Here is a 72,089-nt window from a genome sequence, read left to right on the forward strand (position 1 = left end):
GTTAAGATGGTGGAAGAGGAGGGCAACCCTAAGCTTCCCTCGTCCCTTGAATACAGCTAGATAAATATCAAATAATTCTGAACACCCAAGAAATCAATCTGAGGATTGAGAGAACAAACCTGCATATCTACAAGTAGAAAAACAACGACCCTGGGGATGGCAGGAACTGTGGAGAGTTGGTTTGGGGGAGAAATGAGCCATCGGTGCTGTAGAGGGGAGGGAGCCCTGATCACAGAGAGAGGATTGAGAGAGTAATAAAAAATGTGTAAACATGCATAGGGGATTGCACAAGAAAACTCTTCCCTAAAGCCATTAACTGGGTGGAGGAGAGGGGTTAAATACCGCACATTTTTAAGTAAGCAACAGAGTACCAAGTCTTAAGATTTAGATGTCTGTGCCATCAACAGGGTCACACCTGGTGGGTTTAGTGGTATCCCAGTGGAGAAGGAAGGTGAGGACCCAGGAGCGGGCAGCATGGTCTGAGAATGCCCTGGGTCACACTGGGAGAAACTGTACCAATCTTGGAGTGCATTTAGGAAGGGGGCACTGCCTCTCTGGAGACAAAAGAACCTATGGGTGCCATTAACCTGTGTGATTCATCAGCATAAGAACAAAGATGCCTGGTGAGGGCAGTGAGCCTTGGTGCCATCTTTCTGCTATGCTTTACCACAAACTCCAAGCCCTGCAGGGTCACCCATCTATTTTCTGGGACAAACCAACACTCAGCCACAGCACAGCAAGACCCTCTCCTAGAGTATCAGTGCAGGTCTATGCCATGGGGGTCTGTGAAGTTTGGAGTTTTGAGACCCAACTGTGCCTGAGATAGAACATGAGAGTACTGTGTTGCCTGGCAGGCAGACAGCTGAAATAAAGACAAGATTAAGGCAGGGATATGACAGCAGCCAGGGACACAAGAGGGGTGATTGTTTGATCTTATGTTCAGGCTTTCTGTGGAGTGGCAGGCCTGAGCGCCCTGCTTCAGAGACAAGAGAGCAGGGCAACACCATTTCCCCTCCTCCACACCCATCAACACTGACTTATTCAGTGAGCAAACAGTGCCACCAGGTGAAGGCCAGAGTCGCTCCCTGCAAGTGCATCTCCATTAGGGCAAGTCCCGCCTAAGAATCAACACAACAGGCCCCACCCCTAGAAGTCCAACACAAGCCCCTCACATACACCAACTCTACTGGTGAATCATAGAGTGCTTCAAAGCTTGAACTCTATGGGAAGCATGATCTAGGTTCCTTTGGGTTTTATTTACAAATTTTTTGAGTATAGGAAAAGCAATTACTTATTTTTAATGATTTATTTCATTATTAATTGATTGATTGATTGATTGATTTGGATCAAACTTCTCTAAGAAGGAGAACAACCCACACCAAGGATCTACATTCATGTTTTTTTTTAATTGACCTCAAAATCACAAGATGGAGGAATTAACCCCAAGAGAGAGAACAGGCATTTAATCAATTCACATTAAGATGCCTGAAAGGGAATTTCAAACAAAAATTATAAGGATAGTAGCTTGGCTTGAAAAAAGCATAGAGAATCCCTTACTGAAGAGATAAAAGAACTAAAAACTAGTCAGGTTGAAATAAAAAATGCTATAACCAAGATGCAAACCTGAATGAATGCCATGACAACGAAGGATGCACAAAGCAGAGGAGTGAATCAGTGATGTAGAAGATAAAATTATGAAAATAATGAAGCTGAAAAGAAGAGGGAAAGGGAAGTATTGGATGGTGACTGCAGACTTAGGGAAATCAGCAAATCTTTAAGACAGCTCAAAAGCTGTTGCAGGGAGTATGGCCAGAATCGCAAAAGATGAGTGTGCAAACAAAATTCAGTTAAGTGAAGGTCCTCATTCTTGAGTCTGAATGAGGCCCTGACTCCAGAATGAAGCTTCTTTTTATTAGGATAATTGCTAAAGACTATGTGCATAAAGTCAGCTAAGCAAGTGTGTTAATCAATCTAATGGTTTAGCTTTTCAAGGTTGAATTTCGAGTTAATTGGTTTCTATAAGACTAAGGAAGGCTCAGGTGTGAGGGAGGATCCATCCCTGGACAATGTTAATGGCTCTAGGCATTCCTTATGAGCAGCAGCCATGTTCAGCTGTGTAAACATGTCCTAAGGCCTTGCACCTTCTCCAGCCCTTCCCTTTTGAAGTCTTTTCCCTTGATGCTTCTCTCCTGCATCTCCCACCAAAAGCCAATGCTCAAGAGACAAGTGATGGTGAGAAAGGAAAAGTTGCCCTATTCAGGAAGCCAGAAACCTGGGAAAATGGCAGAATAACTTTGCAAAGACCATCTTCCCTGTCCAGGAAAAGCAGAAGGTTTTTTTAAGGGGAAGGGGCGGGGAAATGGTGAGGGGTATATGCAGAAGAAGCTGGTGCTCAGCAGTTAATCATTTGTGCTTGAAAGGCTTCCACATTCCTCTGAAGCAATTAATCAAGGCACTCAGGTATCTCTTATTGAGGACACCATGGTCAGTGCACTAAGTATGTATGTAAGTATGTTACAATTATGTATAAGTATGTCATAAGTATGTTAAAAAAGTTCCATTTGTTGTTGACCCTAACTTTCATCATAATCATTGATTTATCTCTTTCCTCATCACTGTCCGCTGTTGTGTAGTGTGGACTGTACAGAAGTTCCCTATCAGAGAACAGGGTGTTCACCCTCCATTTCTCCAACCTTGTAGAGGCTGCTCAGACCTTCTTTTCCTCTCTATCATTCCCTGTCCATGACACAAGATATAGCTGCCCAGATCCAGCTCTGACACCCCCATCCTCTCTGAGTCACCTACCCGTGTCTAACCTGTACCACCCTTGGAATACCTGCCACTGATTGTCAAGGTGCACTACTGCCACCAGGTGTTCAAAGTCTGCAGGCTCTGGAATAAAGAACTCTATAATCCTTTCCAAAAACTGCAGAAAAAAACATTTGACACAATAGAGCATCAGTTCTTGATAAAAACCCTTAAGAAAGTAGGGGTAAGAGGGAACATACCTCGACATCATAAAAGCCACATATGAAAGGCTCACAGTTAATATCCTCCTCAATGGGGAAAATGGAGTATATGTTTTTTTTTTTTATTACATTTTTTTTTTCAACGTTTATTTATTTTTGGGACAGAGAGAGACAGAGCATGAACGGGGGAGGAGCAGAGAGAGAGGGAGACAGAGAATCGGAAACAGGCTCCAGGCTCTGAGCCATCAGCCCAGAGCCTGACGCGGGGCTCGAACTCCCGGACCGCGAGATCGTGACCTGGCTGAAGTCGGACGCTTAACCGACTGCGCCACCCAGGCGCCCCTGGAGTATATGTTTTAACAATTTTCCTTTACACCTACAAGGGTTTTTTTTTTTTCTTTTTCAGAAAAAATTAAAATTCTCTTGTTTACGTACAAAACCTGGGTTTAGGGGATATTATTGTTACGTTTTTACTCCTTGCAGACACTTCTTAGAAGAGAAATTTAATGATGGTGGTACTTTGGTGCCATCTTATGACAAAAGCCTGAACTGCTGTTGAACATCACAGGAAAGATAAGAGGGAGGGACTATGACTCAAACCTACCAGAGCTTCTGAAAGTCAGAATGGAAAGAGGGTAATTTATTGGGTACAGCATATTGAGGGCCTCCCACTAAGTATTTCATAAAAAATGGAATCATACTATATGTGGCCCTTTGCATACTTAGTTTTTTTTTTTCTTAGTAAAACATTAGCGACATTTATTACACATGCCTATAAAGACCAACTTCTGTCTCCATCTGTATAATCGATTGCTTTTCAGCAATCAGGCACCTGTAAGATGGGCCTCAAAGGCTACTGCACAACGTGTAGTTGCTGATGGAATGCAATTCTACTTGCTAAATTTCTTTGCCCATGATGAGTCAAAGTGGCTTCTCATCAATAGTGTTTTATATATTCATGTCAAATAAAAGCTAATGGAACTGTTAATAAATGAATAAATGCCTGAGTATAATAAGCCAGATAAAAATAAAATGCAACGATTGACACAAAGTTACAGACAATCAAAACTAATCTATTGACAAAAAAACTAAATAGTTGCTTGGGGACATGGCATGTTGAGGGAAACTGTGGTCCATGAGTACTGAACTTAAAACGTCACGTACCAGGAATATAATCATACTGACATTTAACAACTTCTGATTTGTATAAGGGAAAATTCTGGGTATCATGATAGCAGGGAAGACACGTTGGTAATTATTATTATAAAAATTCCAAAGTCTTGTAAGTGACACTTTTAACTCACACTACAAAAATTTTAGGCCCTTAATTTTCTTCTTTGTAGTATGGGTAAAACCAAGCAAACCAGGAAAGAATCTGTGTTAAGATCTCAAGTTGCTACGAACCCTTCTAAATGCCTATTTTCACATCGTTCTGAGGAAACATAGAATTCATTAATTATTATTTATGCAATCAGAAAAAAATATATTTGTTGCAAGTGCATGTTAATGATCAAGTCATTTTCAGGTGCACAATTTGTCCCTTTCAGACAAATGAGGAATTCTCTAAGATGGGCCTCAAGATTTACTAACACACCTGTTGGTGGATTGAAATTCCACCTGCTAAACTTCTCCTCCCATGACGTGGTTTAAGTAGTTTCTCTGCTTTTAGGTTAGTTTTTGAACCTTACAGGAGCTATTCCACAACATGCTTTTGTTCAGGTCTATGAACTCACTTGTGCCAGGCATCATATCCCACCAGGAATGTGAAATGTTAGTGTCTCCTGAGGACTGTTGTCCTTGAATATGGGGTAGAGGTTTCAGCAGCCACCAGGACTCAGATCCTCATAACCTGTCTCCTTCCGGCACCTGATAAGAGCGTGGCCAATGGAATGAAGTTCTGAAGAGGGAGAGACAGATCCAGCTATCGCTATGATTTGCAAGAGTAACTATGTGCCCAGCAGCATGCTAGGCACTAGTCTAGTGACACTGACATTGATACTGATGCAGTCAAGCTGAGTCCAAGAACCCAGGGAACGGTACCACAGGACCAGCCAAGAGGGTCCTTGGCTTCAAAAGTGGTAGAAATCAAACGTTAGCTGGAGAAAGTGCTAACAGAGTTTATCAAATAGCATGAATGACAGAAAATAGCAGAGTGCCTGGGGGAGACTCAGAAAGGAAAGGAGAATGAGCCTTGTCATTGCTTTGGGCTAGGAGTTTGTATTTAAAAAGGGTTTAGGGTACACGTTCCAGGGGAATCCATGGTAGTGTCCAATCAAAGGCAAGCGTCAGGTGAACAATAGGTGTTATTTCATAAATTACCAAAGGTAGGGGTATTGATGCCATTGTCAGCTGAGGTTTGTTTGAAGCCAATGTCCTGGAACATGTTTTGGATCTGGCTCTTCTTAGGTGTTATCAGGTGTCTGGGGCCTTCGACAAATCTCAGAGAATGATTAACTTTCTTGCTTCCCCGTTGAAGTGAGAACATAGCTCTTTGTCTTATTCAGAGGCCAAATGTGGAGCCTGGCAGGCTAAATGGGGCCTGGTAGAAAAACCACTTGTAAAATGGAGCCCCTTCAGCTTCCCTACTTCACAACAAGTGGGCTGTGATCATAACAACTACATGTTACAATGAACTTGTCACCGGGCCTTTTTCTTCTATCCCCTAACAACAAAGAAGAAAAGGAGTAACAAGTGGCCTGAAATCATACAGGCATTCATGATCCTGCAGTAATCACAGGGCCAGGGACTTGGTCATGTGTATCACCGAGTGTTCTCGGCGACCCTGTGGGTGAAGCATTCACACCCCCATTCTGCAGAAGGGAAGCCAGGTGCATAGTCATTATCTGCCTTCCCTCCCACACCCCTGCCTTCACAGGACAGTAGCTCCAGGACACCCCTGGAGCAGGACCCACACTCACTGGACCCAGACCAGACCCCAACAGGTTTACCCATGAGACACTCTGGGTGCCGAGCTCCAAAGAAGGAAAGAGGAGACTTGGACCTGGATTCCTTTGTCTCCCCAGACTCTGGGACAGATCAGCTCCACTGAGGGGCCCCACACCTTCAGCTAAGCTCCAAACACTTGGCCCCTCTTCTTCCCAATCCGTCTCTGTATTGAAAAGTCATCATGGTTGTCACAACAGAGTCACGTTTCTATGGCAACCATGAAGTGTATGCCGGTCTTCCACACTTGAAATGCTTCCCATCTTGCAGCCATCGGTTCCTGGGTCTTGAGAAGCTGCATCCTCTCAGCCACCCAACACTACGGCTTTAGACAGCTGCATGAACAGCTCTGCCCTGGGACGTAAAAATCCAAGACTTTCCAAGGCATGTTTGAAATAATCATGTATCCATCCACCCATTCATTCAGTTAACAGGCACTATGACCAAATTCTACACCACCCCTTGGTTAAGGTTTAGGTTTCGCCAAAATAGAAATAAAGACCAAGCATCTGAATAGGGTGGTGTGGTAAATTCAGATGTCAAATCTGAAAAGATATGGTTCTTTCCCATGAAAGAACCTTAATTCCAACCTTCCAAGTTTTTATAATTGATCATTTAAAATTATGCTTTAGGTGGGCCTGGGTGGCTGCATGGGTTAAGTGTCCAAGTGTCCAACTCTTTATCTCATCTCAGGTGTTGACCTCTGGGTTGTGAGTTCAAAACCAGCACTGGGGTTTGCCCTGGATGTGAAGCCTAGTCAAAAAAAAATTAATTAATTAAATAAATAAATATATGCTTTAAAGCCCTGCACCCCTCTCCACATCTTTAACGGCTGTCCTCTTTACTTATATTCTCACCTTTGCACAGAAATACTTCTCCTGGATACTAAATTCACATATCCCTGTGCCTCCCCTCCTACTCAGTCTTCATCCATCATCTAAGAAGACCGTATTTCCCCATGCTTCAGTGGAAAATACAATTTCCAGCTCAACAACTTTTTTGTCACATGTACAGATCAGAAATGTTGAAATGATTGTTCAAATGAAGACAGACAGGAGTTTAGGAAAAAAAAAAAAAAAAGAATTCCTTACCCCAGAACAGAATGTAATTGCTTGAAAATAGTTAAGGAGCACATTGGAACAAGATGAGTTACATAAAAGCTAGAATTTTAAAATACCTCCCATAGAGTCAGAGTCACATAACTGGAAGGCTGTGCCTTAGACAATGGGCTTTCAAATGAAGCTCACATTTTCTATGACATATCTCATGCTTTTGCTTCACTGAAAAGGGTTCTGTAAATATTTTTCATTCAGTTTAGCAATAATTATTATTTTTTTTTATCGTCACTCTAGGAATAGCTGTCTTATGTGTCTGCTGTTGTATGCTTGTTTGTTTCTCAAGGGATTCGCATGTATGGAATAAAATCATGTGAAATTATAATGTTCCCAACTCTGACATGGTTAAATATATTATCTAAATGCATTTTCTAGGGATGTCTGGGTGGCTTAGTTGGTTAAGCATCCAACTTCAGCTCGGGTCACGATCTCACAGCTCGTGAGTTTGAGTCCTGCATTGGGCTCTGTGCTGACAGCTTGGATCCTGGGGCCTGCTTCTGATTCTGTGTCTCCCTCTCTGCCCCTCCCTTGCTGCCCCTGCCCTGCTCACAATCTTCCCCCCTCTCTCTCTTGAAAATAAATAACCATTTAAAATTTTTAAAAAATGTAAGTGCATTTTCTAATATACCATATTTAGACAACACAATGATGGTGATATATAATGGTGGGTATACAGAACTCTTGGAGTTTTCTGTTTGTTTAAAATTCATTTTATGCATCATAAAAACCATGATGCTAGACTTTCTTGTGGTATGTGCCCATGAAAAAGAAAATCTACCAAACACTATGCATGAATCGAAATATATAAATAAATATAAATGTAAAAAAATGTTTGAATTAATAAAAATTCATGATAAGAGACAAACTGTCTTTATCAAATAATTCCAAATGTACACACCATGCCTCTATGAAGAGAACCTTATTTCCACCTCTCACACTAGAGCCCAGGGCTGACTTTGTTTCATTTCTAAAAAGTAGAGTAGATGAATGGGTGATAGTTACTGTACATTGGAAAAAGTAGACAAACACCACCTTAATCCTGCGATGAGAGTCAATAGCTCCAGTGATCCAGTGAGGTCTCATGGGTATCATGCCCTCCCATCCTCCCAGAGGTGAGGTGACGAGAAGGGCACCTCAACCTTTTTTCTTTCTCAGAACGCTCGGGAGAAAAGTAACAGGCTATGCACGCACTCCTCAACACACAGGGTCATGACAGCATTCTGGCAGTTCCACAAACACTTCACCAGAGTTACCATATGACACAGCAATCCCACTCCTAGGTACACAGTCAGGAGAAAGGGCCACATATGTCTGCATAAAAACTTGTATACAAATGTACATAGCACCAGCTTGAATGTATACTAATTAATAAAAGAATAAAGACAATTTGGTACATTATTTGACAAAAAAAGAAAGGAAGTACTTATATGTGTGACAGTATGGATGAAACTTGAAAAATGTTGAACTCGATGAAAGGAGCCAAAAATGCAAAAGACCACATATTGCATGATTTCACTTATATAAAATGTCCAGGGAGAGTTCACCAATATGCTGTACCCAACACTTTCCATCCTGATTCTAGAAAGCTCTGTCTGGTGAGTTTATGTCACAGACTCTCCTTCCCATTTTCCTGTTCCATATTGTCCAAGCAGCAATTCAGGTTTTTGTCACCAGACGGCACCAAAGGATCGCCATATTGTTCAAGCGGCTGTTCAAGATTTTGTCGCCAGATGGCACCAAAGGATCACCATATTGTTCAAGCGGCTGTTCCGGTTTTTGTCACCAGATGGCACCAAAGGATAACCATATTGTTCAAGCAGCTGTTCAGGTTTTTGTCAGCAGATGGCACTGAAGTGTCATCATCATTAAACTCCGCTCCCAAAAATTTTCTGCAAGAAGAAGGAGGCAGAGGAGAAGGAGGAGGAGGAGGGAGGGAGGAGGAGGCAGAGAGGAGGAGAAGGGAGGGGGAGGTTGGAGGGGGTGGACGGAGGAGAAAAGAACCAAACAAACTCCCTTAAAATCCAAGATTTGTATATATACAAATTGATCCTAACACTGGCTGAAGGAACTGTTAGGTGTAAAAAGGATTGTGAAAACATACACTCTAGGGCCTGCAAATGATGAAACACCAGGTGGCAGTGGTGTGCCTTGGCATTGAGTGGCAGGTTTGTGAAGGCAGTACATGTCAGAACAGGGGATAAGTGAGCTGAAACTGGATGGGCCATCAGAGAGGAATCTGGGCAGCTGTGTCTTGTGTGATGCAGAAAGGATGACAGATGGTGTGTGAGGAGGTGTGGGCAGCTTACACAAGGGTTGGGTGATCAAGAGTGAATGCTTTGTTCTCTGGTAGACACCCTCAGAACAGTCTACACTGCACATTAGCTGACAGTGGTGAGAGGATAGAGAAATCAATGAGCATGATGCAGTTTGGGGTCAATAGCAAATGGAACTGCTTTAATATACATATGAAGTTCCAAGCAGACTTGGTATCGTGGTAAACAAACCTTTTCATGATTGTTTTTATAGTCTTTTCAGCATGTACTTCTTTCAATGAAAAGAGAACAATAAAAATGGAGATAAATGTCATGGCACCTGGTGGTGAGATCCAGGATGACAGCTCTTAGAGTCTCAGACCAAGGGTACATGGCAAGGAAGAGGGAGGATGGAGGTTGGGAGACTGACTTCATGGAATCAGCCAGCTTTTTGGATTTTCCCTTAATTGGAATAATCATCTGTATATATCACTTTCCTAGAATATAAACACTATTTCTGGGATATCTAAACCTGAGATTGGAAGTCCAGCTCCAGGCTTACCTGAGACTAAAGCTGCAACTGTGAGTGTGTAGTGAGGTAGTAGAGCTGGAGGAGGACATGCAAACACACACACACCGTGTCAATACAAAAGGCACATCACATTAATATGAGAAAGGCTAAGAACCATGATACTTTCAATAGATGCAGAAAAAAAAAAACATTTGACAAAGTACAACATCCATTCATGATTAAAAAAAAAAACAAAAAAACAAAAAACAAGAAAGGAGTGTTAAAGGAACATGCCTCAACCTAATAAAGGCCATATATGAAAAACCCACAGTCCACATCATCCTCAATGGTGAAAAACTGAGAGATTTTCCTCTATGGTCAGGAACAAGACAGGGATGTCCACTATCATCATTGTTATTTAACATAGTATGGGAATCCTAGCCATAGCAATCAGACAACAAAAAGAAATAAAAGGTATCCAAATTGGCAAGGAAGAGGTCAAACTTTCAGCATTTGCAGGTGACATGATACTCTTTATAGAAAACCTGAAAGACTCCACAAAAGATTGCTAGAACTGATACACAGATTCAGTAAAGTCATAGGACACAAAATCAATGTACAGAAATCTGTGGATGGAGCTATAGTGCATTATGCTAAGTGAAATAAGAGACAGATACCATATGATTTCATTCATATGTGGAATTAAAGAAGAAAAGTAGATGGGGACCCCTGGGTGGCTCAGTCAGGGAAGCATTGAACTCTTGATTTTGGCTCAGGTCGTGATCTCATGGTCCATGGGATCAAGCCCCGTGTGGGGCTTTGTGCTGACACCATGGAGCTCGTCTGGGATTCTCTCTATCCTCTCTCTGACCCTCCCCCCACTCATGCACTGTCTTTCCCAAAATAAATACACATTTTTTTTTAAAGAAAAAAAAGGATGCACATAGGGGAAGAGAAACAAAAGTGAGAGGGAAGCAAACCATAATAGACAGCTAACTTTAGAGAAAAAACAGGGTTGGTGGAGGGAGGTGGGTGGTGGATGGGCCAAATGAGTGATGGGTATTAAGGAGAGCACTGGTTGTGATGAGATTTGAGTGTTATATGCAAATGTTGAGTCACTAAATTCTACGCCTAAAACTAATTTTTTCATATGTGTTAAGTAACTAGAATTTAAATAAAAACTTGAAATCAAACAAGAAAGAAATCTGTTGCATTTGTATACACCAATAGTGAAGCAACAGAGAGAGAAATCAAGAAATCAATTACATATATAGAATTACGCCCCAAATAATAAGATACCTAGAAATTAACCTAAGGAAAGAGGTACTCTGAAAACTACAAACACTGATGAAAGAATTTGAGGATGACACAAAGAAGTGGAAAAACATTCCATGCTCATGGATTGGAAGAACAAATATTATTAAAATGTCTATACTACCTAAAGCAATCTACACTGGTGGTCCCCCACTCCCGCGAAGTCACCATATTGATGCCGAACTTAGTGTGGACACCTGATGGGCATAGCGCACTACAGCCCAGAACTCCTGGGCTCAAGCGATCCTCCTGCCTAAGCCACCTGGGTGGCTGGGACTACAGGTACGTGCCACTGTGCCCGGCACCAGGATTTTGTTTTGTATTAACCCAAACCTCTAACCCTGATTATATTCAAGACCCCCTTTCCCTCACGTCCATGAGTTAATGTTCACAGATTCATTGTCTCTTTGAGCACGCCCAGCACCATGTTTGTAAGCCTTCTGATCCTAATAAAAATGGGACAAGGACCCTTATTCATGCCTCTTGTCTTTTCCTGGATATTAGCCATCTCTCGCTTTTAATCCTGTGTCCCACTTTCTCGCTAGACAAGAAAGAACTTTAGACTTGGAGTCTACGACAGATGGTGACCCTGATGTGATAGAAGGAAAGGGGACTATGGGCCAACATGGACAAGGAGCCAAAGTGATAAGGCGGTGCCACCCAAGGACTGCAGGATGCCTTGGAATGATTAAGGAGCTCTAAGAAAGGGAGAGGAAAAAAAAAAAAAACGCATCAGGTACAGTCTCTGCCTGAAGAGGTAAGGGATAAAGCGAAACTATATTAGGATTCACTGCCATGGAACTTTTTGAGATATCTCCCATGGGAAACTCCCCAGCCCCTGAACAAAAGCGCTATATTCGAATTCTTCAGTCACTAGGAGAGACAGCAGGAATGACTCTAAATTATAAGGCTCTCTTTAAATTATTTCTGACTGTCCAACAGAATTGCCGTTGGCTTCCAGAACAAGGAACTTGTGATCTTGACGTGAGGGAATGAGCAGGGAAAACATTAAAGGCCAGGCATTCTGAAGGGGCTAATGTCCCCCCACCCCCACCCCCCAGGTAATCCTCACCTGATCCATCGTCTGCACTGCCCTTCTCCCACTGAGCTCGGAGGATGTAGGTGAAAACATAGAGTTATCTAAAAAGAAGGAAAAACCTCGCCCCCCCCCCCATAATCAGGCTGTGCCTCTGGCATCTCTACAGCGAAAAGATACTCCCCCTCCCCCCAAAAGGGTGGGACGATATCGAGCCTCAAAACACCTCATCAACCTGCTCTGATAAGGTCCTTTCCCCAATGCAAAAGTGCCTTAAAGAAGCCCATAAGGCCGGTGAATTCCACCTGCTTCCCGTTGTCAGGCAAAATGGACAATATGTCCATGAAAGCCTGCCCTTCCAAATAGTAAAAGAATTACAGAAGGCAGTTCAACTCTACCGCCTTCATAGCCCTTTTACGATCGGGATTTTGGAAACTGTTTGCCTTATTCCATGTGTGCCTGGGACTGGAACTCTCTCCTGACCCCGGCCCAATATGTTGTCTTTGCTCAGGAATTTCATCACTCGTGCTACGCAGAACCTCGATGCTGCTATTCCAGTGACTTTTGAACAATTGTCTGACACAGGGCAATATGTCCAACCAAGGCAGCAAGCTCAACTCCCGATCATCGTCAGGGAGCAATGCACTGATGTAGTGTGATGGGATTTCATAAAATCCCCCTTTCAGGAAAATCATCATGGTCCTTTACTAATATCCGACAAGGGGCCACTGAAAACTATATGGCTTTTATCAATCACCTCCAAGAAGCTATTCAAAGACAGCTTGATAATATGGAAGCAACCGAATCAATGTTTCTTTCCCTGGCTGTTGAAAATGCTAATGAGGATTGCAAAAGAGTTCTTAAGCATATCAAACCCAATGCAAGTAGCCCTGCAGCCACTATCAGTGAATATGTTAAAGCCTGTCAAACTGTGGGAACAGAATCCCACAAAACAATGCTACTTGCCTTGGCCCTCAAACAATCTAACCCAACCTGTTTTGGCTGTGGAAAAGTGGGACACTTAAAAAAGGATTGCCCCTTTATAAACACTCCCCAAACCTCCCTCTTGCCGGGATTGTGCCCTCAATGCGAGAAAGGGAATCATTGGGCAAATAACTGTAGATCTAAATTTGATAAAGACAGTCACCCCCTCAGTTTGGGAAACTCCCAAACGTGTGCCCCCCTCCACACCCAGGACAACAAAGGGAGGGGATGGCTCCTTTCTGCCCACAAGAAAAGTCACCCTCCCCCACCCAAGGCCTGGGCTACTCAAACCCATGGGGTCCCTATGTGCTGCCACCAAAGGAAGCACAGGATTAGATTTAGAATCCCAGGAGACCATCACACTTAATCAGTTTGGGCATGTATACCTCATCCCTACTGGCATATTTGGCCTTCTTCCCAAAGGCTATGTTGGTCTCTTTCTTGGAAGATGTAGCCCTACCAAAGCCAGACTTCTAGTTCTTCCAGGGGTGATTGATAGTGATTTCACCAGGGAAATTAAAATTATGGCGCAGGCCTCCAAATTAATAACCATTAACAAAGGCCAGCGATTGGCTCAACTCCTTATCCTTCCTTATTGGGTCCCTGGAGCTGCGAACAAACCTAGAAGAGAAGGCAAGTTTGGGAGCACAAACTCGCCTTTAGAACAATACTGGCTCACCAACATTTCTCAAGACAAACCTCTCTTGCAAATAAAGATCAAAGATAAACTTTTCTCAGGGTTAATTGATACAGGGGCTGATGTAACCGTTATATCCCCCTCACAATGGCCTCACTGGGCTACTGTCCCTACGGCCACCCTAGTTGGAGTTGGAGGCAGCCAGCCTACCCGACAAAGTCTGACCTTTTGCAAATGTTTAGGGCCCGATGACCAAATAGTCTACATACAGCCCTATGCGATGAGTATCCCTATCAATTTATGGGGAAGAGACTTATTGAGTCAATGGAATATTCATCTTAAAACAAGTTTTTCCTAGCCACTGCTCAAATTGAGCCTCTCCCATTAAAATGGAAAACTAACAAACCCGTATAGGTTGAGCAGTGTCCAATAAAAGGGACCAATTGATTCATCTCCAATAATTAGTAGATGAACAATTAAAAAAACGGGCATATAGAGCCTAGTAATAGCCCTTGGAATACTCCTATCTTTTGTGTTCCAAAAGAAACTTGCAAGTGGCGACTTCTTCGTGATCTCAGAGCTATTAATGCAGTAATTGAGCCTTTTGGTCCCTTACAGCTAGGAACCCCCTCTCCCTCCATGTTGCCTCAAAATTGGCTGATTTATTATTGATTTAAAAGACTGCTTTTTCACAATCCCCTTAGCTGAACAAGATAGAGAGAAATTTGCCTTTACCATTCCTGTTGTTAATCACTGCCGGCCATCACCCCATTACCACTGGAGAGTCCTACCCCAAGGGATGTTTAATAGCCCAACAATATACCAATTTTATGCCAATAAAGCATTAGAGTCGATTAGGACGCGGTTTCCTTCTTTGATCATTTATCACTATATGGATGATATCCTTTTTTGTGACCCACATCAACAGCCTCTAGATGAGCTTGTTGCCATGCTCCCTGATCAACTAAACCAACAGGGTTTAAAAATAGCCCCTGAAAAAGTACAAAGGTCGACTCCATTTTCTTACCTGGGGCTACGCATGTTTAATACTCAAATTCGTCCCCTCATTCAGACTATTCCTAATAATGTTCGTATTCTTAACGATGTACAAAAATTGTTGGGCACCATAAACTGGATTCGTCCTCTCCTGGGCATTACTAACGCCCATTTAACCAACCTCCTGGCACTGCTTTCTGGTGATCCCAACTTAACATCACCGCGCTATCTCACCCCGGCAGCAAAGAAGGAGCTGGACGATGTTCAGTCCATTCTCACCTCTCGTAGTTATGATAGGAAAGATCCCAACCTTCCTCTACAGCTATATATTCTTAATCCTAAGGATTTTTCTACGGCATTAATTGGGCAAGCTGTTGTTTAAAAAGTTTTAAAAATAGAATGGCTCTTCACCCACGTAAGTCTTTTTATTTTTTTTTCTTTTGGTTTTGGTATTATTTTTTGTTTGTTTTTTTAATATGAAATTTATTTTCAAATTGGTTTCCATACAACACCCAGTGCTCATCCCAACAGGTGCCCTCCTCAATACCCATCACCCACCTCTCCTCCCTCCCACCCCCCATCAACCCTCAGATTGTTCTCAGTTTTTAAGAGTCTCTTATGGTTTGGCTCCCTCCCTCTCTAACCTTTTTTTTTTTTTTTTTTCCTTCCCCTAACCCATGTCTTCGTGTTAAGTTTCTCAGGATCCACATAAGAGTGAAAACATACGGTATCTGTCTTTCTCTGTATGACTTATTTTACTTAGCATAACACTCTCCACTTCCATCCATATGGCTACAAAAGGCCATATTTCATTCTTTCTCATTTCCACGTAGTATTCCATTGTGTATCTAAACCAAAATTTCTTTATCCATTCATCAGTTGATGGACATTTAGGCTCTTTCCATAATTGGGCTATTGTAGAAAGTGCTGCTGTAAACATTGGGGTACAAGTGCCCCCATGCATCAGCACTCCTGTATCCCTTGGATAAATTCCTAGCAGTGCTATTGCTGGGTCATAGGGAAGATCTATTTTTAATTTTTTGAGGAACCTCCACACTGTTTTCCAGAGCGGCGGCACCAGTTTGCATTCCCACCAACAGTGCAAGAGGGTTCCCATTTCTCCACATCCTCTCCAGCATCTATAGTCTCCTGATTTGTTCATTTTAGCCACTCTGACTGGTGTGAGGTGATATCTGAGTGTGGTTTTGATTTGTATTTCCCCGATGAGGAGCGATGTTGAGCATCTTTTCATGTGCCTGTTGGCCATCCGGATGTCTACTTTAGAGAAGTGTCTATTCATGTCTTTTGCCCATTTCTTCACTGGATTATTTGTTTTTTCAGGTGTGGACTTTGGTGATTTCTTTATAGATTTTTGGATACTAGTCCTTTGTCCGATATGTCATTTGCATATATCTTTTCCCATTCCATTGTTTGCCGTTTAGTTTTGTTGATTGTTTCCTTGGCTGTGCAGAAGCTTTTTACCTTCATGAGGTCCCAATAGTTCATTTTTGCTTTTAATTCCCTTGCCTTTAGGGATGTGTCAAGTAAGAAATTGCTGCGGCTGAGGACAGAGAGGTTTTTTCCTGCTTTCTCCTCTAGGGTTTTGATGGTTTCCTGTCTCACATTCAGGCCCTTTAGCCATTTTTAGTTTATTTTTGTGAATGGTGTAAGAAAGTGGTCTAGTTTCATCCTTCTGCATGTTGCTGTCCAGTTCTCCCCAGCACCATTTGTTAAAGAGACTGCCTTTTTTCCATTGGATATTCTTTCCTCCTTTGTCAAAGATGAGTTGGCCATACTTTTGTGGGTCCAATTCTGGAGTCTCTATTCTATTCCATTGGTCTATGTGTCGGTTTTTGTGCCTATACCATGCTGTCTTGATGATTATAGCTTTGGAGTAGAAGCTAAAGTCTGGGATTGTGATGCCTCCCGCTTTGGTCTTCATCTTCAATATTACTTTGGCTATTCGGGGTCTTTTGTGGTTCCATACAAATTTTAGGATTGCTTGTTGTAGCTTGGAGAAGAATGCTGGTGCCATTTTGATTGGGATTGCATTGAATGTGTAGATAGCTTTGGGTAGTATTGACATTTTAACAATATTTATTCTTCCAATCCATGAGCATGGAATGTTTTTCCATTTCATTATATCTTCTTCAATTTCCTTCATAAGCTTTCTATAGTTTTCAGCATACAGATCTTTTACATCTTTGGTTAGGTTTATTCCTAGGTATTTTATGATCCTTGGTGCAGTTGTAAATGGGATGAGTTTCTCTTTTTGTCCTTCTGTTGCTTCTTTATTAGTGTATAAGAATGCAACTGGATTCTGTACATTGATTTTGTATCTTGCGACTTTGCTGAATTCATGTGTCAGTTCTAGTAGACTTTTGGTGGAGTCTATCGGGTTTTCCATGTATAATATCATGCCATCTGCAAAAGGTGAAAGCTTGACTTCATCTTTGCCAAGTTTGATGCCTTTGATTTCCTTTTGTTGCCTGATTGCTGATGCTAGAACTTCCAACACTATGGTAAACAGCAGCGGTGAGAGTGGACATCCCTGCCGTGTTCCTGATCTCATGGGGAAAGCTCTCAGTTTTTCCACACTGAGGATGATATTAGCTGTGGGCTTTTCATACATGGCTTTTATGATGTTTAAGAATATTCCTTCTATCCTGACTTTCTCGAGGGTTTTTATTCAGAAAGCATACTGAATTTTGTCAAATGCTTTTTCTGCATCGATTGACAGGATCATATGGTTCTTTTATTTTCTTTTATTAGTGTGATATATCACATTGATTGATTTGCCAATATTGAACCAGCCTTGAGTCCCACTTGATCATGGTGAATAATTCTTTTCATATGCTGTTTTATTTGATTTGCTAGCACCTTATTGAGAATTTTTGAATCCATATTCATCAGAGATATTGGCCTGTAGTCCTCTTATTTTTGCGGTGTCTCTGTCTGGTTTCGGAATCAAAGTAATGCTGGCTTCATAGAATGAGTCTGGAAGTTTTCCTTCCCTTTATATTTTTTTGGAATAGCTTGAGAAGGATAGGTATTATCTCTGCTTTAAATGTCTGGTAGAATTCCCCTGGGAAGCCATCTGGTCCTGGACTCTTATTTTTTGGGAGATTTTTGATAAATGATTCAATTTCTTTGCTGCTTATGGGTCTGTTCAAGCTTTTTATTTCTTCCTGTTTGAGTTTTGGAAGTGTGTGGGTGCTTAGAAATTTGTCCATTTATGCCAGGTTGTCCAGTTTGTTGGCATATAAATTTTCATAATATTCCCTGATAATGGCTTGTATTTCTGACGGATTGGTTGTAATAATTGCATTTTCATTAAGGATTTTATCTATTTGGGTCATCTCACTTTTCTTTTTGAGAAGCCTGGCTAGCGGCTTATCAATTTTGTTTATTTATTCAAAAAACCAACTCTTGGTTTCGTTGATCTGCTCTACAGTTTTTGTTTTGTTCTGTTTTGTTTTGTTGGTTTCTATGTTGTTTATTGTTTATTTCTGCTCTGATCTTTACTATTTCTCTTCTTCTGCCGGGTTTGGGGTGTCTTTGCTGTTCTGCTTGTATTTCCTTTAGGTGTGCTGTTAGATTTTGTATTTGGAATTTTTCTTGTTTCTGGAGATAGGCCTGGATTGCAATGCATTTTCCTCTCAGGACTGCCTTCGCTGCATGCCAAAGCGTTTGGATTGTTGCCTTTTCATTTTCATTTGTTTCCATATAATTCTTAATTTCTTCTCTACTTGCTTGGATGACCCATTCATTCTTTAAGAGGGTGTTCTTTAACCTCCATGCTTTTGGAGGTTTTCCAGACTTTTTCCTGTGGTTGATTTCAAGCTTCATAGCACTGTGGTCTGAAAGTATGCATGGTATGATCTCAATTCTTGTATACTTATGAAGGGCTGTTTTGTGACCCAGTGTGTGATCTATCTTGGAGAATGTTCCATGTGCATTCGAGAAGAAAGTATATTCTGTTGCTTTGGGATGCAGAGTTCTAAATAGACCTGTCGAGTCCATCTGATCCAATGTATCATTCAGGGCCCTTGTGTTTTTATTGATCCTGTGTCTAGATGATCTATCCATTATTGTAAGTGGAGTATTAAAGTCCCCTGCAATTACCCCATTCTTATCAATAAGGTTACTTACGTTTGTGATTAATTGTTTTATATATTTGAGGGCTCCCATATTCGGCACATAGACATTTATAATTGTTAGCTCTTCCTGAGGGATAGACCCTATAATTATTATATAATGCCCTCTTCATCTCTTGTTAGAGCCTTTAATTTAAAGTCTGGTTTGTCTGATATAAGTATGACTACTGCAGCTTTCTTGTGACTTCCAGTAGCATGATAGATAGTTTTCCCATCCCCTCACTTTCAATCTGAAGGTGGCCTCAGGTCTAAAATGAGTCTCTTGTAGACAGCCAATAGATGGGTCTTGTTTTTTTGTTTTTTGTTTTTTTTTGTTTTTTGTTTTTTGTTTTTTTATCCATTCTGATACCCTATGTCTTTTGGTTGGCGCATTTAGTCCATTTGCATTCAGTGTTATTACAGAAAGATACGGGTTTAGAGTCATTGTGATGTCTGTAGGTTTCATGCTTGTCGTGATGTCTCTGGTACTTTGGGGTCCTTGCAACATTTCACTCACAGAATCCCCCTTCGGATCTCTTGTAGGGCTGGTTTAGTGGTGATGTATTCCTTCAGTTTTTGCTTGTTTGGGAAGACCTTTATCTCTCCTTCTATTCTGAATGACAGATTTGCTGCATAAAGGATTCTCGGCTGCATATTTTTTCACATTATCACATTGAAGATTTCCTGCCATTCCTTTCTGGCCTGCCAAGTTTCAGTAGATAGGTCTGCCACTACTCTTTTGGGTCTCCCTTTGTAAGTTAGAGCCTGTTTATCCCTAGCTGGCTTCAGAATTTTCTCTTTATCCTTCTATTTTGCCAGTTTCACTATGATATGTCGCGCAGAAGATCGATTCAAGTTATGTCTGAAGGGAGTTCTCTGTGCCTCTTGGATTTCAATGCCTTTTCCCTTCCCCAGATCAGGAAAGTTCTCAGCTGTGATTTGTTCAAGTACACCTTCAGCCCCTTTCTCTCTTCCTCTTCTGGAATCCCCATTATACAGATATTGTTACGTTTGATTGCATCACTTAGTTCTCTAATTGTCCCCTCATACTCCTGGATTTTTTTATCTCTCTTTTTCTCCGCTTCCTCTTTTTAATAATTTTATCTTCTAATACACCTATTCTCTCCTCTGCCTCTTCAATCTGAGCTGTGGGTCGCCTCCATTTTATTTTGCAGCTCATTTATAGCATTTTTTAGCTCCTCCTGACTGTTTTTTAGTCCCTTGATCTCTGTAGCAATAGATTCTGTGCTGTCCTCTATACTTTTTTCAAGCCCAGCGATTAATTTTATGACTATTATATTAAATTCATGTTCCGTTATTTTGCTTAAATCATTTTTGATCAATTCGTTAGCTGTCGCTACTTGCTGGAGTTTCTTTTGAGCTGAATTCTTCCGTTTTGACATTTTGGGTAGTCCCTGGGGTGGCGTGGAACTGCCGGGCACTTCCCCTGTGCTGTCTGGACTAACTTGTGTTGGTGGGCGGGGCTGCAGTCAGACCTGATGTCTGCCCCCAGCCCACCGCTGGGACCACAGTCAGACTGCTGTGTACCTTATCTTCCCCTCTCCCAGGAGCGGGACTCACCATGGAGTGGTGTGGCCCCTGTCTGGGCTACTTGCACACTGCCAGCCTTTTGGCGCTGCTTCTATGGGATCTGGCGTATTAGCCGGGGTGGATCCGCAAGGTGCACAGGGGCGGGAGGGGCAAGCTTAGCTCGTTTTGCCGTCAGTGGTCCCCTGCGGGAGGGGCCTTACAACACTGGGAGGGGGCAGGCAGACCCGTCAGAGGGATGGATCCACAGAAGCACAGCGTTGGGTGTTTGCACGGTGCAAGCAAGTTCCGTGACAGGAACTGGTTCCCTTTGGGATTTTGGCTGGGGGATGGGTGAGGGAGATGGCACTGACCAGTGCCTTTGTCCCCCACTGAGCTGAACTCTGCCTTCCAGGGCTCAACAACTCTCCCTCCCATTGTCCTCTAGCCCTTCCACTCTCTGAGCAGAGCTGTTGACTTAAAACATTCCAGATGTTAAGTCCCACTGGCTGTCAGAACTCACGGAGTCCGGCCCCTCTGCCTTTTGCAAGCCAGACTCAGGGGCTTGGCCTGGCCTGGTGGGCTGCTGCTCCACCGCCCCAGCTCCCTGCTGCCAGTGGGTGTAGGGCACACCACCTCTCCGCCCTTCCTACCCTCTTCCGTGGGCCTCTCGTCTACGCTTGGCTCCGGAGAGTCTGTACTGCTTGTCTTCTGGCGGTTTTCTGGGTTATTTAGGCAGATGTGGGTGGAATCTAAGTGATCAGCAGGACGAGGTGAGCCCAGCGTCCTCCTACGCCACCATCTTCCTCCTTGGTTTTACCCCCATAAGTCTTAAAAGTACTCTCACCGCACTCATATTCAACATAGCACAATTAATCCAAAAGGGATGTTGGAGATGCTGGGCGTTGTTAGGTCAGGACCCTGTAAACATCCACTTGCCAACTCGCAGCACTTTCTTTGACAAGGCCATCCTTCTTTGACAAGGCAAGAAGAACCCGGAAGAGGGGTCTCCAAGCTAGAGACCAGAGCTTGTGTTAGTCCCATCGGCCATCTTACTGTGTAAAACTTTATTCATTTTCCCAACATTCCCCCTTTTGATGCCTTTTAAAAAATCTTTTATTAGGCACCACTTTTTAGCTCTAGGGGTTGGTACCCTTGGAGGGCTAAGATACGTGCTGCAGTTTGGCAAGCAACAGTGTTTTCAATAAAACGTACCAGGGTATTTAGCATACAGGGGCCAATGGTCACAAGTAAAATTATGGAAAGGCAGGGCCCTGCCAGGGCAGGGAGCCAGGATGCCCAGTCTGTGAGATCCCATCCTCTCCACTGACTGATATTTTCTTGTTGTCTATGTTGAATTCTTTCCTTGAGTTCCTCAACCTTAGTCCTGACTATTCTTGATTGGTTTACAAAATAGCAACGTTCCTCCCCCCAGAAAGATACAAGTCCCTCCTTTTTCTGAAGTGAGGAGGTCGAGGGCTCACCTATTTTGGAGGGACACTGCTTCCAGGGAGTTTATTTGGCTTTGCAAGGTTACCAGGGAGTCTGCCATCCGTTCCATGTCCAGTTTGTTGGTGCAGTCTCTATTAGCCCAACAGCAAGAAGCAAGATCAGAGCTCTGACACCAGTAAGGGGGAAAGGCTGGCAGAGTTGCATCTGAACCCCTGGGCTTGGCCCACACGTTGATTCCTCAAGCTTTTGTCATGCACAGGCCAGCCAGTTTCTGGAGTGTGGCTGGAGCAGGGCTAGAGAGCTCAGGGGCCAGTGTCTTTTTGAGGGTCACTTTAAGCGGGTTGACTTGATCTGGATCACTTCGCCACATTGAGGGTTCCTCTGACTTGGCCTTCTTAACTCTGGAGTGATGGACCCATGGGGTGATACCTGAAACTGAATCCTCTAGTTGGTTGTATATCTGTAAAGTCCACCTCCAAGTCTTCAGAAGGGGCGGGTTTCTGGTAACTGTCAGATCAGGTTTAGGGAAGATATGGTTTGCATATTTAGAGATCCATCCTGTTTTCCAGTTGTTGAAATAATCATATGCCCATGGGGTCTTATTATTATCCCCACAGAATAACAAGCACAGAAGATTGTCTATACATGAAATACTGTGACAATTTTTCTGAAGTTTACCTCAAGTTGTCTAGTTTAGGCAAACCACAAACATTTAAAGACAATCATAACTAGAATTTAACATCCATAATGGTGCATTGTTGAAACATAGTTTTTCTCCCTAAAAACCCCCCTTTCCAGAGATAGCCAAATTGAGACCAATGCATTTGTAGAACAAGTCCAGTCTTAACAAACCTGGCCTAACTATTCATATAAGCTCAGCAAGAATAGCGATTGATCATGAGGATCTTTTAAAGTTTGCTTTGCTGGAACATTTTATAAGGAATCTCTGGGTTGAACTTTTAGTAGCCTCTCCAGGCCAGAAGTCAAGACAAATACTTGCCATCAGATAGGCCTGCAATACCTGTAGAATGGGGCGAACTCCTCTTCATGAGGTCCCCAAGATATCCTGAGGTTCCTGCACCCGCCAGGAAGTGCCCTTATTTACTCACCTGGTGAGGCTGCTGGGAACTCTGTAAGCAAGGTATCAGGCCAACATTTCCAAGGGGCTTTATGGCTCCGTGTTTCATAAAGCCAACCTTAGTTCCTCACAGCTGTCTGGTCACATCTGAGTCTATGAATGTCACTCTCAAATATGACATTCCAGTCAAAGCCTTGGTAAAATAACCAGTATTTCCGATGGTGACCTGTTACAAGATGAACAGATTCTTATTGAACTTATGCAAACAATTGTAATTGCCATCAGGGCAAGAATACTCACTGAGAGGTTTTGAATTTCAGGGGAGTTATGCAGAGAGAAAAGATAAATGCTTCAGGGTATAAATGAATACTTTATGACATTTCTGTATATCATAGATATCTTAAGAGAAATTTTCCTTAATCTGGAAGAGCAAACATTAGAGAACCAGCAATATTTTCAACAAGAATCACAAAACTGTAATCTTCCTCAGTTCATTTAATCCCATGTTCCTAATTCTTGTTCAATTTGAATGCAGCTTTTTAGTTCTGGAAATTCTTACCCATTTTAGTATTAATCTTAAAGATGTCGAATACCTGTATTTGTCTCCAAAGTCCTTTTTTATAAATCTCCTTGAAGAAGAAACACGTTTTGTGAGAGAATAACAAAAATCTCAGAAACAGGCATCGTTAAAGATCTGATGAGAGTTCATTATGATGCAATTGACAAAGAAATCTGGTTATTTCTGTGACACATAACACTGTGACACATAATCAGAATATAAGTGATGACCTTATACCAAAACATTAAAACTTTTGGAATTGCATATATATTTGGGCAGTTACAACATTTATCTGTGCAATACAACCTAAGGGCTACCATTGCACGACAGTGCCTTTCCATGTAACTTAGGATCCCAAATAAAAGGGCCTAATTGGTCAAAAAAGACTTTCATTTATCATTTAAATCCTGGGAAGTTTGCTAAAACCTTAGGAAGTTATAAGTACATCGTAAATAGGATTACAGATCATTACAAATCTCAAAACTTTATTTATTCAACCAAGGTGGCAATAAAAGAACCTAAAGGTGAATGTATAGCATTATATAGTTGTTACCAAAACCTAGTTCCTTTAACATTGAGAAGCTTTAACTAAGTAATCAAAGACCTGATAAAGATCAAACCTAAAACTTTGGTTTGCCCAGAAGACAAGGCTTTGTTTGCATTCTTATCAAGAGCAGATCAACAGTCCAAGAAAACTTTTTTATTTGAGCAGAGAGAAAAGCAGAATTTCAACCTTAAATTCCATTCATCTCAACCTTAGTCCATCCTGAGCACACATAAAATTCCTTTCCAAAGATTTCCCTTCATGAACTTTCTACAACTTTCCTTTGCCTTCAAACTTCGTCCCAAAGCCATTTCTCTCCAAATAGCCAGTCTCATTTAGGACAAAATTACTTTCATCTACCCTCAACAAAAATGTATTTCCATTCCTTATATCTTTCTTACATACCTCCTACTTGCCTACATACAGGGTTGCTTTCCTTATTTCCATCAGTCTCAAGTACACTTAGCAGAATTTTAACTCTTAGGAAACCTTAGTCTCCAATTGAGGACTTAGTAACCAACTGAGAGGTGTTTACACCAGAATTTTTTTTACATGGTAAATTCATGAACCAATTAAGTACAAAGCATGTTTTCCAATAGGTCCAAATAGCCTTAATTTCTCTGCAATAAGAAGTTAAAAACACAAACCCGTGTCAGTAGTCAAAGCTTTAGCAACTTATTCTATTTGGAAAATACCTAGATGTCCAAGGGGGTGCACTTTACTCCTTGACCTTGAGGATGGGAGGAGGAGCCAATGGTGATGAGGTACTGAGGAGGGTATAGGAACCAGTTACGTAGACCACACCCAAGCTGGTGCAGAAACAGCAGGGGTAGGGGGAAGGCAGAAGAGGCAAGGTGCCAGTAGAAGGCAGAGAAGGAAAACCTAATTCAAAACCTTAACTCAGAGGAGCAGACGCCATGTTTTTATTGTTCCACCAAAGTGGAAATATGGAGTCCACATCAGTCCAGAGAAGACTGGGAATTTCCCCGAAATGAATGGAGTTTCAGCAACTGCTTGGGAACATTCTTTAAAGTCCCCATCCCGAGGTAGACTAACCACAGTTGGCTCCACTTATAACTGTTAACCTGCAGAGGAACAGGGGGAGAGAGCCAGGGTCCCCTTCAGTATGATTCTATCTCGGCCAGACCAATACGGTTCCCTTCTTGAGATTCCTCCTGATATCGGCTGGGTTTCTGGGACTTTCCTTGGTTGAGACATTTATTCTTTCAATGTCCTTTCTCCTTGCAGTAGGCCCACTGACCCCTTGCTAAGGAGGTTCTGGGCCTCCCCGCTTTTGGCGGCTAGACTTTCCCCATCCTTTTGTCACGACTCTCTTGTGCCTCTGGAGCAAAGAGGGTGTAAGCCTCGCATCGCCTCTCATGATAATCCCCGGGGGAATCCCCTTGCTGCTGGTCATATTCATGGGTTTCTCAGCCCCTGCTCTGATCCCCCAGAGGAGAGCCTCTTCGTACCAGTGGGGGGAGGGAGCCCGGTGAGTCATAAGGTGGCAGAAAGACAGGATCTTCCTCCGGGCCTCCTGCACACACTAGGGAAGTGGTGGGTTGCTTCTTTGGCTCCCTGGGTGAGTCTCTGGATAAAGCAACTAAAACCGTTGCCTGGCTCTGCTTGCTATGGATGAATTGCACCCACAGCGGAGGATTTCAGGCAATTTCAAGCCAGTAGTTGATGTATGGAAATTGACCAGGGTGACCTGGGTCTCTGGAGACAACATGCCAGATGCAGCGGACCATCGGGACATCCAAGGTTCCCTCAGAGGACCCTACTACAGCAAAAGTGGGCCATTCTAACTCACATAGGGTCCTTAACATGCCAGCGGTTATCTTAATTCCATAGTCTCCCAAAAACCCCTTCTTTGCTCTGTCCCGACCCCATGTTCCCGTGAGGTGGAGTCACAGAGACAGACAGAGGGATAGGGGTGTCCCCTCTAATGAGGAGACCGGTCAGATGCCCATCTGTCCGTGTCCTGAAGGAACTTAGGGGACGTTTAGCCATAGCGGTCTCAGCTTTGTGACTTATGATCAGAAACTATTCCGATGCCACCACAGAGTGTGTGCCGTTCACCACGGAATCACAGACGAGCCCACTCAGACTCCATGGGCTTCTGGGGACCTTAAGGATGCCTGCCCGTGGAGGCACAGAAGCGAAGTCGGCAAGCAAGCTAGACTGAGTCACACATTCACACTCACATACACACCAGAGGTTATTACATTCCCTCTCACAGAATTCCTACCTGTGAGACTTCTGAGGTCTCCGGGGAGTGATCAGGCCCCCCTTCCACTCTTGTGAGTGGGTCTGGCTAGATTGGGCCCCAGCCTTACCGGTTCCGACGTCGGGTCCAGGTCCTCACCTGCCAAGTCTCCTCCAGTCCAGCAGGAATGGCGGAGCAGGGTTGGCCCGGGGCGACCAAGTGGGAGACTGCTGAAATTCAGGCAGGGTGCGCCTTCTCCCTTGTGAATCCTCATTCCATCACCGCCTCCTCATTCTCCCAAACCAGTGGCAACAATGGGCCGGCGCAGTTGGGTTTCCCAATCAGGGAACCAAATATGTTAGGGAACCAGGATGGAACGCTGGCGGAAAAACCAAGCGGCACTCGGAGGTGGAGATCTCGGTGGATCAGAGGTTTATTTAACACTGGTGGGCTCAGAGACCGTTTCTCCAAAGATCTGAGCGCTGAATGCAAGTGGGAAGGGTAATTTATAGTTGTCAGCTTCCATAGGGTTTTGGCACGCGCGCGCCCGCTCCACAAACAGGGCAAGAAGAACCCGGAAGAGGGGTCTCCAAGCTAGAGACCAGAGCTTGTTTTAGTCCCGTCGGCCATCTTATGGTGTAAAACTTTATTCATTTTCCCAACGGTTTCTCAAGAATGTTATCCTCTTTTTGAAGCCAGAGCCTCCCATAATCTTTACCATCAAAACTGGCAAGCTCTAAGAAAACAATTTACCCTTACTGTGAATGAGGCCAAACAAATCATTTACTTCTGCTCAGACTGTTAATTACTATCCCCTGAATTCCTTCCCAGCAGGAACAAAACCCCGGGGCCTCAAGCCTAGTGAGATTTGGCAGACTGATGTTAACGTTTACCCTGCATTTGGTAAACATAAGTATATCCATGCATCTATAGATACTTATTCAGGTGTTATTTTTGCCTCAGCTCATACAAAAGAAAACACCAAAGTGATCATTCAGCATCTTCTGCATGCTATTGCAGCCTGGGGCTTCCCCCACACAATTAAGACAGATAATGGCCCAGACTATGTCTCCTCTTCATTTCGTGACTTCTGTGCCTTATGGAATATCTGACATATTACAGGTATTGCTTAAAACCCACAAGGCCAAGCTATTATAGAACGAGCATATAGTGCTCTAAAAACCATGTTAAAAAACAACAACAACAAAAACAAAAACAGAAAAGGGGAACATACCCATGGCGGTCTACATTACAACCTCAACTTCTCCTCGACCATGCTATGATTACTCTTAATTTTTTAAATCTTGACCCTCAGGGACTGACTACTAACTGAATGGCACTTTTCAAAACGAAGAGAAGCCCTTTCACCCTATGGTGCTGTACAAAACCCCCAAAGGGGGGCCCACATGGTCTGGGCCCACTAAACTTCTCACCTGGGGTAGAGGATAATGCTTGTGTTCTTTCAGATTCTGGACTTCTGTGGAACCCTTCTCAGTTGGTGAAGCTGTACCATGGCGTGGTGGAGACCCCCAGGATATCTTCCAGTGAGCCAAAAATTCCAGAGAATGACTCTGAGTGAGCGGTCACCAGCCCCCTTTTTCAAGATGGATGAAGCCTCTTTATGGACTGCTCATGCTGAAGCCACTCCAGAAACGCAAGTCCTTACCCCTGATATAACATGAGGAAGCCTTAAATGCCTGTCTAACCAGGCCGGCATCCTCTTACAACACAATGGTATTACATACACTCCTGACTCGCACCTGATGGCCATGATCTCCATCATTGACAGAAATTCGATACGAGCAACACTGATTCTACTCCTTGCCCTCATTTGCCTAGGCCAAGGTCAATATTCATATTTGGCTCATCCCCTTAACCCACCTATATTCAATAGCCTAGCCCTCCTAGGCCAGGATATGCCTATTAGCAATACTGACACTGAGTTCATGGGAGGAGCCAACCTTAACCCTCCCTTCCAAACTAAACAAGAACATTGGCTTTATATGCCGAGACCTGAATGGTGGCTTACTTCAGTATGTGTGTTACTAAACTTAGCAATTTATCTGCCTGCCTTAAACTAAAAATCAACTGGTTTTTACATGTACAGCCCAAAACTTCTACCAGGCCAGACAATTTTACCTTTTTCTCAGCCACAAGCTTTGATATACCGCAAAAAACCCCAGCATATCTCACACTCCTAATGTTATAGCTTGCTCCAGTCTCAAATATTCAGACCACCCCTGGAACAACATTCCTTGGGCAACCTGTTATGGAGAGACTGAGCATAATCTTCACTGGGGTAATTGGACTATTATTGACAGGGGTCCTAGAGGACATCTTGAAACAAAATATTCTAATAAGACCATATCCTTTGGCCAGTCTAGTAAGGAGGATATTTTTTTGGAAAGATGGAGGCTTGTCTGGCCCTATAATTTCTGCATATAAAGGGAAATTAAAAGGACCTTGGCTTGTTAGTCTTTGGAAGCTAGGTCTTCCCTTCTTCACACTACAATTAGCCATGGTGAAATTTATGTAAAATGACATGTTAACTTAACTTGGGCCTCCCTGCACAATGTCCAACTTGCATGGACTACTAATTGTGTCCCTTCTCCCTACGTTCTCTTTGCTACCTCCACCTTACAGGTCCAACAACTAGAAACTAATTATAATATCTCTACTTCTCAGGGCTGGTTTATGTCCTGCATAAGTAATAATATCATCACCCAATTAAATATATCCTCCTAGTTAGTACTTAGACACCGTGTCTCAGCCTGGGTTCCTGTTAAATAGGTCTGAGCCTTATATGCATCCATCAGAACTAGGTGTGCATTTCAAGCTTATTTGACACTGGCACTCTGCTGCATGGCAGAAAAGATTTGTTGGCCTGTTAATCACGGGCATCTTCACAGCAGTAGGCATTATTGCCTCTGCCTCTGTAGCTGGAGTCAGCCTGCATCATACTATCCAGACAGCCCATGTGCTTAATAAGTTTATGATAAATACTACCAAAGAGTCTGTAAGCCAGACTTCCATTGATAAACAAGTTTTGGCCCCCCTCGAAGCTCTTGAGGCTGCAATGGAATTTACTGGAATGAGACAAGATGTGGGAGATGCAGGAGAGAAGCATCAAAGGAAAAGACTTCAAAAGGGAAGGGCTGGAGAAGGTGCAAGGCCTTAGGACATGTTTACACAGCTGAAGGTGGCTGCTGCTAGTAAGGAACGCTTAGAGCCATTAACATTGTCCAGGGCTGGATCCTCCTTGACACCTGACCCTTCCTAGTGTTATAGAAACCAAGTAACTTGAAATTCAACCTTGAAAAGCTAAACCATTAGATTGATTAACACACTTGCTTAGCTGACTTTATGCACGTAGTCTTTAGCAATTACCCTAATAAAAAGAAGCTTCATTCTGGAGTCGGGGCCTCATTCCGACTGGAGTATGAGGACCTTCACTTAACTGCACTTTGTTTGCCGACTCATTTTTTGCGACTCCGGCCATACACCCTGCAACAATTGGCATAGTTGGCAGGATACGGCACAGAAAACAGTCTTCGAGACTACTTTGGTTTACAGTCACAGAGGACCGAAACAGAGCAGTAGGACAGGTAAGTCCTGGCTTTGGGATAGTGAAGGATGGGAAACTCCCAGTCTCATGATCATGACGCTTACTCTAAATCACTTCGTACTTTATTGCAAAGTTCAGGAGTAAAAGTGAAAAGGGGAACTTTTGATGAGCTCTGGTACTTGGTTAAAAAACATTGCTATTGGTTTCATCCGTCTGGAAAAATCTTTTAAACCTTAAACAATGGAGACTAATTATGAAAACGCTTAGACGTGCTCATCAAAATGGAGATATCATTTCTTTAAAAGTTTGGTCTTTATGCTCTTTAATTGAGATGGCTTTACAGCCTGACTCAGAACAAAATATATGTTCACCTAAGTTAAAAACTCATCAAGAAGAAGGAGATGAGTTGGATTTTACATCTGATAGTTTTGAGGATGAGTCTTCCTCTGAAGATCAAAGCTATAGTGCCTGAGGAAGATACTTTACCAGAATGGCCTCCACCGCCACCCACAAATGATAACTTGGAGGCTACTGCCTCCCTTATAATAAAGTATACCCCCTACTGCTTTAACTGAAAATACAGAAATTGCTACTCATGTTAAACGAAAGACTGCCTTTCCAGTCACTTCCAAACCTTTTTCTAATGACCAGCCTCACATAATAGTTCCTTCCAAGGAACATGAAGGCCCTATCATTCCACCTCTGATGCAAGGGTTGATAAAAGCTAAGCAGGAAGGAGATTTAGAATTGATACAACCGGTATCAGAAATATTTCCGGTTACTCTGAATGCTTTTTCACCAAATGCACAATATCCTAATGGAAGCTATAATGCTGAATACTCTCAGATCCCTGTAAAAAATTTTGAACGATCTTAAAATGGCATTAACTCTCCTTGTACGCAGGGCTTACTTTCAGCATTTGCTGACACCGAACGCTTGATTCTTTAAGTTTGGGAAATGTTGTCTAGAACTGTTTTATCCCGTGCTGAATATTTACAATTTATGACTTGGTGGGAAGATCAAGCTAAGATTCATGGGGAAAGAAACGTTCATGATAATATTCCTATTGACAAGGAACAACTTTGTGGACAAGGACAATATTCTCAACTAAGAGATCAATGTGGTTTGAGTGATCAAGCAATACAACAAGTAATACAACAATTGCTGTAACATGTCTTGGCAACGTATAGCTACCCCAGGGGAGGTTACCCCCTCATTTGCAAATGTTAAACAGGGACATAGTTAACCTTATGTTGACTTTGTAGCAAGATTAAGAGATGTTTTGGCTAAAACAATTCCTCAAGCAGGCCTAAGGGATTTGTTGCTTCCTATTGTGGCTTATGATAATGTTAATTCAGAATGCCAGTGAGCTCTTCCTGCTATAAGAGTGGCTGTTGGGTCCATGGCTGACTATGTGAAAGCATATGCTGATATTGGTACCCCACTTTACAATATGAACCTCCTCGCTGCTGCTATAAGAGGGACAGACCCTTTTAAATCTAACACCAAATGCTTTGGTTGTGGAAAAAGTGGCCACATGAGAAAAAAAGACTGTCAAAAAATAAAGGACAAATTTTTAAAAAAGATAAGCATAATGTTAATAATACCAGTACTAATAATCTATCTAAATTAATGTCTCCAACTGCTTTATGCCCTCGTTATAAAAAAGGATATCATTGGGCCAATCAGTGCCATTCCCAATATCACAAAGATGGGCATCCTCTTCCACCTCCTAATATTGATCAAAATCAGGGAAACTTATCACGGGGCCTATCACATGGCCCAACAAACAAAATGAGCTTTTATCCAGCCAGCAATGGGTCTCAACACCACAACATCGACAGGTCACAGACCTCCGTCATGCAACAACTGGGAGTGCTGCTTAGATCTCCCTGCTGTAGACCCAGTTGTTTTACAGCCTTCCTTGGGTGTCGTTACAGTTAGAACAGGAATCTATGGACCTTTGGGAAAAGGCACAGTAGGCCTTATTTTTGGACGGAGTAGTCTTACGCTTAAAGGTATTCATGTGCATCCTGGTGTTATTGACTGTGATTATGAAAATGAAATTCAAGTTATGATACCGGCCGGTAACCCTTATACTATTCAACCAGGAGATAAAATTGCTCAATTACTTATTCTTCCTTATATAGAGGGCCAAAGCAATCCTGTTATCAGAACTGGAGGTTTTGGCAGTACTGGGAAACAACTATATTGGCAAACTTTTTTGAAAGATCTTCGCCCCAAAATACATCTTAAAATTAATAATAAATCTTTTATAGGATTACTAGACACTGGAGCTGACGTTACCATCATATCTGAAAAGTTTTGGCCTTCATCTTGGCCTGTTGAGAACATACCTGTAATTTTTACAGGACTTGGCTCCTTAGGGGGAATGAAAAGAAGTCAACAGATTATGAGATGTGAAGGACCCGAGGATCAGATAACAACTCTTAAACCCTATGTGGCTAACATTGCCATTAATCTGTGGGGTAGAGATTTACTTCAACAGTGGGGTGCATATATTAATATCCCATCTATATCTACTCAAAATAAAAATATAATGTGTGCCATGGGATATGACCCACTGAAGGAATTAGATAAAACTCAACAAGGCAATAAAACACCCCTCGGTATTTTTCCCCAAACACAAAGCCACAAGGCTAGGATATCCAAATGTATCCTAGCGGCCCCTGCCAGAGAACAAAAATATGCGCTGTCTTTAAAATGGTTTATTGATGAGCCCATATGGATAGAGCAGCGGCCGCTTTCTCAAGAAAAACTGGCAGCTTTAAAATCTTTAGCTTCTCAACAATTAGAAGCGAGGCGTATTGAACCTTCAACTAGTCCCTGGAATTCTCCGGTTTTGGTCATAGAAAAGAAATCTGGAAAATGGAGAATGCTGACTGATCTCCGAGCCATAAATAAAATCATACAACCTATGGGGGCTCTACAGCCTGGCCTTCCGACGCCTGCTGCTATCCCTCGAGATTGGAAAATTATAATTGGTGATCTTAAGGATTGTTTTTTCTCCATTCCCTTAAGCCCTAAAGATTCGGAGAGATTTGCGTTCTCCGTTCCTGTAATTAATCATGAGGAGCCCATAAGCAAATTTCAGCGGAAAGTTTTACCCCAAGGAATATTAAATAGTCCCAGTCTTTGTCAGCTTTTTGTTGCAAAACCTCTCCGATATTTACGATCTCCGTTTCCTCATGCTAAGATCATCCATTACATGGATGAAATCCTATTAGCTTTACCCGAACGACATGATTTACATGCACTCTTTTTAGCAGCTCAGGCAACCCTCTCAAAATATGGCCTCCTTATTGCAGAAGACAAAATTCAATTTGAAGATCCCTTGTTCTATTTAGGTCAAAAATTAGTACAAAATTCAATAATGCCTCAAAATGTTCAAATTCGTGGAGATACCTTGCATACTTTGAATGATTTCCAGAAGTTACTAGGAGACATTACCTGGTAGCGTCCTACTCTAGGTATACCTACTTATCAACTGACTCATCTCTTTGATGTACTTAAAGGGAATTCCAATTTAAATAGCCCTAGGAAATTAACTCCGGAAGCACCCCAAAAATTACAATGGATTGAACAAAAAATTGCTTCCAATCAGCTTACTTGAATTAACTCCTTGCTGCCTGTTTCCTTGTTAATTTTACTGTTACCTCATTCTCCTGCAGGAATACTTTGGCAGGCTAATGGAATCTTAAAACGGATATTTCTTTCCGACAAGCCTTAAAAAAATTATATACATATTTAGACAAAACAGGAATGTTAATTTTAAAGAGTTGGGACAGACTTAAGGAAATAACAACCCAAGACCCTGAGACAATTATACTACCTCTGTCTCATGCACAAATATCCATGGCATATCGGCAATGCATTTCATGGCAACTTGGAGTTGCAAATTATATAGGTCACATAGACAACCATTATCTTAAATCCAAATTAATTGAATTTATCAAAACCACCTCCTTTATCGTGCCTCGAATTGTACAGTCAGTACCTGTAAATGGACCTAATTATTTTACAGATGCCAACAAATCCAGTTATTCTGCATATTATGGTCCTACTTCTAAATGTGTAAAATCCCCATATGCTTCAGTACAAAAGGATGAACTCTTGACCATATTTTTTATTACTTAAGGATGTTCCCTCCTCCATCAATATCTTAAAGGATTCAGCCTATTCTAAAAAAGTGATTGAAAACTTGGAAACCGTTAATATTTATTCAGATGTCTCAGAATTGTCTGACTTATTTTTTCAAGTCCAACATTGTCTCCAACACCGATCCCATCCTATATACATTACTTGAGAGACTAAAGAAAAATTATCAGGTGTACCCACAACCGCAAGGAAAAGACCCCCCCCCCCCTTCTCCGCCATTCCTGGAACCAGCCAGGGCGTGCCCGGTTGTGGTTTGACCTAAAGGCGGGAACCAATCAAGTTCTGCTGAGTGTTCAAATTTAAATGTCAACCAATAACAGCTCTGTAACCGCAAAAAATCCCTAACTTCCCCATAACCTGTTTGTGCCTGTCTATAAAAGTGCTGTAAAAACCTCGCTCGGGGCCTCTTAGCATCACCAGCAACGAGTGCACAGAGGTCCGGGTTCGAACCTGCAATAAACGACCCTTGCCGCTTGGCTTTGACTCTGGACTCTGGTGGTTTGTTTTCGGGGGTCTCTCAAATCAGGGCATATCACTTGGGGGCTCGTCCGGGATCCCCCCCCCCCCAAGCCCACCAGACCCCAAGTCAACGGGTCGTCCGAGACCGATCGGTAAGTGAGCCGGCTCTGTCCGTTTCTGTCTGTATATCGTCTGTTCGTTTCTGGCTCTCTCCCGCATGGGATCTGTATCAGGGACTGACACAGCCCTGGCTGACGCGCTATAGGGCAGTCAGTCGGGTCCAGTAGGAGACGTCCACTGGCACCCGTCTGGGGCCCCTTTTTGGGCCCGTCGGAATTCTTCTGTCCGGGTAACAGACACCCGAAACGCGCTAGCGATCTATGTGTTGTGTTCTTTATTCTGTAACCTTTAAGCGTTGACCCCCTTCTCTTTCACAGGTGACCTGGCCTGGCACAACCGGGAATCCTCCTAAATTTACTATCTCTCCTTTCAATCCTTTTCTCCACCTCCAGGATACAGATGGGCCAATCTCAAAGCACTCCTCTTTCTCTCCTTGTTGCTAGCTTCAGGGATGTTAGAACCAGAGGACAGAATTTGAGTCTAGACATCCAGAGGGGAAAATTAATAACCCTCTGCCGCTCCGAATGGCCAACCTTCAGCGTTGGATGGCCACACGAAGGAACTTTTTGCCTCCCTATAATCGCTAAGGTGAAGTCAAAGATTTTTCTACCGGGTCGTGAGGGGCACCCGGATCAGATTCCCTACATTCTAGTATGGCAAGATTTGGTAGGAAATCCACCCCCTTGGTTGGCCCCCTTCCTGTCATCAGGAACATGTAAGGCCCTTGCCATGCGGCCCGCAGACCCCCCAAAGCCAAAGACGCCATCCGCACCCTTGTATCCCATATTGACCGATAGTCAGGACCTACTATCCCTAGACCCTCCATCCTATCATCCCCCTCCCCTCGTACCCTGGGCCCTGCCCGCAGCAGCCGCCCCGCCAGTCGCCCCGCTAGTTGCCCCCCCTAGGGGAACCGGGAGGACGGGAAGCGGCAGCTGCGCCGGAACCAGGAGGACGGGAGGCAGCAGCTGCGCCGGGCCCCATTGAAAACGAAACCAACCACAAGGGGCCAGCCGGCCGAACCCGCGGGCGCACCCAGCGTGAGCCAAACCCTCGCCTCCCCGGCTCCACTGTGGCCCTACCCCTGCGGGAAATAGGACCCCCAGATGAAACAGGCAACCCCCGACTCCAGTATTGGCCCTTTTCCACCAGTGACCTGTACAACTGGAAAACACAGAACGCTCGATTCTCTGATAACCCTAAAGACCTAATAGCTCTTTTAGACAGTGTCATGTTCACCCACCAGCCCACCTGGGACAACTGTCAGCAGCTCCTCCGCATCCTGTTCACTACAGAGGAGCGAGAGAGGATCCAATTAGAAGCAAGAAAGCTGGTTCCCGGAGACGATGGTCAGCCGACATCTAACCCTGACCTCATTAATGTGCCTTTCCCCCTAACCAGACCTCCACAGGATGAATGGGACTACAACACGGCAGAAGGTAGGGGAAGGCTACTCATTTATCGCCAGATTCTGATGGCGGGTCTCCAGGCTGCTGCTCGCAAGCCCACCAATTTGGCTAAGGTATATTCGGTCGTACAGGGAAAGACAGAGAGTCCAGCTGCTTACTTAGAGAGACTAATGGAAGCCTTTAGACAGTTTACCCCCATGAATCCAGAAATCCCTGAGAACCAGGCTGCTGTCGTTATGTCCTTTGTAAATCAAGCAGCTCCTGACATAAAACAACAACAACAACAACAACAAAAACTCCAAAGGCTAGAGGATTTAGAAGGTAAACAGATCCAGGATCTGCTCCGTATAGCACAACAGGTCTACAACAACAGGGACGCCCCAGAAGAGAGACAGATCAAGGCCACAGAGCAAATGACTAAAGTCCTGGCCGCTATAGTCCAGAAAGAACAGCCACCCCCAGAAGGCACTCAAACAACACGCCCTCCCAGGCGGCACTTAGATAAAGATCAATGCGCCTATTGTAAAGAAAAAGGCCATTGGATACGAGAATGCCCCAAGAAGAAACAACCCCGCCCCAGCCAAGGACAATGGCAGCCTAAAACAGCCCCCATACTGTTTACCCAAGATACAGAATAGGGAGGACGGGGTTCGGATCCCCTCCCCGAACCTAGGGTAATGTTGCAAGTGGAGGGGATCCCGGTCCAGTTCCTAGTTGACACCGGGGCACAACACTCAGTTCTGGTCAAGCCCCATGGAAAAGTATCTGAAAAATCATCCTGGGTACAAGAGGCCACCAGAATAAAAAAGTACCCTTGGACAACTCAAAGGACTGTAGACTTAAGGACTGGGAAGGTAACCCACTCCTTCCTGGTCATTCCCGACAGCCCCTGCCCCCTGTTGGGGAGGGATTTGCTTACCAAAATGGGGGCCCAAATTCATTTCCAACCGGGAGGACCCACAGTGACTGACTTTCACAACCAACCCATATCTGTACTCACTGTGAGACTGGAAGATGAATACAGGCTCCATCAGAAACCCACTCCTCTGGATCAGGGTATCGAGCCCTGGCTTCAACGCTTCCCAGACGCGTGGGCAGAAACGGGTGGTATGGGGCTAGCAAAACATCGCCCAGCCCTATTTATAGAGGTCAAGCCCGGGACGGACCCCGTCCGCGTGCGCCAATACCCTATGCCCGTGGAAGCCAAAAATGGCATCACACCGCATATCCGCCGCCTCCTTGACTTCAGGGTCCTATGCACCTGCCACTCAGCATGGAATACCCCCCTGCTGCCCGTGCGCAAACCCAACAGCGGGGAATACAGACCAGTGCAGGGCCTGAGAGAAGTCAATAAGCGGGTGATGGACATACATCCAACCGTTCCTAACTCCTATACTCTCTTGAGCACCCTCAGCCCAGAAAAACAATGGTATACTGTTCTGGATCTAAAAGATGCTTTTTTTTTCAGCTTACCACTAGCGCCTAAAAGTCAAGAGCTATTTGCATTCGAGTGGACAGATCCAGACAGGGGCATAAATGGCCAACTCACCTGGACCAGACTACCGCAAGGATTCAAAAACTCTCCGACCCTGTTCGACGAGGCTCTACACGAAGATTTAAGTGAGTACAGACAACACCCAAATATAACTCTCCTGAAGTATGTTGATGATCTCTTGATAGCTGCCGAGACGCCCAAAACCTGCATCCAGGGAACCGAAGGTCTCCTGCGAACTCTGGGAACCTTAGGTTACCGCGCCTCAGCAAAAAAGGCTCAGATCTGCAAGTCAGAGGTAACTTACCTGGGTTACTTACTGAAAGGGGGGCAACGCTGGCTAACGGATGCCCGGAAGGAAACCGTCCTTCGTATTCCCAGACCGCAGACACCACGACAGGTGAGGGAATTCCTGGGGTCGGCTGGGTTCTGCAGACTATGGATACCAAGGTTTGCTGAACTAGCAAAACCCTTATACCAGGCAACAAAAGATCACCAGCCCTTTAGTTGGACGGAAGAAGCCGAACAGGCCTTCCAGCAAATCAAAACTGCCCTGCTATCAGCACCTGCCTTGGGACTCCCCGATGTTTCCAAACCCTTCCACCTATATGTAGATGAGAGCCGGGGCACAGCTAAGGTGGTGCTAACCCAACATTTGGGGCCCTGGTGCAGGCCAGTCGCTTATCTATCTAAGAAGTTAGATCCAGTGGCCGCCGGATGGCCACCCTGTCTCCGGATGATTGCAGCCACTGCCCTGATGGTAAAAGACGCTGATAAGCTGACCATGGGCCAAGAACTACAAGTCACCACCCCGCACGCCATCGGAGGCATCCTCAAACAGCCGCCTGACCGATGGCTGAGCAATGCCCGACTCACTCATTACCAGGGACTGCTACTGAACCCCCACAGGATCATCTTCACCCCCCCCCCCGATGGCCCTGAACCCAGCATCACTGCTGCCAGATCCAGACATGGGGACCCCACTTCATGACTGCACTGACATACTGGCACAGGTTTATGGGATTCGAGAGGACTTGCAGGATCAGCCATTATCAGACGCAGACGCCATCTGGTTTACCAATGGAAGCAGCTTCGTTCACCAAGGACAAAGGTATGCGGGGGCGGCCATGACTTCAGAGACCGAGGTGGTGTGGGCAGAAGCTCTACCCCCCGGAACCTCGGCCCAGAAGGCTGAGCTAATAGCCTTAACCCAGGCCCTAAAGTTAGGAAGAGATCGCAAGCTAACCGTATACACTGATAGCCGATATGTTTTTGCCACCGCTCATGTACATGGGGCGATACACAGAGAACGGGGGCTCCTCACGGCTGAAGGAAAAGACATCAAAAATAAAGAAGAGATTCTAGCCCTACTAGCAGCCATATGGGAACCCAAAAAGCTAGCAATTGTGCATTGCCCAGGACATCAGAAGACAACCGACCCAGTTTCCCAGGGCAACAATTTGGCCGATCGGACTGCAAAAAACATAGCTCGGCCCCCAGCGCAATTACTGACCCTACAGCTGCCAAGTCCCGGACCCCGGGAATTGCCCCCCAGCCCTGAGTATTCAGAAAGCGATCTTCAATGGATGAGTAAACTTCCTATGACCCGAGTCAAAGATGGCTGGTGGAGAGACTCCAAGAACAACACTATACTCCCAGAGAAGCTAGGATGGCAGGTTGTAGAGCGGATCCATCACAGCACCCACCTAGGTTCCCGGCGAATGTTAGATTTAATGAGACAGACTGGACTGAGAATCAAAAATGTCTCCGATAAGGTTGATCAAGTAGTCACTAAATGTACTGTGTGCCAACTCAACAATGCGAGTAGTAATCCTCAGACATCAGGGGCAAGACAAAGAGGGAGCAGACCGGGGACCTATTGGGAAGTAGATTGCACTGAGGTAAAACCAGGAAAATATGGATATAAGTATTTGCTAGTTTTTGTAGATACCTTTTCAGGATGGACCGAAGCCTTTCCAACCAAGAATGAAACGGCACAGATTGTAGCCAAAAAGATCCTGGAAGAAATCCTGCCCAGGTATGGTTTTCCAGTAATGATAGGGTCAGACAATGGACCTGCATTCGTCTCTAAGGTAAGTCAGGGACTGGCTTCCATACTTGGGGTTGATTGGAAATTACATTGTGCATACCGACCCCAAAGTTCAGGGCAGGTAGAAAGAATGAACAGAACATTAAAAGAGACCCTAACCAAATTGACCATGGAGACTGGTGCTAAGTGGGTAGTCCTTCTCCCTTATGCTCTGTTCAGGGTGCGTAACTCCCCATACAAACTGGGACTCACACCCTATGAAATAATGCATGGTAGACCACCCCCCATCATCCCTAACCTAAAAGATGACCTTGTCAAAACTGAGAACGATAATGGTCTTGAACTCTTGCTCTCCCTACAAGCCTTGCAGAGGGTCCATGAAGATGTATGGCCCAAATTAAAAGAACTTTATGAGACTGGACCCCCGCCTATTCCTCATCAATTCTGACCCGGGGATTGGGTCCTCGTCAAACATCATCAGCAGGAGACTCGAACCCAGGTGGAAAGGACCCTTCCAGGTCATCCTGACAATGCCTACGGCCATCAAAGTAGACAGAATCACCGCCTGGATCCATTACACCCACGCCAAACCAGTGGACCCGTTCTCACACCTCATCGGACCCTCAAAGACAACCTGGACTGTTGACCGGACTAAGGACAATCCTTTAAAATTGACCCTACGCCGCCAACGGACTAAACCGTAACTATGGTACTTGCCCTCCTCTTGATTGTTCTGCAAACTCTGTCTGTAGATCCAAACCCCCACAACCCCTATAATTTGACATGGGAAATTACTAATTTTCTAAATTAGTAGACTAATTTAAATGAGTAGACTCATGAAGTCTACAACAAAACCCTAGGAACTGCCCCATTAAATACCTGGTGGCCAGATCTATATTTCAATTTAGAAAAAGTTAGTCCATTAGAAGAAATGGAAGGAGGTAAATGGAGGCAACTGCAAAGGAGGGTATCAATAAGTAGAAATGGATTTTATGCATGTACGGGATTTAGGACGGGGGCGATGAGGCGCACATGTGGAGGGTTTGAAACCCTCTATTGCGCAGCCTGGAGTTATGTCACTTCCAATGATGGGGAATGGAAGTGGAAAGTAAAATCCCAATTTATTGAAATGTCCTATGTCCGACCATGTACCCGCACCAGGTATGATGAAAACTGTAACCTTATTCGTGTAAGATTTACAGAGGAAAGGAAAAAAGACAGGCGATGGGTCTTAGGACTGACTTGGGGACTCTACTTATATCAACGTCCCCTCTTTGGGATTGCCATTCAAATAAAATTAAAAGCCTCCCCTCTTGTACAACCGGTGGGGCCAAATCAGGTATTAGGAAAAAAAAAAAGACGAGCCTATCCCCAGGCAGATCCCCACTACTCCCTCCAGCAGGGCCCCCGTCCTTACCCCAGGAGTAAAAGCACAAGCTGTCCAAGAAAATCAGAACCCAGAAGGCATAGACTCCCTATGGAAATTGCTAACAGCAGCGTATGAGGCCTTAAACCGATCGGACCCTGAGGCGACAAGGGCCTGCTGGTTGTGTTATGATATAAAACCCCCCTTCTACGAAGCCGTAGGTCTAGCTGCCCCTTTTTCACAATCAGGAGAAGAGTCGCCAGCAGCTTGCAGGTGGAATCGAAAGAGCCCCGGCCTCACACTGCAAGCAGTCACTGGCAATGGGACTTGTATAGGAAAGGTCCCCTCTAGCCATATCCAGCTCTGTGCCCCGACTAATTACTCTATAAATGAATCTAAATGGATAATTCCAGCTCCTGACAGTTGGTGGATTTGTTCTAAGACAGGGCTCACCCCATGTGTTAGCAGAAATGTTTTTAATTCGTCAACCGAATATTGTATCATGGTATTAGTATTTCCAAAGGTTATTTACCACCGAGAAAATGTTGTATATGATCTGTGGACAGAAGGGATGGAAGCAAGAGAGTCAATAAGAACAAAACGGGAGCCCTTTATGGCCATAACCTTGGCCACCTTATTTGGCCTCAGTACCATAGGGGCAGGAACAGGGATCTCATCACTAGCCATCCAGCACCAGGGGTTCAATAGCCTAAGGGCAGCCATTGATGAGGATATAGCCAGACTTGAGGACTCAATCTCGCACCTCGAAAAATCTCTGACCTCCCTTTCTGAAGTAGTCCTACAGAACCGAAGGGGGCTAGATGTAGTCTTCCTCCAACAGGGAGGTTTATGTGCAGCCTTGAGAGAAGAATGCTATTTTTATGGTGACCACACCGGAGTAGTCCGAGAGTCCATGGCTAAAGTTAGAGAAGGCCTGGCCAAACGGAGGCGTGAGCGAGAACAACAACAAGGCTGGTTTGAATCTTGGTTCAATCAATCCCCATGGCTAGCCACCCTGCTTTCTACTCTAGCTGGGCCCCTTATACGCCTCCTCCTCCTCCTCACCTTCGGGCCTTATATTATTAATAAGCTAGTTGCCTTTATCAAAGATCGGGTTAACACGGTCCAACTAATGGCCCTTAAAACCCAATACCAACCTATCGTTACCGAAACATTTGAATCAGACACATAAGACCCAAGATTGGCTCTTGAGGCACCAAAGAAAGGGGGGAATGAGAGACTAAAGAAAAATTATCAGGTGTACCCACAACCGCAAGGAAAAGACCCCCCCCCCCCTTCTCCGCCGTTCCTGGAACCAGCCAGGGCGTGTCCGGTTGTGGTTTGACCTAAAGGCGGGAACCAATCAAGTTCTGCTGAGTGTTCAAATTTAAATGTCAACCAATAACAGCTCTGTAACCGCGAAAAATCCCTAACTTCCCCATAACCTGTTTGTGCCTGTCTATAAAAGTGCTGTAAAAACCTCGCTCGGGGCCTCTTAGCGTCACCGGCAACGAGTGCGCAGAGGTCCGGGTTCGAACCTGCAATAAACGACCCTTGCCGCTTGGCTTTGACTCTGGACTCTGGTGGTTTGTTTTCGGGGGTCTCTCGAATCGGGGCATATCATACTCACATACAATCTCATTCTGGCCTCCCTGGCCCCTTAGCAGAAGGGAACGCTACAGTGGATTCCTTATTGGCAACTCCTGTTATTACAGCACAAGATTTTCACAATCCGACTCATATTTTTTTTTAATTTTTTGAAGTTTATTTTATTTTTTGAGACAGAGAGAGACAGAGCATGCACGGGGGAGGGCCAGAGAGAGAGGGAGAGGGAGACACAGAACCTGAAATAGGCTCCAGGCTCTGAGCTGTCACCACAGAGCCCGACGTGGGGCTCGAACTCACGGACTGCGAGATCATGACCTGAGCCAAAGTCAGACTCTCAACCTACTGAGCCACCCAGGCGCCCCTGCAATCTGACTCATCTTAATGCTAAAGGCTTAAGTAAACGCTTTTCTATTTCCCTTAAACAAGCTAGAGAAATTATCACACACTGCCCCACTTGTGGGCCTATTGTCATTCCTCTGTACTCTCTGGGCGTTAATCCCAGAGGTCAACAACCGAATGATTTATGGCAAATGGATGTTACTCATGTTCCACAACTTGGTCGCTTTGCATATGTACGTGTATCAATAGATACATATACTGGTTTTATATGGGCTACACCTTTGTCAGGAGAAAAAATGGCCCATGTTATTCAGCACCTTTTAGAAGCATTTGCCACAATGGGACTCCCCTGGAATCTTAAAACTGACAATGGCCCCGCTCATACTTCTCACACTTTTCTTATATTTTGCCAAAAATGGGGCATTCACCATACTACAGGCATTCCTTACAATCCACAAGGTCAAGGTATTATTGAACGTGCTAATCGTATATTAAAAACCATGTTACAGAAACAAAAACAGGGGGATATGGCCTTGAATCCAAAGAATCAATTAATGAAAGCATTATTTACGCTTAATTTTCTGGATTTAAGAGTTGAACAAGAGCTCACCACAGCTGTAAAACATCACACAGCTTCTAATACCAGATCCCTTTCACAACCAATATTTTGGAAAATGATAATAACCAATGGTTCCCTGGGCATGTTAAATCGTGGGGTTGGGGATTTTCTCTTGTAGCCACAGATAATGGAGATATCTAGCTCCCAGCCCGGCAATTAAAACCACAATATGAACAGATGGGCGAAGAGAAAAAGAGTCGATAATTTTCAACCACTGGAGAAAGATAGGGAAGAATTAAGCCTCAAACGAGAAATAAAAAGAAGAACCGAAAAAACAATGAAAGCCAAACCTCCGACATGGGGACAGATGAAGAAGATGACTCTAGAAGCAGAACAGATCCTCCAAAAACACAGGAACACCTAAGACTTCTACTACTCTGTTTATTGCCATGGTATCAGTTCTTATTTTAACCGTGAGTACTAAAGAGAATCACACATATTGGGCTTATATTCCAAATCCACCTCTTAATAGATTAATTACATGGGATGATCCCTCTTTCCCAGTTTATGTAAGTGATTCAGTCCGGTTGCCTGAACCTTATGATAATAGAGGCCCATTTAAATCAGAAGAAGAAGGAAAAATAATCCCTGAATATTCTGTAGGTGCAGATGGGCCACTTATATGCTTTGGAATAGGTGAACACTGTGTTACATTTCGTTCACAGGCATGGATAGCAAAAATAACCAATGGGACTAATGTCTCTATATTGTATTTACTACAGGGAGTCTCCATGAGAAGTCAGAGAATTACATATGCTCACCCTCCTAAATTGCCTCGATGTCAATTAAGAAAGGTTATAAATCCTGAGGAATGGGTTAATTGGGAGCTCTGTAGAGGAGAGGTTGGTAGAGTTCTTCTTAATACTTCCAATGGAAGCATCCTTAATTGAGCCTCTGTAGGCTCTGCTCAGACCAAATACTCCAAAAGAGAGCTCCGATGGTGTCGATATCAAGACGACATCATTTCAGATGTAACATCTGAACCCATTGTATGGCATGAAGGAGCGATGACTCCCCCCAGCCCACGTTTACCTGATGGACCAATTCATTCAGAACTCTGGAAAATTGGTACTGGATTATTAGGCATGACCACTTGGAAAGGCCACTTAATGAATATTTCAAATAAATTCTCCATCTCTTTTAGAATCAATGAGACTCATAAAATTCAAGCATGTGTCAGACTTCCTTTTCTGTTTATGTTAGGCATGCCTCTTTGGGACCTTGATAACAATCTTCTTACTTGCCATCATTTTTTTTTTTTTTTTACTTGTCTTAATTCTACTATTTCTTTTAACCAGGAAAGAACAAAGCTTATATTATCCTTAAGGCACGAAATGGGGTTTGGATGCCTGTAACCATGGATCTGTCTTGGCAATACTCCCCAGAAATGTATCTCATAGATGAAATATTGAAACGTGTCTTACACCGCACCCGACGGTTTGTAGCTTTACTGGTAACTGCTGTACTTGGGATTATTTACAAGCTACAGCTATTACAGCTACAGCAGCAACAGCCGGTTTTGTTCTGCATCAGACTGTACAAACCACCCACTTTTTACAAAACTGGCATCAAGATTCAGAAAGGCTGTGGAACAGCCAACGGCTGATTGATACACAAATAGAGAGCCAATTATCTGACTTGCAACAAGCTGTTCTTTTTCTGGGAGATCAATTGATTAGTTTACAACAACAGATAAAGCTTCAATGTGATTGGAACATAACCACCTTTTGTGTCACCCCCCCCCCCATGTATATAATCAATCTAAGATTTCATGGGACCTGGTGTGTCAACACCTTCTTAATCAAGGCAATACCCCTGCTGATGTAGCTCAATTGCAAAAGGACGTTTATGAAACATTCAAAAATAAACTTGAGATGATTTCTGGTGCTCCTTCTCTATCTGAGATAACTAATTGAATCTCGGAATTGAATCCAATGAATTACATAAAACCCTTAAGCTTTTCTGAGATTGGTATTTTTATATTAATCTTTGTCTTATTACTTTGCATATACCTAGCCTAGAGAAGAAGACAACAACGAAGGCGAGAATATGCCTCACTAGCCTCTGTCTTTGCCCTCCAGCTTTGCCAAATGAAAGAAAAAGGGGCAGATGTGGGAGATGCAGGAGAGAAGCACCAAAGGAAAAGACTTCAAAAGGGAAAGGCTGGAGAAGGTGCAAGGCCTTAGGACATGTTTACACAGCTGAAGGTGGCTGCTGCTAGTAAGGAACGCCTAGAGCCATTAACATTGTCCAGGGCTGGATCCTCCTTGACACCTGACCCTTCCTAGTGTTATAGAAACCAAGTAACTTGAAATTCAACCTTGAAAAGCTAAACCATTAGATTGATTAACACACTTGCTTAGCTGACTTTATGCACGTAGTCTTTAGCAATTATCCTAATAAAAAGAAGCTTCATTCTGGAGTCGGGGCCTCATTCAGACTGGAGTATGAGGATCTTCACTTAGCTGCACTTTGTTTGCAGACTCATCTTTTGCGACTCTGGCCATACTCCCTGCAACAACAAGAGGCCTTGTTCCTTCACTGTAAGCTGCCCTGTGACCCTAACTACCAGCATATCTGCATGACTGGCATTCCTTATAGTCATCCCCTGGCTTGGGATGCTGTCCTGTCCAGACACACCTCCGCCGTGTCTTTTCTTCCCACCCCTCTGACAATATAGAAGATTTAGATATGACTTTGCGCCAACAGCTACAATATGCAGAGGATCGGCTTAAAAATAAATGGGCTGATTCTTTGGGAATGTGGCGTGATGTAAATCCTTTTTCACTTGCGGCTAGCACCCATCTCAAATTCTGGGTAACTCTGGGAAGTGGAATGCTTTTACTATGCCTCTTTTTATGTCTTTGCAGAACCACTCTTCAAGCCATCCAAAAGCAAAACAAGGACCAGGTGCTTATCATGACGGCCCTCAAACACAAAACTAGAAGAACCAAAGAAACAAAAAAGGTGAAACTGTGGGGAATAAGCTTAGAAATTCCCTGGGCTTATACCAATGGGTTAACAAGGCATAAAGAATTACAAAGCCATAGGATGCTCACACCCAAGTTTGGGTAAACAAGATTAGGTAAATAAGTATAGAGAAGGCGGGGCAGAAGCCCCAGTATAGAGAGGGCAGGGCAAAGGCCCCAATATAGAACATAGGTATATGAAATAAACAAGATTAGGAGCGGGGTGGGGGGAAGAGCGAGAGGAGGGGGCTCTCTCTCTCTCTCTCTTTCTCCCACCCCCCCAGGAGTTCAGGGCAAAATTGCCCCCAATTTAGTACCGTAGCAGAAAACTGCTTTCACAGGAAGGACGGACCAAGTTAAGTAAATGGGTAAATTGGGCTATGGACCACTGCTCTGTGCTATGGGTGAAGCTGTCCAGAGCAGAGATGATTAACAAAAGAAAGGTGCCTTGTTAACCCTGAGGTCACGTGTCCTGTCTCAACCCCTAGGCTACCTAAGATAAACAGAGGCAGTGCCTCATGTCCACTGTAAACAATCTTCTGCCCAGCTGCCCAGCACCAGGATTTTGTTTTGTATTAACCCAAATCCCTAACCCCGAATGTCTTCAAGACCCCCTTTCCCTCACGTCCATGCGTTAATGTACACAGAATCATTGTCTCTTTGTGCACATCCATCACCATGTTTGTAAGCCTTCTGATCCTAATAAAAATGCGGAAAGGATCCTTATTTGGGACTCTTGTCTTTCCCTGGACATTAGCCATCTCTCGCTTTTATTCCTGCATCCTGATTTCTTGATAGACCAGAAAGAACTTTAGAATTAGTGTCTACAACATGACCAATTTAATGCAATCCTTATCTTAACATCAGGAGCATTTTTCACAGAGGTAGAAAAAACAATCCTAAAATTTGGATGAAAGCACAAAAGATCCTGAAAAGCCAAAGCAACCTTGAAAAAGAAAAGCATCACAATTCCAGAAATCAAGCTATATGGCAAAGCTGTAGTGATCAAGGCAGTATGGTACTGGCACTGAAATAGACACATAGAAAATGGAACAGAATTGAAAAGCCAGAAATGACCCCACAGCTATATGGTCAATTGATATTCAACAAAATAGGAAAAAATATCCAATGGATAAAAGACAGTGTCTTCATTAAATTGTGGTGGCAAAACTGGATGTTAACATGCCAAAGAAAGAAACCGGACCACTTTCTTACACCATACAAAGACAAATTCAAAAAAGAGCAATGACCTAAACGTGAGACCAGAAACCACAAAAATCATAGAGAACACAGGCAGAAACATCTTTGACATTGGCCCAGGCAACTTCTTACTAGATATATCTCGTGAGGTAAGGGAAACGAATGCAAAAATAAACTATTTTGACTTCATCAAAATATAAAGCTCCTGTATAGAGAAGGAAACAATGAACAAAACTGAAGGCAACCTATGGAATGGGAGAAGGTGTTTGCAAGTGACATATCTAATAAAAGGTTAATATCCAAAATATATAAAGAACTTATGAAAACCAACACCCAAAAAACCAAATAATTCAGTTTAAAAAAAATGGGCAGAAGACATAAACAGACATTTCACCAAAGAAGATAGATGGCAAACACATCAATGGAAAGTTGCTTATCATGACTTGTCACCAGGAAAATGCAAATCAAAACTATAATGAGAGGGAGGGGCCAAGATGGCAGAACAGCATGGAAGTTTTTTTACATCTCTCATCTCTGAAATGCAGCTAGTGCAGCACCGAACCATTTTGCACACCTAGAAAACTGATTTAAGGATTAACAATACAATCTGCACCACTTGAACCACAGAACATGGCAGGTACATGGCACGGAGAGGTGAACTGGGGGAGATAGAAGCCGAGGAGGGTAGGGAGCTGTTTTTAATTGCCGAGAGAGGATGGAGACAGGGGAGAGTACAGGAAAAGCACTTCCTCCGAAAGCAGCTGGAGAGAAAGAGAAAGAGTGGAAACACCCATAAGGGACTGAACAAGAAAGGGACAAAGAAGAAAGGAGAATGGAGAAAGGAGAGGGGTTTAAATACCTTTAAGAAGCTATAAACAGTGGAGGGCAGAGTCTGAAACTCAGCAGCTCCATACTGGGTAGAGCTCTGGTGAGAGGGGTGAATCACCAGGAGCAGACACCAAGGTCAGAGAGGTCCTCAGGCCACAAGGGGAGAGGGGGTTCCACTGCTGGGAGGAGATTTGGTAGGGGCTGTGTGGCCTCCCCACAGGCAAAGGTCCCAGTGGATCCCAGAGCACAGCCACGTTTATTGGTGTTGGAATAAGGACTCTAAGGGTGAAGCCTGGCACCAGGTGTGTGTTGTGATTTACCATGATCCCTGAAATGCTGCTGCTATACGATCACAGGAAATTTTTCTGGGGTGGGCTTGCACCCAGTCATAGTCTTCGGGCATCTGCAGCATTGTGGTCATGCGAACATTCCTGGGGGCAGGCTGGTACTCGGCCACTGCCTGGTGAGACCCTCTCCCAGAGGGTCTGAGCGAGTCAAAGCCACAAGGCCCTCAAAAGTGAAGGGCTTGAGGGGTGCCTGGATGCCTCAGTCGGTTGGGCATTGGACTTCAGCTCAGGTCATGATCTCACAGTCTGTGAGTTCAAGCCCCGTGTCAGGCTCTTTGCTGACAGCTCAGAGCCTGGAGCCTGCTTCAGATTCTGTGTCTCCCTCTCTCTCTGCCCATCCTGTGCTCATGCTCTGTCTCTCCCTGTCTCAAAAAGAAATTAAAAAAAAATTATTATTATTATTTTTTTAATTTAAAGTGAAGGGTTTGGAAACACAGCCCCATCTGAGATAAAACTTGGGAAGGAAGTACCACCTGGCAGGCTGAGGGCTTGGTTATGGACAGTGTAGAAGTGGGGAGTGGACAGAAGCTGGAGACAAAGGAGGGGTGCTTGATTGCTGGTCAGAGAGAGCACAGAGTTCTGATGCTAGAGACTGGATAGCTGGGAGACACCAGTTTCACCCCTCCCACACATGCATATACACACACACACGCCACAAAGATCCACCCCAGTAAACTAAGAAGCACAATCCAGTGGAGAACAGAGCTGCTAAACCAAGCTCCATCCAGCTGGGACAACCAAGCTCTAGAGGAAGGCCACAAGTCTATCCACCTGCTTTGTTTACAGACTGTGAAGTGCTTCATAGTTTAACTTCTAGGGGGAACTGGATGTAATCAAAATTTTATTTCATTCCGTTTGCTGGTCCATGCAGTCATTTTTTTTAAATTTTTCTTTTCTTATTCTTAATTACAGAAGGAGAAAAAATATTTTTAGTTTCTGTTTTTATAAAAAAAAATTCTTTCATTTTTCTCCTATACTATTTACTTTTTGTAAATTTTAAAAATTCCATTTTACTTTCATCATTTTATTTTATTGTATTCATTTTTTTAAACTTTCACACGTTTTCCTCCCCACCCCCTTTTTTTTCTTTTTAGACATGCAATCTCTAATGGATGCTATGGTGACAAGAGTGAATGAAGCAGGGCAGCAAACCAGCGATATAGAGGACAAACTTATGGAGAATAATGAAGCAGAAGAAAAGAGGGAAACGAAGGCAAAAGAGCATGACAATAAGAATCGGAGAACTCAGTGACTCATTAAAAAGGAATAACATCCAAATAGTAAGGGTCCCAGAAGGTGAAGAGAGGTAAAATAGGGTAGAAGGTTTATGTGAGTAAATATAGTGGAAAACTTTCCTAACCTGGGGAAAGACACAGACAGCAAAATCCAGGATGCACAGAGAACTCCCATTAGATTCAACAAAAACCAACCATCAAAAAGGCATATCATAGTAAAATTCACAAAATACTCAGAGAAGGAAAGAATCATGAAAGCAGAAAGGGACAAAAAGTCCTTAATATACAAAGGAAGACAGGTCAGGTTTGCAGCAGACCTATCCACAGAAACTTGGCAGGCCAGAAAGGAGTGGCAGGATATATTCAATGTGCTGAATTGGAAAAATATGTGACCAAGAATTCTTTACCCAGAAAGGCTGTCATTCAAAACAGAAGACGAGATAAAAATTTCCCAGAGAAACAAAAAATAAAGGAGTTCGTGACCACTAAACCAGCCCTGCAAGAAATTTTAAGGGGGACTTTCTGAGTGGAGAAAAGATGAAACAAAAGCAAAGAGAGCAAAAACAACAAAGACTAGAGATGAACCGAGAACACCACCAGAAACTCCAACTCTACAGGCAACATAATAGCAATAAATTCATATCTTTCAGTACTCACTCTAAATGTCAATGGCCTAAATGCTCCAATCAAAAGATATCTATGGTAACAGAATGGATAAGAAAACAAGATCCATCCATATGCTGTTTACAAGAGACATACTTTAGACCTAAAGACACCTTCAGATTGCAAGTAAGGGGATGGAGAACCATCTATCATGCTAATGGTCAACAAAAGAAAGCCAGAGTAGCCATACTTATATCAGACAATGTAGACTTTAAAATAAAGACTGTAACAGGAGATGAAGAAGGGCGTTATATCATAATTAAAGGGTCTATCCACCAAGAAGATCTAAGAATTGTAAATATATATTCTCCAAACGTGTGAGTACACAAATATATAAATAGATTAATCACAAACATACAGAAACTCATTGATAATTATACCATCATAGTAGGGGTCTTCAACACCCCACTTACAGTAATGGACAGATCATCTAAACAGAAAACCAACAAGGAAACAATGGCTTTGAATGACATACTGGACTGGGTGGACTTAGGAGATAAATTCAGAACATTTCATCCTAAAGCAGCAGACTACTTATTCTTCTCCAGTGCACATGGAACATTCTTCAGAATAGATCACATACTGGATCACAAATCAGCCCTCAGCAAGTACAAAAAGATCGAGATCATACCGTGCATATTTTCAGACCACAATGCTATAAAACTCGAAATCAACCACAAGAAAAAAATTGGAAAGACAGCAAATACTTGGAGACTAAAGAACAGCCTACTAAAGAATCAATGGGCTAACCAAGAAGTTAAAGAGGAAATTGAAAAGTGCATGGAAGCCAATGAAAATGATAATACCACAGCCCCAAAATTCTGGGATGCAGAAAAGACAGTAATAAGAAGGAAGTATATAGCAATCCAGACCTTCTTAAAGAAATAAGAAAGGTCTCAGATGCTCAATCTAACCATAAACCTGAGAGAACTGGAAAAAGAACAGCAAATAAAACCCCAAAACTAGCAGAAAACGGGAAATAATAAAGATTAGAACAGAAAATCAATGCCATCGAAATGAAAAAACTAAACAAAATAGTAGAACAGATCAATGAAACCAGGAGCTGTCTCCTGGAAAGAATTAACAAAATTGATAAACTCCTAGCAAGTTTGATCAAAAAGAAAAAGGAAAGGACCCAAATGAATAAAACACAGAATGAAAGAGGAGAGATCACAACCAACACTGCAGAAATACAAACAACAATAAGAGAATATTAGGGGCAATTATACCCCCAATAAATTGGACAATCTGGAAGAAATGGACAAATTTCTAGAAACATATAGGCTGCCAAAACTGAAACAAGAACAAAAAGAAAATTTGAGAAGACCCATAAGGGGTAAAGAAATCGAATTAATAATAAAAATAAATCTCCCCAAAACAAGAGTCCAGGGCTGGATGGCTTCCCAGGGGAATTCTGCCAAAGCTTTCAAGAAGAGTTAACACCGATTATTTTGAAGCTGTTCCAAAAAATAAAAATGGAAAACTCCCAAAGTCATTCTATGAGGCCAGCATTACCTTCATTCCAAAACCAGACAAAGACCCCAGTAAAAAGGAGAACTATCGACCAATTTTCCTGATGAACATGGATGCAAAAATCCTCAACAAGATATTAGCCAACTGGATCCAATAATACATTAAAAGAATTATTCACCAAGACCAAGTGAGATTCGTACCAGGGATGCAAACCTGTTCAATATCCACAAAACAATCAATGTGATACATCACATCAATAAAAGAAAGGACAAGACCCACATGATCTTATCAATAGGTGCAGAGAAAGCATTTGACAAAATACAGCATCTTTTCTGGATCAAAACACTCAAGAAAGTAGGTATAGAAGGATCATACCTCAAGAGCATAAAAGCTATATATGACAGAACCACCATTAATATCATCCTCGATGGGGAAAATCTGAGAGATTTCCCCCTAAGGTCAGGAACACGACAGGGATGTCCACTCTCGCCACTGTTATTCAACATGGTATTGGGAGACCTAGCCTCAGTAATCAGACAACACAAAGGAACAAAAGGCATCCAAATTGCCAAGGAGGAAGTCAAACTTTCACTCTTTGCAGATGACATGATAATCTACATGGAAATCCCAAAAAATTAATCAAAAACTTGCTAGAACTGAACCATGAATTCAGCAAAGTTGCAGGGTGTGAAGTCAATGCACAGAAATTGGTTGCATTCTTATACACCAATAATAAAGCAACAGAAAGAGAAATCGAGGAATTGATCCCATTTACAATTACACCAAAAACCATTAAATACCTAGGAATAAACTTAACCAAAGAGGTGAAAAACCTATTCACTGAAAACTATAGAAAGCTTATGAAAGAAACTGAAGAAGACACACACGGTTAAAAGGAAAAACATTTCATGCTCATGGAATGGAAGAACAAATATTGTTAAAATGTCAATGCTACCCAAAGCAGTCTACATATTCAATGCAATCCTTATAAAAATAAAACCAGCATTCTTCACAGAGCTAGAACAAACAATCCTAAAATTTGTGTGGAAGCAAAAAAAGATGCAAGATAGCCAAAGCAATCCTGAAAAAGAAAACCAAAGCCATAAGCATCACAGTCCCCAACTTCGAGACTTATACAAAGCTGTAATCATCAAGACAGTATCGTTCTGGCACAAAAACAGACATTCAGATCAATGGAACAGAATAGAGAACCCAGAAATGGACTCACAAACGTATGGCCAACTATTCTTTGACAAAGTAGGAAAGAATATCCAATGGAATAAAGACAGTCTTTTCAGCAAGTGGTGCTGGGAAAACTGGACAGCGACATGCAGAAGAATGAACCTGGACCACTTTCTTACACCATACACAAAAATAAACTCAAAATGGATGAAAGACCTCAATGTAAGACGGGAAGCCATCAAAATCCTGGAGGAGAAAGCAGGCAAAAACCTCTTTAACCTTGGCCGCAGCAACTTCTTACCCAACACATCTCTGGAGACAAGGGAAACAAAAGCAAAAATGAACTATTGGGACATAATCAAGATTAAAATATTTTGCACAGTGAAGGAAACAATCAGCAAAACTAAAAGGCATCCAACACAATGGGAGAAGATGTTTGCAAATGACATATCAGATAAAGGGTTAGTATCCAAAATCTATAAGGAACTTATCAAACTCAACACACACACAAAAAAATAGTCCAGTGAAGAAATGGGCAAGAGACATGCATAGAAACTTCTCCAAAGAAGACGCAGAGATGGCTAACAGACACACGAAAAAATGCTCAGCATCACTCATCATAAGGGAAATACAAATTAAAACCACAATGAGATGCCACCTCACACCAGTCAGAATGGCTAAAATTAACAACTCAGGCGACAGCAGAGTTTGGTGAGGATGTGGAGAAAGAGGATCTCTTTTGCACTGCTGGTGGCAATGCAAACTGGTGCCGCCACTCTGGAAAACAGTATGGAGGTTCTTCAAAAAGTTAAAAATAGAACTACCCTACAACCCAGAAATTACACTACGAGGTATTTATCCAAGGGCTAGGTCGTAAACTCTAAGTCTAAAGTTCTCTTTTGTCTAGCAAAAGAACGAACGCAGGATTAAAACAAGAGATGGCTAATGTCCAGGAAAAAGACAAGAGCCCTGAAGAAGGGTCCTTGCCTCGTGTATTTATTCAGATCAGAAGGCTTACAAACGTGATGGGTGTGCACAAAAAAAGACAAAGAAACTGTGAACATTAACTTGAGGATGTGAGGGGGGAAAGGGGGTCTTGAAGATATACAATGTTTGGGGTTTGAGTCAATATAAAGCAAAATCCAGGCGCCGGGAACATGGGTAGATGGTTGTTAACAGCAGACAGGAGGCGCTGTGCCTGTTTATCTTTGCCAGCTTAGGGGATGAGACAGATAAGGGGAATAACCTCAGGGTTAACAAGACACCTTTTCTTTTGTTAACCATCTCCACTCTGGGCTGCTTTGCCTACAGCACAGTGGTCTAAAGTCCAATTCACCAAGTTACCTAACCTGGCCCTATTCTTCTATGAAAGCAGCTTTCTGCTATAGTACTAAACTTGGGGTGCTTTCACCCTGAATATCTAATCTCATTATTCCTATGTATTGGGCACCTTTGCACCGATTCTATTTCAGGCCTTTGCCCTTCCCTCTCTATTTTTGGGGGTTCATCACCACCTCCCTATTTTGGGGTGCCTTTGCACACCCCTATTCTTGGCACCTTTGTGCCTCCCTATTCTTGGAATGCCAATCTGTTTTTCCCAAACTCGGGTGTAAGCATTTTTTGACTTTGTGTTTCTTTATGCCTTGTAAACTCATTGGTGTAGGCCTGGGGGATTGTTATCTTATCCCCCACAGGGATACAGGTGTGCTGTTTCAAAGGGGCACGTGCATCCCAATGTTTATAGCAGCGCTATTGACAATAGCCAAAGTATGAAAAGAGCCCAAATATTCATCAAAGGATAAATGGATAAAGAAGATGTGGTGTATACACACACACACACACACACACACACACACACACACACACACACACAAATGGAATATTACCCAGCAATCAAAAAGAATGAAATCTTGCCATTTGCAACAACGTGGAGGGAACTAGAGGGTATTATGCTAAGTGAAATTAGTCAATGCAAGAAAGACAAATATCATATGACTTCACTCATATAAGGACTTTAAGATACAAAACAGATGAACATAAGGGAAGGGAAGCAAAAGTAATATAAAAACAAGGAGGGGGACAAAATGTAAGAGACTTTTAAATACAGAGAACAAACTGAGGGTTGCTGGAGTGGGTGTTGGTGGGGGGATGGGCTAAATGAGTAAGGGCCATTAAGAAAGACATTTGTTGGGATGAGCACTGGGTGTTATACACAAGGGATGAATCACTGGAATCTACTAAAATCATTTTTACTATATGATAACTAACTTGGATGTAAATTAAAAAAATATATATATATATATATATATATCCTGCCCAAATAACTACAATGAGATATCACTGCACACCAGTCAGAGTGGCTGAAATCAACGACACAAGAAACAACAGGTGTTGGCAAGGATGTGGAGAAATAGGAGCACTCTTGCACTGTTGGGGGAAGTGCAAGCTGGAGCAGCCCGTATTGAAAACAGTATGGTGGTTCCTCAAAAAGTTAAAAATGGAACTATGCTAGGATCCAGTCATTGCACTACTGCGTATTTACCAAATAACACAGGCATTAATTCAAAGTGATACCTGAATCCCTATGTTTATAACAGTAGAATTTACAATAGCCAAGATATGGATGCTTCCCAAGTGTCCATTGATAGGCAAATGGAAGAAGTGGTATATATACCCAATGGAATGTTATTCAGGCATAAAAAAGAATGAAATCTTGCCATTTGCAATGGCATGGATGTAGATAAAGAGTATAATGCAAAGTGAAATAAGCCATCAGAGAGACTCAGATAACTAACTGGAATTAAAATAACAAGGTAAAAAATAGTGTATTTCTTGGTTCGTCTGAGTCTTTTTTTTTCCTTTGCTCAATTTTTCCCCTTAAATTCCATCTATGAGTGAAATCAGATGGTATTTGTCTTTCTCTGACTGACTTATTTGGTTTAGCATAATACAATCTAGCTCCATCCATGTTGCTGCAAATGACAAGATTTCATTCTTTTTAATGGCTGAATAATGTTCCTTTGTATATATTTATATACTACATCTTCTTTATTCATTCATCTGTTGATGGATACTGGGGCTGCTTCCATACTTTGCCTGTTGTAAATAGCGTGGCAAGAAATGTAGGGGTGCATATATCCCTTTGAATTGTACTTTTGTTTTCTTTGGGTAAATACCCGCTAGTGCATGAGGAACCTTCATACCGTTTTCCACAGTGGCTGCGTCAGTTTGCACTTTCACCAACAGTCCATGAGGTTTCCTGTTTCTCCACATCCTCTACAACAATTGTTGGTTCTTGTGTTTGTGATTTTAGCCATTGTGATAGGTTAAGGTGATATATCATTGTGCTTTTGATTTGCAATTCCCTGATGATGAGTGATGTTGAATATCTTTTCATCTGTGTGTTTGGTCAAGTGAATATCTCCATTGGAGAAATATCTGTTCATGCCCCCTGCCCACTGTCTAATTGGATTATTTTTTGGGGTTTTGATATGTATACATGATTTATATGTTTTAGATACTAACCCTTAATCAGACATGTCATTTGCAAATATCTTCTCCCATTCTGTAGGTTGTCTTTTAGGTTTGTTGTTTGTTTCCTTCACTGTGCAGAAGCTTTATATTTTGATGAAGTCACAGTAGTTTGTTCCAGCTTTTGTTTCCCTTGCCTCAGAACTTATATCTAGAAAATGTTGCTATGTCGTTGTTGGAGACGTATGTTGTTGCTATGTTGTTGGAGAAATTACTGCCTCTGTTGCCTTCTAAGATTTTTATAGTTGACAGTCTCACATTTAGGTACTTAATTCATTTTGAATTTATCTTGGCATGGTGTAGGCCAGTGGAACATTTTCCTCATTTCCCTTGTAGCCATCCAGTTCTCCCAACATCATTTCTGGAAGACGCTTTTTTATTTTTTACCCCCACTGAATATTCTTTCCTCCTTTGTCAAGGATTAATTGACCATAGATACATTAGTTTTTCTGATTTTCTATTGTATTCCATCCATGTATGTGTTTTTGTTTTGTTTTGTTTTGTTTTGTTTTGTTTTGGTGCCAGTATCACACTGTTTTCATGGCTACAGCTCTGTAATATAACTTGAAGTCCAGAAACGTGATGCCTCCAATTTTTGCTTTTCTTTTTCAAGATTGTTTTGGCTATTCAGAGTCTTCTGTGGTTCCATACAAATTTTAGGATTATTTGTTCTACTTCTGTGAAAAATTGTGTTGGTATTTTCAAAGGGAATGCCTTAAATCTATAGATTGCTTTGGGTAGTATGGACATTTTAATAACACTTTTTCTTCCAATCCATGAGGATGGAATATCTTTCCAATTGTTTGTGTTGTTTTCGATATATTTTTTTTCAATATTTTATCGAGTGAAGTTACCCCTGGGTATTTTATTATCTTTCTTGTGATATGGATGGGAGTGATTTCTTAACTTCTCTTTCTTTTGCTTCATTTTGGAATATAAAATGCCCTTAAAAACTGCGTATAAACTTAGGGTTGATGGGGGGTGGGAGGGAGGGAAAGTGGGTGATGGGCATTGAGGAGGGCACCTGTTGGGCTGAGCACTGGGTGTTGTATGGAAAGCAATTTGCCAATAAATTTCATACTGAAAAAAATAATAGGCAAAGATAGGACAAATTTGTATCCATATTTATTCAGTCTGAAGCATCACTCCATAGTTTACTCAAAAATAAGAAAACATAGTTTTCAGTAAAAAAAAAAAATGCTATGGATTTCTATATGGTGACTCTGTATCCTGAAACCTTACTAAATTCATTTACCAGTTCTAGTAGTTTCCCCCCACCCCAGTGGAGTGTTTAGTGTTTTCTGTATATAGCATCATGTAGTCTGAAAATTGTAAACATTTTACTTCTTCTTTTATAATTTGGATGCCTTTGTTTTCCTTCCTCTTCACTCCTGTGGCTTGGACTACTAATACTTTGTTAAATAATAATGGTGAGAGTGGATATCCTTGTCTTGTCCCTGACCTTAGGGGAAATGTTTTCCGTTTTTCACCATTGATATAATGTTAGCTCTGTGTCTGTCATATATGGTCTTTATTATATTGAGGTATGTTCCCTCTAATTCCACTTTGTTGAGGGTCTTTATCATGAATGGATGTTATACCGTGTCAAATGCATTTTCTGCATCTGGTGAAATGACCACATAGTATTTATCCTTCCTTTTATTGATATGTTTTATCGAATTCATTTTCTTTTTGTCATAAATGTGTATTGAAGATCAATTGTGCATAATATGTTACCTTTTACCTATGCACAGGGCAGAAAACTAGTAGGTATATTGTAATTGATTCTATTTCTTTTCTCTTTTTTATAAACGTTTTTATTTATTTTTGAGAGAGACAGACAGAGTGTGAGTGGGGCAGAGGCAGAGAGAGACACATAATACAAAGCAAGCTCCAGGCTCTGAGTTGTCAGCACAGAGCCCCACATGGGGGTCAAACCCATGAACCACAAGTTCATGACCTGAGCCAAAGTCAGATGCTTAACTGACTGAGCCACCCAGGTGCCCCTGTAATTCATTATATTTTTTAAAAATTGGAAGTTTAAAACAGAAATTGATAAAAGAATCAGTACATATAAGGTGACAGAGGGGTAGTCTAGGATGGAAGGAGATGATGTATATTCTCCTAAAAATTATAATACATACTTACAGGCTCCGTGAACTGAACAGCACAAGAAACAATGAAGAATGCAGTAGCAATGAGCAACTCTAGTTGTCTTGCGACAGATTACCTTACTGGCGATGACAAGAAAATTCCTGACTGACAAGTTGAAATCACATTTCTAGGGGAGTTTGAAGTTGTCACTAGGTTAGTAATTAAGCCCAGTTCTGTGACTTGGGCTAGCATAAATGATTCCATCCTGGGCCTGTAGTTTTCTTTTTGACACCATCAAGATATGGCTCCAACCTAACATCATTCACCATAAGCTGACAGACTCTTATGCTTCTTTCTTAAAAAAAAAAAAAATTAGAAATTCATTTATTTTGAAAGACAGAGAGAGTGAGGGATTGTCAGAAAGAGTGAGAGAGAGAGAATCCCAAGCAGGCTCCATGCTGTCAGCGCAGAGCCAGACATTAGGGTCGACTCCATGAACCATGAGATCATGACCTGAGCTGAAATCAAGAGGCAGATGCTTGGGGCACCTGGGTGGCTCAGTCGTTTGAGTGTCCGACTTCGGCTCAGGTCATGATCTCACAGCTCGTGAGTTCGAGCCCCGCGTCGGGCTCTGTGCTGACAGCTCAGAGCCTGGAGCCTGCTTCTGCTTCTGTGTCTCCCTCTCTCTCTTCCCCTAACCCACTCGCATTCTGTCTCTGTCTCTGTCAGAAAAATAAATAAACATTAAAAAAAATTAAAAAAGAAAAAGAGTCGGATGCTTAACCAACTGTGCCACCCAGGCACCCGGAGTCTTACTCTTCTTCCTAAGTGTACTGGTTATAACTGTGTGCTCTGGGAACAGACGAGGATTAAACCCTAGTTCTCTACTTACAAACAGGAAGAGCTTGATGACTTTTGTTTCAGCTCACAGTTACTCAATTCCCTCATTTGCAAAATTGCAATTACGTTTCTGAGTGCAGAAAAAAGAGTTTAAAACAAACATAAATCTGATCTTCCTCATCCTGTAATGTGTTGTTGATTCCTTGTGATGTATTTTTTGTACTTATTGACTCTTTCATCTCTGACTGGTTCTTTTTGTGTTTTTATATCTTTGTTGAAGTTCTGACTGAGTTCATTCACTCTTTTCTCAAGTCCAGTGGGTCATCTTTATGAACATTACTCTGAATTGTTTATGGGGCGTGTTATTTATCTCCATTTCATTTAGCTCATTTGCTGTGATTTTTCTGTTGTTTCTGCACTTGAGATATAGTCCTGTCTTCTCTAACTCTCTGTGTTTTTTTTCTATGCATTAGGGAGGTCATCTACATCTCCTGGTCTTGAAGGGAGTGGCCTTCTGTAGAAGAGTTCTTGTGGTACCCTGTACCACAATCCTCCCAGCCACTAGAACCAGGAACCCCAGGGGTACTTCTTAGGTGGTCTTCACGTGCTCTACTGTTTTGGCTGAGCCATATTTGCTTTCAGCCAAGCTGCTGCAATGATCCACTTTGCCTGCTGTGGGTGCAGTGGCAGACTTTGTGCCATGTGTAGCTGATTAGCCTATCTGAGGTTGCTATAGGCAGGTAGGTGGGTAGGGCAGCATGCCGGCTAGCTGTCTGCCATTACCCTCTCTGCCATAGTTTCTGGTGCACTGAATAGCAGGTCTTGCTTGGTGCATGGCCAACTGAGAGGCTTTCATTGGTTGGTGGGGTGGGGGGGAGTCCAACAGTCAGACTAGGTGTTTGCAATCTGTCTTTCTGGCACAGCTGTGGATGCACCCCATGTATATCAATAGATAAATCACACAGCCAGAAAATTGATGAGGAGACAGTAGCTTTGAGTGACACAATTCACCAGATGGAATTAATAGATATATAGAGAACACACTATTCAAAACCAGAAGAATACACAAACTTTTCAAGTGCACATGGAATATTTTTCAGGATAGATCCCATGTTAGGCCACAAAACAAGTCTCAAATTTAAGAAAATTGAGAGCATATCAAACATCATTTCTAAGCACAACAGTATGAAACTAGAAATAAGTTACAGGAAAAATCTGAAGAGAAAACAAATACATGGAAGCTAAACAACATGCTATTAAACAATGGATGTCCCAACCAAAAAAATCGGAGGGGATATTTAAAAATGTGGAAACAAATGAAAATGAAATAAATCACAACAATCCAAAATCTTTGGGATGCAGCAAAAGCAGTTCTAAGAAGGATGTTTACAGTGATACAGGCTTACCTCAACAAGCAAGAAAAATCTCAAGGAAACAACCTAACTCTACACCTAAAGTAGCTAGAAAAAGAAGTCCAAAGCTAGTAGAAGAAAGGAAATAGTAAAGATTAGAGTGCAAATAAGTGAAATAAAGACTAAAAACAAACAAACAAACAAATAAAAAAAATAGAAAAGATTGATAAGACCAGCAGTTGATTCTATTAAAAATAACACTGCAAACCTTAGCCAGACTCAACAAGAAAGAAAGAGAAAGGATTCAAAGAAATAAAAGCAGAAATGAAGGAGGAGAAACAAATCGGAAACCAAAGAAATACAAAGGATCATAAGAGTATATTATGAAAAATTATATGGCAACAAATTGGACAATCTAGAAGAAATGGATCAATTCCTAGAGACATACAGTCTTCCAAAAATGAACCAGAAAGAAATAGAGAGTTTGAACAGACCAGTTAACAGACATGAAATCAAATCAGTAATCTTAAAGCTCCCAACAAACAAAAGTCCAGGACTAGATGGCTTCAGAGGTGAATTCTACTAATACTTAATGAAGACTTAGTAACTATTCTTTTCAAACTATTCCAGACAATAGGAGAGAATGTAAAATGTCCATATTCATTCTAAAAGGCCAGCAAAAACCCTGATACCAAAACAAGAAAAACATACTACAGGGGCACCTGGGTGACTCAGTCAGTTAACCATCCGAATCTTGATTTCAGCTCAGGTCGTGATCTCACGTTTTGTGAGTTCCAGCCCCACATCGGTGGCGGGGGGCGGGGGGGAAGGATATAAGCATGAAGCATGCCTGGGATTTTTTCTCTCTCCCTCTCTCTGCCCACCCCCCGCTCTCTCTGTTTTTCAAAATAAATAAATAAACTTAAAAAATACATTACAAAGATAGTGAAAGCAAGAGCAAGAAATAGAAAAACTACCAGCAAATATATATGATGAGCATAGATGCAAAAGTCCTGAGCAACAAAATATTAGTAAACCGAATTCAATAGTTCATTAAAAAAGTCACTCACCGTGATCAAGTAAGATTTATTCCAGGAATGCAAGTGTGGTACAATATTTGCAAATCATTCCATGTTAATCAATACATCACATTAACGACAAGAAAGGATAAAAATCATGTGATCTTCTCAATAGATGCAGAAAAATAATTTGATAACATACAGCATCCATTCATGATAAAAACTCTCAACAAAAGGGGTGTAGAGAGGACATACCTCAAGATAATAAAGACCATGTATAAGAAATCCACAGTTAACATTGGGGTGAATGGCGAAAACTTAAAGCTTTTCCTCTAAGACTGGAACAAGAACAGGATGTCCACTCTAAGCACTTTTATTCAACCTAATACTGGAAATTCCAGCCATGGCATTCAGACAAGAAAAAGACAAAGTCATTCAAATTAGTAAGGAAGAAGTAAACCTTTCACTTTTGGGAGATGACATGATACTATTTATAGAATATCCTAAGGACTCCACCTGGAAACTCTTCAAGCTGAGAAGTGAATTCAGTAAATTTGCAGGATACGAAATCAATATGTGGAAATCTTGCATTTCTACGTGCTAATAGCAAAGTAACAGAAAGAATTAAATGTTAGGAATAAATTAGCCAATAATTTTATCAATCTTACAAAACTGAACTAGGATGAAATAGGAAGTTTGAACAGACCAATGAATAATAATGAAATTGAATCAGCAATACAATTTCAAGAAACAATATATATATATATATATATATATATATATATATATATATATAGTTACTCAGTTATGAAAAATAATGAGTTCTTGCCATTTGGTCTACCTGGATGGACTTAGAAGGCTTTATGCTAAGTGAAATATCAGAGAAAGAAAGACAAATACCATATGATTTCACTTATATGTGGAATCTAAAAAACAAAACAAAACAAAACAAAACAAATGAACAAAAACACATACTCATTTTTTTTAATATGGAAAGATCTCCAAGATCCTATTTATTTATTTATTTATTTAATTTAAATGTTAGTTAAAATACGGTGCAATGTTAATTTCAGGAGAAGAGTTCAGTGATTCATCACTTACTTACAACACCCAGTGATCATCACAAGTGCCATCCTTAACACCTATCATCCATCTAGCCTATCACCCACCCACTTGCCTCCATCAACCCTCAGTTTGTTCTCTGTCATTAAGAGTCCTTTGTGGTTTGTTTCTCTCTCTTCTCTCTCCTTCCCATATGTTTATCTGATTTGTTTCTTAAATTCCACATATTAATGAGGCCATGATATTTGTCTTTCTCTGATTGATTTATTTTGCTTATCAATACATTCTAGCTCGATGTACGTTGTTGTAGATGACAAGATTTCCTTCTTTTTTGATGGTTGAGTAATATTCCAATGTACATATAGAACACATCTTCTTTATCCATTCATCATTTGATGGACACTTGAGACTCTCCATAGTTTGGTTATTGTTGATAATGCTGCTATAGACATTGGGGTGCATGTACCCCTTTGAATCTGTATTTTTGTATCCTTTGGGTAAATACCTAGTAGTGCAATTGCTGGATCATAGGGTAGTTCTACTTTTAACTTTTTGAGAAACCTCCATACTGCTTTCCAGATTGGTTGCACCAGTTTTCTTCCCCTCCAACAGAGCAACAGGGTTCCCCTTTCTCTGCATCCTCTCCAACGCTGGTTTTGTGTGTGTGTGTGTGTGTGTGTGTGTGTGTGTGTGTGTGTGCGTGTTGTTAATTTTAGCTAATCTGACAAGTGTGAGTTGTAAAAATACAGGTTGCTAAACACAGAGAATAAAGTAGTTGCCAGAGGGTAAGTCATTGGGGGAATGGATGAAATAGTAAAGGGGATTAAGAAGTATTAACTTTCAGTTATAAAATACATAAATTATGGAGATTAAAAGTATAGCATAGGAAATATAGACAAGAATATTTTCAAAACGTATGGTGACAGATAGTGACTACCCTTATGGTATTTAGTAATGTATAGAATTGTTGACAATACGCTGCACATCAAAAACTAATATAACATAGCATGTTACTTATAATTATATAACTGTAACTATATATATAGTTTATTATATATTTATAACTATATATAATATAATAATATGCAAATATAATATGTAATAGTATATATAATGATACAAAAATAGTGATATATATTTGTCTTTTGGGAATTACAAGGACACATGGTCAGGAATCATGTCATTTAAAAAAATTATACTGCAGAAATGTTGATATAAATGGCTGTTTCTGAACTTTAGGAAAATGAATGAACCTCTATGCCTCAGTTTCCTCCTCTGTAAATGAGGAAAACAATCAGCCACTCCTCACGGATTGTTGTTTTGAGAATTGGTTTAGTGTATACATGACCACACATAGAACGTTGAAAGGCACATAGTAACAGCTTAATAAAAGCTGGAAGTTTACATACATATATGAAAGTTCAGTTTCTAATACCGTGGATAGTTTTAGAAAACGTTTCCATGGGGTGTCTGGGTGGTTCAGTCCGTGAAGCATCTGACTCTTGATTTTGGCTCAGGTTTGTGAATTCGAATCCTGCATCAGGCTCTGTACTGATGACGCAGAGGGTGCTTGGGATTCTCTGTCTCCCTCTCTCTGCCTCTGGCCCTATCTCTCTCTCAAAAAAATAAAAGAAAAAGAAAAAGAAAAAGAAAAAAAGAAAGAAAAGAAAAGAAAGAAGAAAGAAAAAAACATTTACATGTATCTTTATTAAAGGTTGATAACCTTGATAATCTTATAACTGAATCCTATTCATCAACTGTTGTGTCTTTTAAATCACTAAATTTAATTATATCCACCATTGGATACCTATCATGGGAATGTCTCAAAATTGGTTGAAATAACAGATCTTAGAAAATGGCATCACCATTTCTGCACATGGTGGTACAAAAAGTCAAGGGCTCACCTAAGCTCCTGTCTTACCCCCACACATCCACCCACACCCAATGTAGTGCCTGATTGTCCAACATGCCCATGTCCAGGGCCACCCCTGTTCCCTGCACACTGATGCAGCACTGGCACAGTCCCTCCTCTGAACTTCTACAAGATTTTCCTTATGGTTATCCCCACAGCTATCCTGTCCCCGTCCAGTCCATTCTCCTCACAGTGGCCAGAGTCACCACTGAGCATATGAATCACATCATGTCACTCTCATACTACAAATATCCAAATAGAATAAATTTAAATCTCATGTCCCAAATGTTGTGGCTCCTGTCTGCCCTGGGAACTCATCTTCCACCATCTGCACATTGTCCGCCAGGCTTCAGTCACTTGAGTTCATCATCTGCTCTTGGAAGTACTGGCGTACTTCTGCATACCAAAAAGCCAGCCCAGGCTTGGTTTGCTCTTGCCATTCAGGAATCAGCTCAAATATCACTTTCTGAGAATGAGCTAGACTGACAACCCCATCTATAATAATCCATGACCCCATCATTTCTTACTAAAAGGATTCATTTACTGTCTTTGGACTATATATATTCCCATATAAAATTGTCCTGCTTATTGATTTGCTTGTCTGTTTATTGACGGTTTCCCCAAGGTAGAATAAAAGCACTGGGGATATGGCTTGTCTTGTTCACTGTGTTGTATCCCCATGAATTTTTTCAGTGGCTATTATAGGTTAAATTGCATCAACCCCCCCCCCCAAAAAAAAGATATTTTGAAGTCTTAATACCCAGTGCCTCAAATGTAACCTTATCTGGAGGTATGGTTGTTGCAGATGTAATTAGTTATGATGTCATATTAGAGTATGTGAGTGTTATCTTTATAAGAAGATGGCCATGTTAAGACAGGACAGGGACAGTGCCATGTGATGATAAAGGCAGAGTTGGTTATCAAATATCTGCACGTGAAGGAATACAGACATTTTGAGGAAAACACCAGAAGCTCCAAAGAATTATGGAGAGATATCCCAAAACTTTTTTTGTTTTGTATACAGTAAAGCTAATGTGGACCAATATATCCACCATTTTAATATGCACACCCTGCTCTTTTTGATGAGTTAGTGCATGGACCACACTTGGGAGAAATCCTGACATAAATATCTGACATTTATGTACATTAAATTTAATGTCTACCATGAATATTTCTGTGATTTCAGGGGGTGTTTCCATTAATACGATTAGTCAAATGTGCAGTGGTCCTTCACTCCCACCTATGACCACAGATTGCATTCTCACATGGAATCACACTTAAAGTCCACAATAATTCTGGGTGGTTGGGAGCACTGGGTATTGTTATCTTCTTATTTAGAAAGCACTGGAAGAAAGAAATGACTTAATTACAGTGTCCCAGTGATAGGGCCATGATCTTTTCACTCTGACTACAACAAATTTTCTAGCACATTGGATACAATACTTGTTCTTCTCTATCAGCTCCTATTTCTGGGGATCGAGTCCATACCTTTCTCTGCTATCCCAACAAAAGGGAGAGTCAGGAGTTCATACAATGCATGGAATAAAGAGGAAAGAGAGTAAGGCAAAGAACATAATCACAGGGAGAGTGGTTGAAAATGTGCTTCACTGTCCACACCCAGGTCACTGGAAACTGCAATGGCACGGTGCCTCTTCCCCAGCTCCATCTCACACAGTGCAGTGACACTGAACCTCTCACATCATGGAAATGTGGGCTCATCTTTGCTTGTTATACCATGTCTAAGTGTTCTCTCTGGTAGTCATGCTATGATGTTCATGTCAGAGGCATCATGTTGATAGAATGAAGAAGGCAAAGCTGGAACCAGCAGCTAACATGTGGAAGGATTTCCAGATGCCACACAGTGTAGACTGTTGTTTTCTGGCTTTTCTTTTGAAATCCTCAAATCATTGTTCTGAGGTTGGCAATATTACTTTCTTTCTCCACATTTTGAGATACTCAGGCTCACAGAGCAAAGTCCATTCTCAAAGAATTCTAAGGGGGTAACAAATGGACCCAGGAGTTAATTTACAGGGGCTTATAGTGGCTAATTCTGTGGCAATGTCAGCATCAAAATATACACTTGTAATGTCAAATGGTAATCCTTTGAGCAAAGTAGGAATCCATAATCATATTCATGAAATATATACATGAATAAATAAGTGATAGAAGAGAAGGTAGAAGCTCTACCCAATATTTTAATGTCAATTTATACATCTAGAAAGTGACAGAACCATAAAAACAACACTTACCAACTATTATACTTGAAAGATTCAGGCAAGAATCATGAATAGATTTCAGTTTCTCCCAAGTTGTACAAGAGTCTCTGAGTCACCCTTCTGGCCAAATAAAGCTGGGGAAAAAAACAAACAAACAAACAAACAACCACCATCCTGATTTGTCTCCTAATGTGCTCAAAACTGAAGACTGATTTAATTCACAGTAATTTACATCACATATTCCTCACAATAAATATTCCTCCTGGTTTCATCCTCCCCCCGCCCGCAACATACACACGTTCACACATGCCTTCCTTCTCTTATTCTTGAACCAAAAGCTCTTCAGGGTGAGTTTGTTTAAGGATAAATAAGAGGGGCACCAAGGTGGCACAGTTGGTTAAGCATCTGACTTTTGGTTTTGGCTCAGATCACGATCTTACGGTTCCTGAGTTCAAGCCCTGCATCAGACTCTGTGTGACAGCTCTGGAACCTGCTTGGGATTCTCTGTCTCCCTCTCTCTCTTCTACTCTGCCCCTCTCTCTCTCTCTATCTCTCTAAATAAATAAATAATCTTAAAAAAGGAGGGGCACCTGGGTGGCTCAGTCAGTTTAGTGGCCACCTCTTGGTTTCAGCTCGGGTCATGGTCTCAAAGTTCATGAGTTCAAGACCCGTGTTTGTTTAAGCCTGATTAGGATTCTCTCTCCCTCTTTCTCTCTGCCCCTCCCCTGCTCTCTTTCTCTCTATAAATAAATAAATAAATACCAAACAAGGATAAAGAATAAATATATGTGTATATATGTATATATGTGTGTCTGTGTGTATGTACATACATAACTGAGTCATGACAATGAATGAAAAAAGAATATATACATTTATATATTGGAATATTACTCAACCATTAAAAAGAATGAAATCTTGCCATTGCAGGGATGTGGATGGAGCTAGAGAGTGTTATGCTAAGCAAAATATGTCAGTCAGGGAAAGACAAATAGCATATGATTTCACTCATATGTAGAGTTTAAAAAAAAATGAGCAAAGGGAAAGAAGAGAGAGAGGCAAACCAAGAAATAGGTTCTTACCTATAGATAACTGATGGTTACCAGAGGGGAGGTGGTGGGGATTAAGGAGTGCAATTTTGATGAGCACCAGGTGATAAATGGAAGTGTGGAATCAGTATACTGTACACCAACACTAATATTACACTGTATGTTACCTAACTGGAATTTAAATAAAAACTCAGAAAAACCCTCTATCTATATATCAATATCCTATTGGTTCTCTTTTCTGGATAATCTTAATATATGTGTTAAGTGACAAGTAGCTTCTCTGTTCTAGAGTAACTTGTATTTTCAAACAAAAAGTTTCCCCAGCAACATTTGGCTACTGATAGTTCAGCAAAATATAATTCCTGGGAATTGTAATTAAAAATGCTGTCATGACAATGGCATCAAAAATTATGAATGTACATAATGCATGAGGCACATCCATGTCTACAGATATGCAAGGCCTGCACTGTGAAAAGTGCAAAACATTACTGAGAGAAATTGAGCAAGGCCTAAATAAATGGAGAGGCATACTGTATTCAGGGGTCAGAAGACTCAGCATTGTTAAGATGTATATTCTCTCCGAACTTATCTATAGATTCCATGCAATAGCAGTGGAAATACCAGCACACGTATTTAAAAGAAATTTACAGTCTTATTCTAAAAGTCATGTGAAATCTAACAGGCCTACTATGAAAATAACATTGAACAATAAGATTTAAGTTGGAGAATAAGCACGACCTCACTTCAAAACTCATTATAACTTGAAAGTAATCAAGGCAGTTGGTATTAGGATGAAGGTAATAATGTTCAAAGGAACAAAATGAAGAGTCCACAAATAGACCCCAACATATATAGACAACAGAATTTTGTGAAAGCTACAAGGGCAGTTCAATGGAGAAAACATATTCTTTTCAACAAATGGTGCTTGGACAAGTGGATCTCCATATACACAAACATCAACTGTGATCCATGTATCACACTATATGCAAAAGTCAACTCAAAATGAATTACAGACCATACTATAAAAGCTAAAAGTTTACAACGTTTAGAGATAAATATAAGAAAATAATCTTGTAATCCCATGTTAGCTAAAGAAATTTTAGGTATGACATTAAAGTCAAAATCAAAACCATGAATGAACAAATTTCAAAACTAGATTTCCTCGAAACAAAAACTTTTGTTTTTCCAAAGACACCATTGAGTGAATGAAAAGAAAATCCACTGAGTAGGAGAAAATATTTGCAAGTCATCCATCTGATAAAAGATTTGTATCCTGATTAGAAAATCTCACAAAGGAGAAAAAGAAGAAACAGACACTTCAATGAACAAGTGGGCAACATATTGAAAAGATACTACCCCCAAAAAGATATACAAATATCATATAAGGATATGAAAGGATGCTGAGCATCATTAGCCATTAGGGAAATGTAACCCACCATACCCCTCTGAGACTAGCTGTAATAAAAACACTGACCATACCAAGTCCTGGCTAGGTTGCAGAGAATGGAACTCTCATACACTCTTGATGGCAATGAAAAATGGTGTGACCACTTTGGAAAAGAGTTTAGCACTTTCTTACAATGTTAATTTGATTACTCCTCTAAGTAAATACACCTAAGTATTAGAAAAATAAACCACATGTCCAAGAAAAAGACTTACACCTAATGTTCATTGCAGGCTTATTGGCAAGAACCCAAAATGGAAACAACCCAAATATCCATTACCTGGTGAATGGAGAGACCAAATAATGGTGTATACACATAACGAAATATTAATTATATGATAAAAAGAATGAAATAGTCATAATGCAACAAATGCATAAATGTAAAAATAATTGGGTTGAACCAAAAACTGATTAAAAATGCACATCTTAGAATTCCATTCACATAAAATTATAGGAACAGAAAACTTATCCATAGTGACAGAAGATTGGTGGTTGCTTGGGAATGAGGTAGGGTGATGTGACAGGGAGGTTGGAGAAAGGTAGATGGAGTCGTTACAAAGGGGTCAAAGAAGCTTTTTGAGGTGATGGATATGTTCATTATCTTGAGGTAGTGCCGAATTCACAGGTATATTTAAATATCAAAGTTTTAAAGCATATACTTTAAATATATGCAATATATTGTACGTCAGCCATACCTCAATGAAGTATTTGACATATATCTATATATTCATAGTTATATGATGCAATTAAATAAATCAGGTGAAATATTCTCATGATTATAGTATGAACAGACACACATTATATCTAATCAAACTTGTTCACATTACCCATCACCAAAGTAGAAATAACCATTTGTAATGAAGTTTATCTAAATACTTAGAGACAGTTGATGTCCATTTCCTTCTGAAGTACATAAATAAAATTGTATATCTTAGAGAAATAATCATAATGACATTTTAAATAACTTGTAATTATATCAAAAAAGGTTGAATATCATTATAGTTGGGCAAACTCAAGGATAATAAATATTTTTAAAACATTAAAATTTATAGGGGAGTGGGAGGTACAGGTTTCCAGTTATGGAATGAATGTCACAGGAATGAAAGAGACAGTATAGGGAATGTAGTAACAATGGTATTGTTATAGCACTGTATGGTGGCAGGTGGCAGCTATAACTTGGGGTGAACACAGCATAACTTATAGACTGGTCAAATTACTATGTTGTAAACCTGAAACAAATGTAACATTGTGTACCAACTGTACTTTAATTAAAAATATATCTTAAATTCTACTGAGATTTCAAAATAATATTTAGAAAATTACTGGCTCATTAAAAAATGTATTATATGATGGAGAAAGAACCATGGGCACCAGAGAAGAATCTAGTTCACAATGCCAAATTTGTAGGAAGATCTAACACCTGCACAACCACACCCACCTATGAGATGCTTGGGAATTGCAGATTATTATTTATACGGTGAGAAAAACTTAGGTTTATTTACTGCAAACACATAGTAAAGATCAGTTTTTGGACAATTTGTTGTTTGTCATTAAAAAAGAATCATCTCTAAGATGGGTTTCAAGTGCTGCTAATGGAATGACATTCCACCTGCTAAATCTCTACTCCCATCATGAGATCAAAATAGCTTATCTACTTTTAGGCTAGTTTGTGAAGCTTACAGGAGCTATTCCACAACATGCTTTTGTTCATATCTATGAAGTCACTTGAGCCAGGCATCGATCCCACTAGGCATGAGAGGGGTGATGGGATTCCCTGGGGAAAGCTGCTCTTGAATCTGAGTAGAAGCTTCAGCAGCCATGGGGACACAGATCCTTAGAACCTATCTCCTCAGGCACCTGATATGAGCTGGGCCACCATCACGATGAGCTGTGTAAGGAGACATCTAGCAATCACTATGCTTTACTGGTGTAACTATGTCTTCAGTGCCATGCCAGGCACTTGATTTGTGACAATGACACTGATACTACTGGGTCATGATCATAACATCCACATGATATAATGGACTTCTCACAGGTCCTTTTTCTTCTCCTTTCCTAACCTAACCCCTAACAAAAAAAGAAGAAAAGGAATAAGAAGTAGCCTGAATTCAGATAGACGTTCATGATCCCACAGAAACCACAAGGCCATGAGCTTGTTCATGTGTATCGTTCAGAAATCCTGTGGGTGAAGCATTCTCATCCCCATTT

The 72,089-nt window shown here is 41.8% G+C and overlaps 1 protein-coding gene across 1 annotated transcript; it reads left to right on the forward strand.

Annotated features, from left to right (window-relative positions):
- Positions 1–33,335: 33,335 nt before the first annotated feature.
- On the forward strand, positions 33,336–40,326 carry LOC128311419 (uncharacterized). Its single transcript, XM_053201487.1, is given in 4 exon segments — positions 33,336–36,024; positions 37,675–38,408; positions 38,410–40,019; positions 40,021–40,326. Coding segments are annotated over 4 exon segments (2,772 nt in total). The 5' UTR covers positions 33,336–35,816; the 3' UTR covers positions 40,241–40,326.
- Positions 40,327–72,089: the final 31,763 nt, after the last annotated feature.

The sequence above is a fragment of the Acinonyx jubatus genome, chromosome X (genome assembly GCF_027475565.1).
Source record: "Acinonyx jubatus isolate Ajub_Pintada_27869175 chromosome X, VMU_Ajub_asm_v1.0, whole genome shotgun sequence".
NCBI classification, from domain to species: Eukaryota; Metazoa; Chordata; class Mammalia; order Carnivora; family Felidae; genus Acinonyx; species Acinonyx jubatus.